Here is a 72,089-nt window from a genome sequence, read left to right on the forward strand (position 1 = left end):
TGTTGATCTAACAGATGGGAGCAGAAGAACGAACTCCTGTTTGCTGGAGAAGGTGGGGAGTTTGCAAGTGAGTCACATGGGCTTTCTGGAAGTGGAGAGAGAGAAAAATAAGCTCTCAGTCAGTGTGCGTGGGACACTGTACAGTGCAATCCAGGAAGATCTGATAAAAAGTTCCAAAGCAGTGGATGGCTGGAAGTGCTATCTGTCTGATGTTTCTCTTCAAATAAGAGGAACAGAAGGAGCTCTGACTTAACCTGAAAGAAAGAGGTTACCATCTGGAAAACCCTGATGGGGCAAGTTTCATCAGTGAGACCTTGAGGTGACTAATGGTGGTACCTCAGTTGTGAAAATCCTGGAACAACAAATCTCTCTCTGCAAACCCTACAAGAACCTTCCCGAGCGATAAACATTTCCCTTTCAAGCCTGATGAACTTTATACATGTTGAATTCTGCGCACAGTGTAAGAGTTGCATACATCCAGAGAACTTGGAAGAAGGAGAAGTGAGATTGAACTTTGAATCAAAGTACTTTTCTTGAATTTACACACATACTGTATAAATGTGCGCTTAGAATTAGAAGGGGGTTAATTTGTGTTAGTATAGAGTATAGTTTAGTATATGTATAGAGAGAAGTTAAAGTTTGATTCTATTTTCATGTTTTAAGTTGATTAAAAATAACTTGTTTTGAAAATCACTTGTCTTGGTGAATGTTTATTGCTGCTGGGATTTGGGGTCCTTTTGGCTCATAACAATATAAAGCCTGAGAATTCGCTATCATACAGTCTCTCAAGTTATTACACTAATTTGTAGCAGCCTTTGTGAAGTAAAGGACAGCATATACATCTAAATACAGCCCCACATGCTTCAACAGTTTTGATGAGCTTGTTGAAAAACTGAAATTTCAGGGAAAAGCGAGATTGACCATATAAATATTTTCATGGCCCATGATTTTTTCCAACAGTTGAGAATGAATAAGACGCATTGAGGATAAAGCTAAAAGGATCAGAAATTCCTCAGTAATATTTCTAGCATTTTCTCCATTTATTCCAATATCAAGCAGCTGTTTTTGTTTTTAACTTTATGACTTAAAGAAAACATTAAGTATTGTCTTATACTCAAAATATACTATGGCAAAATATTAACTTGTACAGAATTTGCAATAAGGTGTTGGCTAAGAAACAGCAATATTTCAAAAGATTTAGTCATCTTAGCTTGGCAGAAAAACCCTCAAAGTCTGACTGAAATATGGGAGGAAAATTGAAGTGTAGAAATGGCAACTGAACTGCAAAATAAATTGGATGACAAAAGTAATTGGTTTGTTGGAAGATAACCACTTCAATGTTAAGCTTTATTAGATACAGGAACTTCAGTCAATAAAATTCCCCACAATACATACCACAGCTGGGTTGAAACTTTTAAAAAAAACTAGATAATATCATAGTCAGTCTTGCATTGGTTGGAATGAGAAATTTGTGACATAAATATTTGGTTTGTTATGTTTCAAATGTTAAACATACATCTTAAAAAAGCTTATTTTAAATTTCCTAGCTAATTTAGCTTGTATTTCATCAACATGAACATTGTGTACCAATACAGATCTTCGTAGAAAGAATTGAATTTTGCTAACTAAGATGCAATCATTTCAGTGTAAATTGCTGGTAAAGTTGCATGCCTTAAATATACATCATTCAAATATTGAAAAAGTTATAAAATTGACATCCTTTTTATGCAAGATGATGTGAAACATATTTTGAGTGCATTCTTCAAGACTGAAAGTGCTCAAATTTCCAGTGAGCATTAAATATTTTGTTCTGACATGACCACAATACAAGTTGAGTTCATATTTTAGTAATGGTACCTCGATTTAACTGCAAATTGATTTATGCTACCTGAAAATCATTCTGGCAAGCCTATTCATTGGATATTCTGATTGTTTGGGAAACAGAGATTTAAGAGTGCAGATGAGCATCCAGTGCCATTTTATTGGTGCTTGATTTCACAAAAATTTCAGTATGCACTAAGTGATAAGTAATCCAGCCATTCAATGAATTGGATATCTTGAGTATTAATCACCATACAAAGTTGTGAGTACAAAATCAAAGGCCAAGTGCACATCTAGACCAATTACCTTTAGTGTCATTTTTCCATTTTCCCTGCACTGACTAAAAGTAAATATTCTACCATCATTGAATCAGTTAAAAATTAAAACCAATACCAATTTCTTAGTTGTTCATGACATTAGCCAATCACTTCAATAAAGCAATTTAACCAAAAACAGAAATTGAGTTTAACAAATTTTGCTTCAAAGATAAAATTTCACATGAAAAGGGAATTTTAAAAAATCCAGCAACATAAATCAGTTGCTCAGCATATTTATCTTTCATAGAGAATGAGCTGTTTCCACTTCAATTTGCAGTGGGAGCCAATCGACTTACAAAAGAAATGCAGTTGAGACACAGGTTTCGCAAAAATCCCGGGCAGGCAGGTTTCATGATTAAATGTTCCAACAGCATTCTCAATTCCGAAAATAGTGTTCTGTATACCAATCACAAGTAAGAATGTTAATAACATCTTGGAAGAGTTCCGTTTATTTTTAAATTTTATAATTAGCAACAAGAGATGGCAGCAAGAACTAGAAAAACATCAAATAACTTTTCTAATTTTAGTTAGTAGAATATTTCCAATTTAATGAAAATCACAAGGTTTTTTTTTTTGCATTTCATTCATAATTATTACTGTAATTCAGAGAAAATGAGCACAACTACAAGGCCCATATTTACTTCAGCCTTTTCTAAGGCATTTAAGGTGCTATCTCATGTCCAACCTTTGAGACAGTTTAACAGTGTAGAAATAGGTTCTTGGCTGAACTCATCCATACTAACCAAGTTGTACCCAAGCTAGGGCCATTTGCCTATGTTCGGCCAATATCCTTCTAAACATTTTCTATCCATGTACTGGTCCAAATGTTGTTTAAATGTTTGAATTATACTTACCTCTACTACTTCTGGTAGCTCATTCCATGTAACCACTACCCTTCATGAAAAAGATGCACCCTGGATCCTTTTTAAATTATTCCCCTCTCACCTTAATTAAATCTATGCCTTCTAGTTTTAGATTCAATTACTGTGGGAGGAAAAAAAATGCTGAATGCTTATCTGTGCCCCTCATGATTTTATAAACCTCAAAAAAGGTCACCCTCAGCCTCCCATGCTTCAAGAAGGAGCCCAAGAAGCTAAGGGTGGAAGCACTGTACCTGATATTTTAGTGAATTTGAGGATTTAGATCCAAAGAAAAAGACTCAATTATACATTTCTAATTCAGAATAACATGCAATTTGGAATTAAAGTTGTGAGTGATGACATTGCTGTGTCTTGTCCTCGGTTGTGAGGACTAAACAGCTTAGGTTGCACTGTCCAAGAATGCTGATATTTTAGAGATGGTGCACTCAACAACCAATGGTGTACTATTCCAAGCAGTGAATGATCAGGATGATGGATGACTAATCAAGCATAATACTATGTTCTGGACAAAACTGTTAACTTGTCAAGTATCGGAACTGCACTTGTCCAGGAGAAATAATTTAGCTCAAATTTACACAGCCACTTTCCTTTGTGCGGCGCCCGTAAGCCGCTAGAGCAATTTTTCTCCTGACTTTAGATTTATTAGTGGCCTTTGATGCCATATTGTTAGAATACAGCTATGATCTCAAGGGCTGCCATTTCTACCATCTTTAGAATTCAATTTTGTCCACACTTGGAAGGAGGCAATAATATTATCAGATGATTTAGGGCAGCACAGTTGGTGTAGCAGTTAGCGCAATGCCTTTACAGTGCCAGCAATCAGGCTGGAGTTCGAATCCTGTGCTGTAAGGAGTTTGTACATTCTCCCCATGACTGTGTGGATTTTTCCTGGGGGCTCCAGTTTCCTCCTACCACAAAACATATCGGGGGGGGGGGGGGTATAGGTTAATTGGGCTTTAATTGAGACTCGTGGGATGAAATGGCCTGTTATCGTACTGTATGTCGAAATTTTAAAAAGTCAAGCAAATTCAGCCAAGTTAAACTGAAAAATCAGTGAGCATGTTATTCTTAAATAAATGCTGCTTCTATAACATTACTAATGATACTTTTCATTCCTTTCCTAATGCTAGAGTTTTATGGAGTTTAAACTGACCAGGTTAGAATCATCAACAATAGGCCACCAGGGTAAATATCCCAGGGTAAATATCCCAGGGTAAATATCCCAGGGTAAATATCCCAGGGTAAATATCCCAGGGTAAATATCCCAGGGTAAATATCCCAGGGTAAATATCCCAGGGTAAATATCCCAGGGTAAATATCCCAGGGTAAATATCCCAGGGTAAATATCCCAGGGTAAATATCCCAGGGTAAATATCCCAGGGTAAATATCCCAGGGTAAATATCCCAGGGTAAATATCCCAGGGTAAATATCCCAGGGTAAATATCCCAGGGTAAATATCCCAGGGTAAATATCCCAGGGTAAATATCCCAGGGTAAATATCCCAGGGTAAATATCCCAGGGTAAATATCCCAGGGTAAATATCCCAGGGTAAATATCCCAGGGTAAATATCCCAGGGTAAATATCCCAGGGTAAATATCCCAGGGTAAATATCCCAGGGTAAATATCCCAGGGTAAATATCCCAGGGTAAATATCCCAGGGTAAATATCCCAGGGTAAATATCCCAGGGTAAATATCCCAGGGTAAATATCCCAGGGTAAATATCCCAGGGTAAATATCCCAGGGTAAATATCCGTGTTCAGTTTTTTTTGTAAATAAAGAATGTATTAATATCCTAGAATATTCACATGAATAATCTAAAGTTGAATTTTACTTTTGAAAATAAATAGCAATTATTAAAAACTCCTTGATTCTACATTTTCTTACAGGAATTATAAATTTGGACAACAAGGAACCAAATTCCTTGATTCAGGACACTGTAACGTGCGTCCAAAAAACCTCCTTCATATTTTCATGATCGCAACACTTTATAACTAAGTATCGGTACTGCTATCCTGTCTGAAACAGCACCGTTTACAGCTAAATGACCACAAATAACAATGGAATAACAACAAATTCTGTTTAGTGATATTGACTGAGCATAAATGCTCTTTTGAATTAAAAAAACAAATTAAGAATACAAATTAAGGAACATAATGCATTGATAATGGAGAAATTACCTTTTTTGAGAAATTTAATATTCTCAGTTAAAGGGCATCCTGGATAGATAGAAGGGAAGAGGATGGTAGTACCTAGAACATATTGCACAACTGACAAGAGGGGAGTCCCAGAGCAGTTATAAACTCAATTTAGTTGAAGTTGATAACAAGGGCACTGTTACTCAGATTTTTCTACAGACTCCAAACATTCCAAAGGGAGTAAATTTGCAGGGAAATTACAGGGAGGCACAAGAATACTAGAGTGGCAAATGAGTCTCTGATTGGGTTTGTTGTTTAGGAGTTGATGCCAAAGAGGCAACAACTGCTCCTTTATCTGGTGGCATGAGTCTTGTGGCACCAATACTTCTTTTCTGATGGCAGCAGCAAGAACAGACCTTGCCCTGGGAGGTGTTCATCCTGGATGATTGCTGATGCTCTCCATGTAGATTTTCTCAACGGTGGGAAGAGTTTTGCCAATGTTTTGGGCTGTGTCCATTACCTTTTGCAGGCTTTCTATTCAAAGGTATTGGTACCCCCATACCAGGCCATGATGCAGCCAGTCAGAAGACTTTTCCTCCTTCTGCCTAGTGATCTCTAGGTATAACTGAGATTGGAACAGTTTCTGTTTCAGGCACCTGGCACACAAGCAATATGTGATAAGTGCAACATGGACTGACCTAGTGCCAAATGAATGTAATTACAGCCTCAGTGCTTGGGATGTTAGCTTAAGAGAGGCATTGATATTGGTATTATAATGTCAAACCCACAGAAAACTTGGTGTTCTGTGCAGCTGTGCACTCCCCTCTACATCTGAAACTTCGACTATCTATATAAGACACTGCAAACATTTAAACATTATATTCTCCAAACTCACCAGAGGGATAACGAAGGTAAAGCAAACATAAGCGCACGTAGAAAATTATTAGCCTGACAAGAATTCAATTGAATGCACAGCTCCAAAGGGAAAGCAAATAAACAAGGACAGGTTGTAAGAATAGACTGACAAATAACAGACAATGGAACTATATATTTTTATGGACACATTAGTGAGTAGTTAAAAGGCTGGAACCAATTAGAGCATCTAAAAGAGATGATCTATGTATGAGCCAAAAGGTGCAAAATTTAAAAATATATTTTATCAGTCTTTGCCATGGAAAATGAAGTTGAGGCAGTGATAATAGAGATAAATGGAAATGCACGTAAACCAGAGGCAGAGGTTATGTTAAACTTCTACAAATCATAGAGCAAGCCAGAGCTATAGCATTAGGTCCAATTTTGGTCACTGCAGTCTGGGAAGGATGTAGTGATTAAAGAAACAAAGTAAAAAAAATAATTCCTACAATAGGTCCAGGAATGAGCAAAGGATGGACTGGAGAATCATTGGGTGATCTCCTTTGAGCACAGGAGGCCGAAAGGAGATTTGATGAGAGTTCAAATTCATGTCAAATTTACAGTGGTAAATAATTTCTCTTTAGCCAGAGTAGAAATTTGAAATGATTCAACATAACAGACGGTCAAAACTGCTGAATTATAGCAAAGGCAATAGTTCATATTGCCATGGTGAAAACTCATTTCTTGTTGTTTTGTGACAGAACAATTAATAGTTTGACATAAAAACAGTCAAATGGTTAAACTTTATTTTTTTTAGTGGAGTACTGGAGAATCATCACATCTAAAGATGATGTCTTCAGGGGTAAAGATCACCACAAGGAAAACAAATTCTTTCATCCACAAAATAAACTAAACAAAAATGGTCCTCTTCAAAGCAATAGATACCCAGAATAAAATTAACACCAGTTCTGAATAAACTATCCAACAAAACTCAGTTTGTCATTATCCTCAGTTATGGAACAGATGCAATATAAGGATTTTTATGTACGAGTCTTTGCCCTATAATTATACTCCTGACATTTTGCATTCGCATTTCTAAATAGAATTTGTAACATCATTCCTTTTAACTCTGGATACATGTCAAGTTTGATTAATTTTTTTAACCAATGCACTAACAACACTCTAAAAATACATACCGACAGTAGGGGTTTCTGTGAGAGGAGTATCGGAGCGCAAGAAATCTATAGTAAATGAAAGGCTGCAACAAACTTCCATGACCACTATGAAGGTGCAAAAATGCAAAATTAGTATGTTTATACATTAGTACTTGTTTATTCAAATTAGATTTTTAAAATTAAAAAAATTCTGCTATTTAACATGACAAGTCAGAAGTACCCAAATATCCCCATTAAGATTCATTACCTTAACAGCATGAAGACTGTGGCAGGCATCAGGAAAATTTCATTGCATGCAATAAACTTCAAAATATTCTGCTGATTGGATGAAATTTTATCCAAAATGGCCCTCAAAAAGGCTAAACTACCTGGACCCAGGATCTGAAAGGAACAGGAAGAGTTGTTAGTTGCTGTAGACCTCCCTTTAACCTTCTCCATATGCTTCTACACTCTGTCCTCTTCAAACCCAAAAAGTATTCTCTGCAATCCATCCCAGTGTAAAGGTACTTACAATTATCAGGTTGAATTGGGTTATATTTCACTGAGATTAAAATGACTTGCTTTTTTAAAAAAAAATTGCACTTCTTAACAGAATATTTCTTTTAAAGAAGTTCTAAGCCCTGGGAACCCAAATAGCAGCAAATCAATTCAAGCCTTTACCCGACAATGTGCTTTAGAAACCTGATAGTAATTATTTTACTGAGTTAATCAACTCTGATGTAGGGACTGAAAAATATGGTCCAATTTTCCAATGAATCCCTTCTCCTTAGGATATTTAGAAGAAAACACATAAAATAGGCCTCTTAAATATTCACTTAGGCCTCAGAAATGTTTACTATCCAGAAGTCTGCAACAATAGAACAACTGTCCAAAACGCACCAACAAACATGGATGAAAGTTTCAGTTGATTGATTGAGACAGGACAGATTTAGGTGCTGTAAAGGAGGTTAAATGGGCCATTTGGGTTAGGGTCAAGGAAACAAAATGCGTGAAGAAAAACCTAACTGCATCAAACACTATTTGTATGAATATTGTGGCTCAGCTTGGGATAATTTCCTGCAATGGGAAAGAAGGTCAAGGACACAATCTTGTAACAAGCTCCAAATCTGATCTGGTTCAGTAGCAGAAGAAATCTGAGAAAACCCAGCATACATGCGAGTCCTATTGTGGTTTTGAATTAAATCAAAAGGAAGTACTTCAATAAGAGGACAAGATATCCTTGGTTAATAACAGCCTTGAGAGGGGGAAAAAATTGCTCAGACTTGTATTTAGAAAATTTTAAAAACAGCAAATCTATGTTCAATATTCATATATCATCCCTGTTATTAGTACATCACCTGATCATAACCAACATAAGTTGCCATTTCTTTCCTTATTCAGCTGTAATCTCAATGAAAGAAATACAAAAACTCCAAAGACCACACTATCCTAATTCCAGTATAATTCTGGGTGTAATGAAAGAATTATGAAAATAAATGCATTAGATTTCTGCATTCATAGAATTAAATACATATTCAAGTTCCAAGTGCTGCAAATCTAAAGTCTACACTAAATATTTGCAAAGCATTCAAAAGTAGTTTAAGCCTCTTAATTTTTACTTTCTGTCCTCAACAGACTTTTTTTTGGAAAAAAGCACTCTGCCCATGGTTCTCAAGAACAGTTGCATGTTTATCTAGTATCCACTCTTGACACGAGAATCTAGAAGAGTTGGGAGACAAATTGTGCTCTCTACCATCTTAACACAAATTTTACAACTACCACAATCACACAATGAGGCAAATCAATATGCTGCAAGGAAATAGTTACTTTGACATTAACACATTTTTAAATGCATTTCCGAAATGCAAATCTCAGTGAATATCAACATTTTTTTTGCCCATCTCCATTTGCACTTGGACCCATCTTGTGAATTGATGGGTAATTCTGTGATTACTATTTTCAAAAGCTCAAAGTCAGCATTTGGTGTGAGGCCAGAGCCATGTATAGGCTAGAGTCAAAGGCATGTAAAATTTCTTTCCCAAATTCTATTACTGAATCTATTGTATATTTATGACAATAACCACTTCAATTTTCACCATCTTGTTTTATATATGTAAAAAAAGAGATTTTAAACTCTCAAAATGCAAAGATGGTATTAGGATGTATGATTTCTATTACAAATCCAATCATCTGAAATCTGGAAAATTTGTGCAGATATTAGTTGAAATCATTTAGGACAATAAAAATATCAAAACTTTTACCCAGTCTGTTCCTCCATCCAAAATGCTTGTAAAAGTCCCACTGAGTTATTTTTTTCCCCATACTTTGAGAATATTTAGTACCCGACTCCCAAGGGTGAACAGATAAAAATAATAATAATGCAGGAAAACTCCCAATGCAGAAGAACCAAAACAGAGCACCATGGTTGGTGCAATACTATTAACAGCACCAGTGACCAGAGTTCAAATCTGACACTGTCTGTAAGGAGTTTGAAAGTTCTTCTAGATCTGTCTGGATTTCCTCTGTGTGCTCCTGTTTCCACCCATATTCCAAAGGCATACAGGGTTAGTAGGTTAACTGGTCACATGGGTGTACTGGGCAGCACTGACAATGGGTAAAAGGAGCCTGTTACCATACTGCATATCTAATTTTTTTTTAATTACAAAAAGGGGAATTAAAAGGTACAAAAATAGAATAAAGAAATTAATACTTAAAGAGGAATGCACAAAGAGGGCATTCACATGGCTGGCTTGCATAACTATACTGAAGCAAAAATTAATGGGAATATGGAGGACTTGTAAAAGCATATAGAAGACAACCAAGGTCATTAGGAAGTAAAAGATGAACTTTAAAAGGAAGCTAGCAAGTAATATCAAAAAGGATACCAAAAGCTTTTTTTAAATGTTAAGAATTAAGAGACAAGAGTAGATACAAGATTAACAGAAAATGAAGCTGGAGAAATAATAATAGGAGACAAGGAAATGGCAGAGGAACAATGAGCATTTTACATCAGTCTTTGCTATGGAAGACCTTAGCAATATACCAGACTTCCAAGGGTGTCAAGGAAGAGAGGTAAGTGCAGTCATGATCACCAAAGAGATGCTTGGGAAGCTGAAAGGTCTAAGGGTAGAGAAGTCTCCTGGACAAGTTGGAATGCACCCTCGGGTTCTGAAAGAAGTTATAGAGATTGTGGAGCCACTAGTAATAATCTTTCAGGAATCACTGGATTTTGGCATGGTTCCAGGGGACTAGAAAATTGCAAGACACTCTGCTATTAAAAAAGGGAGGCAGCAGAAAGAAAATTATAAACATGTTAGCCTAACATCAGTGGTTGGGAAGCTGGCAGAGATGATTAAAAGATAGGCCGAAGTCAGCATGATTTCCTCAAAGAAAAATCTTGCCCGACAATCCTACTGCAATTTTTTGATGAAACCACAAGCAGTCGAGACAAAAGACATGCAGTGAATGTTGTATATTTGGGTTTTCAAAAGGCTTTTCACAAGGTGCTGCACCTAAGAGTGTTTCACAAAATGATAGCCCATTGAATTACAGGCAAGATACCTGCACTGGTAGCAAATTGGCTGATTGGCAGGAAACAGTGGGAATAAAGGGGTCCTAGTCTGGTTGGCTGCTGGTCATCAGTGATGTATCACAGGATTTGTTGTTGGAGCCACTTTTGTTTTTACATTGCGTGCTGATGATTTGGATTTTGGAATAAAAGGCTTTGTGGCCAATTTTGCAGATGATACAGAGATTAGTGGAGGGGCAGGTAATGAGGAGAAAACTGAGGTTACGTTGAGATTTAAACAGATTAATAGATTGGGGAAAGAAGAAATATGGTTATGTACTTTGGAATAAAAGGGCAGACTCTTTTGGAAGGGGAGAAAATTCAAAAGGTGCAAAGGGACTTGGGAATCCTCATGCAAAACACATTAAAGGTTAGCCTCCAGCTTGAGTCGAGAAATGTAAGGTTGACATTCTTATAAAGAGGAATAGGTTACGAGAGCAGGAATGGGACGTTGAGGCTTTATAAGGCACTGGTGAGGTCTCACGGAGTTAGTTTTTGGGGTCCTTATTTAGAGAAGGATGTATTGGAATTAGAAAGGGTTCAGAGAAGATTCACAAGAATGATTCCTGGAATGAAGGGATTAGCATTTGAGAAACAATTGCTTTTGGACTGTACTCCTTGGAGTTCAGAAGAATAGAGAGTCCTCAGAAGCAATTTGAACGTTGAAAGCCTTAGAGTAGATGCGGCAAATTGTTTCTCATGGTAGACGAGTCAAGGACAAGAGGGCACAACTTCAGGATTGAAGGGCGCCCATTTAAATATTGGGAGATGTGAGATAAAAAAAGCAAATTGGGTAAATATGGGGAATATAGAGATTACAAAAGGTGTAGTTTTAAGGCTTTTTAAGAAGATAAAGGTGGATAAGTCTCCGGGACCAGACGGGATCTTCCCCAGGACACTGAGAGAAGTGAAGGAGGAAATAGCAGAAGCTCTGGCGGTAATTTTCCAAATGTCATTAGATATGGGGATAGTGCCGGAGGATTGGTGCATTGCGCATGTGGTTCCATTATTTAAAAAGGGTTCAAGGAGGAAGCCTGGCAACTATCAGCCTGTAAGTTTGACGTCTGTGGTAGGTAAATTAATGGAGAAAATTCTTAGAGATAGTACTTATAAACATCTGGATAGACAGGGTCTGATCAGGTGCACTCAACATGGATTTGTGGGAGGAAGGTCATGTTTGACCAATCTGATTGAATTTTTTGAAGAGGTGACTAGGAATGTGGATGAGGGTAGCGCAGTGGATGTTGTCTATATGGACTTCAGTTAGGCCTTCGATAAGGTACCACATGGAAGGTTAGTTAGGAAGGTGCAGTCTTTAGGTATAAATTTTAAGATAGTCAAATGGATTGAACATTGGCTGAAAGGGAGAGGCCAGAGAGTGGTAGTGGATAATTGTCGGTCAGGTTGGAGGCCGGTGACCAGTGGTGTGCCTCAGGGATCTGTGTTGGGCCCATTGTTGTTCGTTATATACATTAATGATCTAGATGATGGGGTGGTGAATTGGATTAGTAAATATGCAGACGATACTAAGATAGGTGGAATAGTGGATAATGAAGAAGGTTTTCAAGGATTGCAGAGGGATTTGGGCTGCTTAGAAAAGTGGGCTGAAAAATGGCAGATGGAGTTTAATGCTGATAAGTGTGAGGTGCTTCATTTTGGTAAGAAGAATCAGAATAGGACATACGTGGTAAATGGGAGAGCATTGAGGAATACAGAAGAGCAGAAAGATTTAGGAGTGACGGTACATCATTCCCTGAAGGTAGAAACTCACGTGAATAGGGTGGTGAAGAAGGCTTTTAGTATACTGGCCTTTATCAATCATTGCATGGAATATAGGAGTTGGGAGGTGAAGTTGAGATTGTATAAGACGTTGGTGCGGCCTAATTTGGAGTTCTGTGTGCAGTTCTGGTCGCCTAATTATAGGAAGGATATAAACAGAGTGGAGAGAGTGCAGAGAAGGTTTACCAGAATGTTACCTGGGTTTAAGCATCTAGAGTATAGGGAGAGATTGGACAGATTAGGTCTTTATTCTTTGGAGTGTAGAAGGTTGAGAGGGGATTTGATAGAAGTATTTAAGATTATGAAAGGGATAGACAGAGTGGATGTGGATAGACTATTTCCGTTAAGAGGAGGAAAGATTAAAACAAGAGGACATGAGTTAAGAATGAAGGGGCAGAGGTTTAGAGGTAACATGAGGGGGAACTTCTTTACTCAGAGAGTGGTAGCCGTGTGGAATGATCTTCCGGGAGAAATAGTGGCGGCGGAGTCAATTGTATTATTTAAGAAAAGGTTGGACAGGTATATGGATGAGAAGAAGATGGAGGGTTATGGGCATTGTGCGGGGAGGTGGGACTAGAAAGGGGTGTTTGGTTCGGTGCGGACTAGAAGGGCCTAATGGCCTGTTTCCGTGCTGTAATTGTTATGTTATATGTTATGTTATGAATGCCTTTAGCCAGAGAGTGGTGAACCTTGAATTTGCTGCCATAGACAGCTGAGGAGGGCAGGTGGTTGGATGCATTTAAGGCAGAGATCGTTAGGTACAGTATGTGAATATTCAGGGTATTAAATCAAAGGTCATGGGGAGAAGGTAGGGGAATGGGAGAATGGATCAGCTCATAATGGAATGGCAGAGCAGACTCGACAAGATGAATGGCCTACATCTGCTCCTATAACTTATGGTCTGATGGTCTTAGAGCAAACAAGCTGCAAGAATTAGTTTTTTTTGATTACCAGAAATGAGAGAAAATCTCAAATCTGGTCATCTATGAGAAGCTGCTGATCATTGCATCAACGTACACCATGACAATTTGGAACTTCTTTTACAATAATGAGGGTTGGAGATCAACCCAGGTTTCAATTGGAACACAAATCTACATTTAATCATACGTACCAACTTGAACATGAAAACCATACAACACATAGAGCTAACTGAATCAATAGATCAAATTACAGCTGCGCAGTCCTGTCACATCTATCTTTTAATGGTGGTGTACAGTTAAACAACTGATGGGCAAAGACAGCTGAATTGAAGTGATAGTCCTTTATTAATAAAAACAGAATTAGGTTAAGTGTAACATAAAAGACCCTTGATAAAACCAAAATCAATACACATCATGAGGAAGAACAATAATGGATGGAATTGTAAGAGCCGCTCCTCCCCCACCCCCCCACGCCCGTCTGAAGAAGCTAGATCTAGGACAGCCTTGTAGGAGCTCCTGAAGGCAACTTCTTATTACATCAGAATTTAGGATCCTCACTGAAAATTGCACAAAATCCTTTCATACATCTTCAGAAAACTAATGTCCATGTCTGCATGCTACAATCATACACAATGTCATGCAAGGGTTGATAAATAGCAAGTAATATGCAAAAATCGCAAAACTGCGAGGTATAAATCACCTCAAAGAAAGTTTTGAATTGATATTTAATTCCATTACCAAATCCTCCATCAACATATTGATATAATCACTTTTGACCAGCAATTCAACTGGAAGAGCTATATATTAAAAAAATTGTCTGCAGTAAGTCATGTACTAAGTAGCAGTAAGCAAATCATCTTGTGGCACCCCAATTGTTCTACCTCCTGGAAGTCAGAGGTGTGATGAAATACTCACACTTACCTAGATGTGTACAGGTCCAGCAACAGAAAGCAAGGGTGCATGAGAACACCAGATGCTGTTCCCCTCAAAGATACACTGGCTTGGAAATACGCTGCAAAACTTAATCAACACTGGCTCAATCCTTGAACGTTTGACCCAATAACACAATTGGACTACCTTGATCAATGGGACAGCAGCAGTTCAAGGTGGGCAGCCATCATTTGCAAGAACATCAAGAGCATGTACTGATGGAAATTGCCCATTAGTCATGCATTTATCAAGTGTCCAAATGGAAGATTTTCTCTCTGCACCCACCCCCATCCAACTCCAAACCCAGAAATGGTATACATACAGCATTTATTAAGTACATAATAAGTTATTGACATCTCAACCACAGTATAGAAAATGACTCATGCAAACTCTGCGGTCAAATCTCATTCAAAGGGAAAAACATTCTAGTCGCTTATGGTTTTGAAAAATCTAGTTAGTCAAGTTAATTTGCATTCAAGTTTCAACATGTAGAAATCAAGGTTGGTTAAAAATGGCTACTTCCCAAATTTTAACTATTGCAATTAATGTTTCTCAAACTAAGAAATAGATGTCAAGTGGCATTAAGGCAATATAGTGCACTGTGATGCCACTTAATACAATATTTACATTTTTCCCAGATCTTCTGCCTTTTTACAAGTGGGGAGGTTTTAAGTATGAATTCACAAGACATTTATCAAATATTAGACACTGTACTAGATATATCAATCTCAAAAATTCTAACATTTATACATTATGATCCCCCTCCTCCCTCTCCCTCCCCTCTCCCTCCCCCTCCCCTCTCCCTCTCCCCTCCCCTCTCCCCTCTCCCTCCCCTCTCCCCTCTCCCCTCCCCTCTCCCCTCTCCCCTCCCTCTCCCCTCTCCCCTCGACCCTCTTCCCTCTCCCTCCCCTCTTCCCTCTCCCCTCCCCTCTTCCCTCTCCCCTCCCCTCTTCCCTCTCCCCTCCCTCTTCCCTCTCCCCTCCCCTCTTCCTCTCCCCTCCCTCTTCCCTCTCCCCTCCCCTCTTCCTCTCCCCTCCCCTCTTCCCTCTCCCCTCCCCTCTTCCCTCTCCCCTCCCCTCTTCCCTCTCCCCTCCCCTCTTCCTCTCCCTCCCTCTTCCTCTCCCCTCTTCCCTCTTCCCTCTCCCCTCCCCTCTTCCCTCTCCCCTCCCCTCTTCCCTCTCCCCTCCCCTCTTCCCTCTCCCCTCCCTCTTCCCTCTCCCCTCCCCTCTTCCCTCTCCCCTCCCCTCTTCCCTCTCCTCTCCCCTCCCCTCTCCCCTCTCCCCTCCCTCTCCCCTCCCCTCTTCCTCTCCCTCCCCTCTTCCCTCTCCCCTCCCCTCTTCCTCTCCCCTCCCCTCTTCCCTCTCCCCTCCCCTCTTCCCTCTCCCCTCCCTCTTCCCTCTCCCCTCCCCTCTTCCCTCTCCCCTCCCCTCTTCCCTCTCCCCTCCCCTCTTCCCTCTCCCCTCCCTCTTCCCTCTCCCCTCCCCTCTTCCCTCTCCCCTCCCCTCTTCCCTCTCCCCTCCCCTCTTCCCTCTCCCTCCCCTCTTCCCTCTCCCCTCCCCTCTTCCCTCTCCCCTCCCCTCTTCCCTCTCCCTCTCCCTCTTCCCTCTCCCCTCCCTCTTCCCTCTCCCCTCCCTCTTCCCTCTCCCCTCCCCTCTTCCCTCTCCCCTCCCCTCTTCCCTCTCCCCTCCCCTCTCCCCTCTCCCTCCCTCTCCTCCCCTCTCCCTCCCTCTTCCCTCTCCCCTCCCCTCTTCCCTCTCCCCTCCCTCTTCCCTCTCCCCTCCCCTCTTCCCTCTCCCCTCCCCTCTTCCTCTCCCCTCCCCTCTTCCCTCTCCCCTCCCCTCTTCCTCTCCCCTCTCCCTCTTCCCTCCTCCCTCTTCCTCCCTCTCCTCTCCCCTCTCCCCTCCCCTCTCCCTCCTCCCCTCCCCTCTCCCCTCTCCCCTCCCCTCTCCCCTCTTCCCCTCCCCTCTTCCCTCTCCCTCCCCTCTTCCCTCTCCCCTCCCCTCTTCCCTCTCCCCTCTTCCCTCTTCCCTCTCCCCTCTTCCCTCTCCCTCCCCTCTTCCCTCCCTCCCCTCTTCCCTCTCCCCTCCCCTCTTCCCTCTCCCCTCCCCTCTTCCCTCTCCCCTCCCCTCTTCCCTCTCCCCTCCCTCTTCCCTCTCCCCTCCCTCTTCCTCTCCCTCCCTCTTCCCTCTCCCTCCCCTCTTCCCCTCTCCCCTCCCCTCTTCCCTCTCCCCTCCCCTCTTCCTCTCCCCTCCCCTCTTCCCTCTCCCCTCCCCTCTTCCCTCTCCCCTCCCCTCTTCCCTCTCCCCTCCCCTCTTCCCTCTCCCTCCCCTCTTCCCTCTCCCCTCCCCTCTTCCCTCTCCCTCCCCTCTCTCCCTCTCCCCTCCCCTCTTCCCTCTCCCCTCCCTCTTCCCTCTCCCTCCCTCTTCCCTCTCCCCTCCCTCTCCCCTCCCTCTCCCCTCCCTCTTCCCTCTCCCCTCCCTCTCCCCTCCCTCTCCCCTCTCCCCTCCCCTCTCCCCTCCCCTCTCCCTCCCCTCTCCCTCCCTCCCTCTCCCCTCCCTCTCTCCTCTCCCCTCTCTCTCCCTCTCCCCTCTCTCTCCCTCTCCCCTCTCTCTCCCTCTCCCCTCTCTCTCCCTCTCCCCTCTCTCTCCCTCTCCCCTCTCTCTCCCTCTCCCCTCTCTCTCCCTCTCCCCTCTCTCTCCCTCTCCCCTCTCTCTCCCTCTCCCCTCTCTCTCCCTCTCCCCTCTCTCTCCCTCTCCCTCTCTCTCCTCTCCCCTCTCTCTCCCTCTCCCCTCTCTCTCCCTCTCCCCTCTCTCTCCCTCTCCCCTCTCTCTCCCTCTCCCCTCTCTCTCCCTCTCCCCTCTCTCTCCCTCTCCCCTCTCTCTCCCTCTCCCCTCTCTCTCCCTCTCCCCTCTCTCTCCCTCTCCCCTCTCTCTCCCTCTCCCCCTCTCTCTCCCTCTCCCCTCTCTCTCCCTCTCCCTCTCTCTCCCTCTCCCCTCTCTCTCCCTCTCCCCTCTCTCTCCCTCTCCCCTCTCTCTCCCTCTCCCCTCTCTCTCCCTCTCCCCTCTCTCTCCCTCTCCCCTCTCTCTCCCTCTCCCCTCTCTCTCCCTCTCCCCTCTCTCTCCCTCTCCCCTCTCTCTCCCTCTCCCCTCTCTCTCCCTCTCCCCTCTCTCTCCTCTCCCTCTCTCTCCCTCTCCCCTCTCTCTCCCTCTCCCCTCTCTCTCCCTCTCCCCTCTCTCTCCTCTCCCTCTCTCTCCCTCTCCCCTCTCTCTCCCTCTCCCCTCTCTCTCCCTCTCCCCTCTCTCTCCCTCTCCCCTCTCTCTCCCTCTCCCCTCTCTCTCCCTCTCCCCTCTCTCTCCCTCTCCCCTCTCTCTCCCTCTCCCTCTCTCTCCCTCTCCCCTCTCTCTCCCTCTCCCCTCTCTCTCCCTCTCCCCTCTCTCTCCCTCTCCCCTCTCTCTCCCTCTCCCCTCTCTCCTCTCCCTCTCTCTCCTCTCCCTCTCTCTCCCTCTCCCCTCTCTCTCCCTCTCCCCTCTCTCTCCCTCTCCCCTCTCTCTCCCTCTCCCCTCTCTCTCCCTCTCCCCTCTCTCTCCCTCCCTCTCTTCTCTCTCTCTCCCTCCCTCTCTTTCTCTCTCTCTCCCTCCCTCTCTTTCTCTCTCTCTCCCTCCCTCTCTTTCTCTCTCTCTCCCTCCCTCTCTTTCTCTCTCTCTCCCTCCCTCTCTTTCTCTCTCTCTCCCTCCCTCTCTTTCTCTCTCTCTCCCTCCCTCTCTTCTCTCTCTCTCCCTCCCTCTCTTTCTCTCTCTCTCCCTCCCTCTCTTCTCTCTCTCTCCTCTCCCCATTCTTCTTACTTGGTACTTGGTTCTCTGACATCATCTGGGCAAGAGCGAGGACCTCGGGCTCCCGGGCAGGTGTGGGGACAGTGGTGGGGAGGTGTCAGGGATCAGTGATGGCGGCAGGTGTGGGGAGGTGACAGGGATCAGAAATGGTCAATACAAGTATTCTGCTGATGCTACTGGGCTGCTTAATGCCATTATTCAGTTATCTGAAAAATCCAGTTAACTGAAAAACATCCTGTCCCAAGCTTTCTGGATAACCGAAAGCATACTGTATTACTTCGAACCTGAAACCCAAGTCTTCTTAAGATCCTCCAACATTCTCTCCAAAGAAAACATGCCCAACCTCTTCAGTCCCACCACACGATTGAAATGCTCCATCCATGGGAAAGCCCTGGTAAACCTTGACTGAACATCCTTTAGTGCAATCACATTCTTTCTATAATTTCGGGAGAACGGCAAACAATACTCCAAATGTGGCCTAAATATTTTATATAATAGCATCATAACCTCCTTAGTCTTGCATTCTTTGCCCTGGCTAATCAAGGCAAATGTCTAATATGGAGTGAAAAAGGTGAAACAAAGATGCCACCTTTGAAATAATTTCTCCACCTGTGCTGTAGATTTCAGGGATCCTTGGACATGTACGCCAAGGTGCACTGTTTCCAACATTTCCTAAGATACAACCATTTTTTAAAAATCTTAGCCTTATTGTATACCCTGCTCTTGTCACTCTTCAAAATGGATCACCTCACACTTCTCAGGATTAAATTTATCTCTTATTTTGCTGCCCATTTTTACCAACTTTCCAATTTTACTCGTCACTCAGGATCTCACTATACAAGGTTCAACTCTGCCTCTCCAAGACTAATCCAGTCCATTTTGTTTTAAAATATTTTGATCAAGTTTAACATATAAGCTTACCTAGAGTTTTAGAAAAGAAAGCACATAGCAAATCATTTGTATACAGGTAATCACACAAAAAGAAAAAAAGATAAAACTAAGTTGGCAATTCCTTAAAAAAAGAGAAAATAATTTGATTTGATCTGTAAAACGCGTTTACAGAGTTAAGCCAAATAGAAAAGTGAAAAAAGGGGAAAAAACTAGAAACTACATGCAATCTATCCCCTCCCTCTAATCAAATAAATAAAAATGTAAATGTGGATCAAATAGTGATCCCCAGACATCGGAGTACACGATAATTCTTAATTCTTCCACTTATAATAAAATTCTAAGAATAGGGCCACAAAACTTTATAAACTGAAAATTTCTATCTTTATTATATCTAATTTTCTCCAAACTTAAATAGGACATTACATCATATAACCACTGTGTAAGTAGAGGACGAATCATCCTTCTATTTCAGTAAGATTGTTCGTTTGACTATCAACGTTGTAAAAAGCAAAAACCTTTTCCTGAAATGCAAACATAGGTTTATCTGGGTCACGAGAAAAACCAAACAGAGCAATTAATGGACAAGGTGTAGCGGGCCAAGCGACTGCACGAGTAAATGGGCCGAATCACCACAACACGCAGCCAGCCCAAGATGGCATAGGCTCTCCTTCACTGCTAAGGAGCCTGTGCCTAGTGTCACGTGTGGGCTAAGAGGCCCTCCATTTCTGTGTAGCAGCCTGTCAGCCGGAGAGAGGCTCCGATGTGACAATGTCACTTCTGGAAGCCGGCGAGTACATCACCGGAAGTGGACAGGCCAGCTCGGAGACATGGCAAATTCAAACCAATAAAGTCATTCTTTGGTTCACCCTCACACAGAGTGAAGCCTCTACTTGGAGGCGCTGCAGCAGCAATGACCCCAACGGTTCTAGTGTTTTGGAACCAACATCGATCACACAAGAATGCAGCAACCAGCTGAATCCACAGTCTCAGCGCCTGCAACCAACGCAGTGGGCATACATCCCCCACCGTTCTGGACAAGTCAGCTCAGGACTGGCTACAGCTGGCTGAGTCACAGTTCCACATCAGGGAAATTCGGGAACACCAAGTTCTGGCACATTGTCAGTGCCCTGGACACCGTCACAGCTGCCAAAGTAAGCTCCTTCATAGAAAATCCACCAATGGAGCGCAAGTACGAACAGTTCCAACATTTCCTCCTCAACACCCTAGAACTCAGCTGGCACAAGTGCACCATCAGAATCCACAACATGCAGGGCCAGGACGACAGAAACCCCTATGAGCTAACACATGAGATGGTGCCCCTGGCCGACGGGAACACAGACTGTTCCTGTTCGAGGCCCTATTCCTCTCTAAACTACAAGTACATGCATCCTCGGCAGTTTAAGACATGGATTTCAGTGCCCCTCACCTCAGCCAAGGAGGCAGACAGGCTGTTCCACATGTCACAGCAGAGCTCCCTCCACATGCAACCAGTCTACACAATTTGCACCATCACCCCGTCCAGACCACCAGCGGTAGATGCAGCACAGCAGCAATATGAAAGACGCGTGGAGAACAAAGAGTACTGTTTCTAACACCGCCGATGGGGCAGGAACACACAGCAGTGCACCCCCTCGTGCTCATACCCCACCACCAAAACCCACACAGCAATGGAAAGTGGGCAGACTGACCACCAACAATGGCCTTGGTGGTTGGCACAAAGGCCTTTCTACTTCAGAGACCAGAGGACCAAGAGGGACTTCCTCGTTGACACAGGCACAGAGATTAGCCTCATCCCACCCACATACTTTGAGGCAAGACAACACAAAAGGCTTTCCCCTGCAAGCAGCCAACGAGTCCTTCATTCCCAACCACGGGACCCATCTGGTCACCATACACGTTGCAGATGCTGTTTTCCAGTGGGAGTGCACCATGGCGGCCATGTGACATGCATTACTCGGAGCAGATTTCCTCCAGGCTTACGAACTGCTGGTAGACATGACAAGATGCTGGTTGTAAGTGCCACAGCGTTCCAGTCTTTTCCCCCTCACCCTACAGGGGCGCTCTTTCCAACCACTGGGAATCCACGCCCTGGACCAAGATGAGTATGCCTCCCTACTGGCCAAATACCAGGCTTTATTGGGATCAAACTTCCATGACTCCATCCCGCCACATGGCATGGAGCACTACATAGAGACCACTGGCGCCCTGGTGCATGCACGAACCCAGCAGCTCCTGTCAGAGAAAATCCAACAAGCCAAGGCCAAATTCGCCGCTGTGGAGGAGTTGGGGATTGTCCGCCATTCCAACAGCCCGTGGTCCACATGGTACAGAAGAGTTCTGGTGGTTGACGTCAGTGTGGCGACTATAGACATGTAAACGAGGTGATGGTCCTGGACAGGTTCTCCAACCCACACGTCCAGAATTTCGCCACGAGGCTACAGGGTATTCTCCAAGGTGGACCTCATAAGGAGGTACCACCAAATCCTGGCAGACCCCAGTGATGTCCAGAGTCGGCCATCATCACACCCTTCAGCCTCTTCGAATTCCTAAAAATGTCTTTCGTACTCAAAAACACAGCCCAGACATTTCAGCAGTGAATGCACGTGGTTGGCAAGGACCTCAACTTCATCTTCGTTTATCCAAACGACATCCACATCACCAACCCCGACATCATCACCCAAAGGGCATACCTCACCCGCCTGTTCAACAGACTGCTCAGTTCGGGCTCACAGTGAACCTGGCCAAGTGGCAGTTCGGCCTGCAAACAATAGACTTCTTGGGGCATCGTATCACCCCAGAGGGCACCACACCACTATCTGATGTTGGAGGCTATCCAGAACATCCCCAAGTCAAGCATGACCAAAGGACTACAGGAGTTCCTGGGAATGGTCAACTTCTACCATCACTTCCTCCCGGGAGCTGCCACCCACATGTAGCCCCTGTTCAGCCTCATCAAGATGAGGTGACAAGATGCTGCATTGGATGCCAGAGGCTTTCCATGCCACCAAGTCAGCATTGACGAAGGCCACGGTACTGTCACACCCAGATCCCACCTCCTCCCGGCCCTCACAACAGACGCTTCAGACAGAGCGGTGGGCACAGTGCTAGAGCAATGGGTCGATGAGCACTGGCGACCCCTCACCTTCTTCAGTAAGCACCTCCAAACACCAGAGCTCAAGTACAGGAAGTTCGATCGTGAACTGCTGGCCTTGTACCTGACGATACGGCACTTTCGCTACATGCTAGAGGGGAGTGATCCACCATACAACAGCCTACCAACCCCAAGCAAACGGACTGGTCGAACGGTTCCACCACCACCTGAAGGTCGCGTTGAAAGCCCGATGAGCTCCCGTAGGTACCGCTAAGGATCCACAAGGCAACGAAGGAAGACCTGCAAGCATCATTTGCAGAGATGGTGCACGGTGCACCGCTCTCCATCCCAAGAGACCTACATTATAACTCTTCGCCCTTCCCCCCGAGTCCACAGACCAGCTCGTTAGACATCCTGCACAAAGCGGACAGACAACTCTCCAACACCCACCCCCCCCTCATCAAGACACAGCTCGCCACCCAGCCACGTTCCAGTGGATCTGCAGTCTACCCACTGTTTTCGTACGCAGAGGACAGCAAGGGACTCCTCTACAGGAATCTGTCCTGTTGCCCGCCATTGTCCAATGTGAATGCCCCTTCAAGGTACTGCGGAGAGACGGCTGGGCATTCACATTGGACAATGGTGGCTGACAGGACAGATTCAGTCATGCACCTGGAATCCGACCTGCCGGCCCCGGGTCAAACACAGAGGTAGAACGCCCAAAGAACAAGTCAGACCACTCAGATCAGCAGCAATTCTGGGGTGGGGGGTAATGGTGTAGTGGGCTGAGTAAATGGGTCAAATTGCTGCAACATGCAGTCAGTCCCTTTCACTGCCGAGGAGCCCATGCCCAGCGCCAGGTGCAGGCTAAGGAGCCCTCCACTTCCACGTAGCAGCCCGCAGGCCAGAGAGTGATACCGTCCAAAAGCCGGTGAGAATGTCACCAAAAGTGGGTGAGCCAGCGCAGAGATGCGGCGAATTCAAACCAATGGTCATTTTTTGGTTCATCCTCATGCAGTGTGGACATCTCTTTACTCAGTAGCACTGCCAGAGCAGCTGCTACAAACGTTCCAAATTAATCTTAAGAATAATTGATAAAGTTTGGAAAATGTCTTTCCAGAATTTCTTTAAATTTGGGCACTCCCAAAACATATGGATCAGAGAAGCTTCAAAAATTTTACATTTTTCACATGGAAAGAAGAAAGAAAGAAAGAAAAAGAAAGAAGATCAATATCTGCTAAAAAAAACATGTTAAGTTTGGACATACAAATTTGGTGTACCTCCTTAAGGTGTAATAAGCAATGCATTGCACAAAATGAGGGATCATTAATCAAGATGAAAGTAGAGTACCAATTTTTATCTGAAAATGTTATTTTCAAATCTCATTCCCCATCACTCTTGATCCCAGCCATGGAGAGTGATTTTAAATCCAATAAATTATTATAAATACATGATATCAAAATCAAGTCCTTCAGAATTGTCCAATTTATTACCACTAACGTTAGACTCACCAGGCTGCTATTATCTGGTTCATCTCTTTTAAATAAATACACTTCATTTACTGTCCCACACTCATCTGGAACACCTTCTGTGGTCAGAGAAGATTTGAAAATTTCTCCTCCTTTGCCAACCATAGACACCTGGGCAGGCCCACATTCAAGTCCTCTAAGCCACTTAATACCTCATTTTCAAAGTTATTTTGTTCTAGAATTCTTTCTTTCCCTTCTGAATTCTTCAACCAATTGTCCTCCTAGTGAATGAAGTGAGAAATATTTAATGAGTACCTTAATATATCCTCCAACTCCACACGCAGATTACCACTTTAGTTCTGAATGGGTTCTGGGCTCTACTCTTTCCCCAATTACCCTCATTATAACCTGTTAAAAAAGTGTTTTGGGATTTTCTTTAATCTTATCCAACAATTGCTCCTTGTGGTTTTATTACTTTTTTTAAAAAAAAATACTGCTCCAACCCCACCAGACACACATTCTAAATACATTTGGGTCTCTTCTAAATTCAACTCTCTAAAACTGCAATAAGCTCTTTTTTACTTTATTCAACCCTCATATCCATGGTTTATTTGGATTTGACCTTACCTTTGGCTGTTACAAGAAATATATTGGTTTTGATCTCTCAAGCTTATTTTTGAATGACTTCCACTGCCTCACGTGGATTTACTCAATGAAGGCTACTCTTCACCAACTTCTGTCTTGTATGGAGATGAGCCTTCCAATAATGTAGGATCTTAATATTTGATCTATGCATGTTCTTCTACAATAACAAAACTTATTATGGTCATCTCCAAAATACTCTTATTGACACTTTCTCCACCAGCATGGCTACATTCTCATGGATTAGTTCCAGCACTGTTCTTTTTCTAGTAGAATTATCCATATAGTGGCTCAAAACACTCAGACATAATTTAAAAATCCTCTCAGCCTTTCACACTAAAGCAATTTAAGTTATGAAGAAAGTTGAAGTCCTCTATTATCTAATTATTTTTACTCTGATGTTCTGAAGCTAATGGCACATACAAGCAAAGTGATCAGTCCCTTTTCCATAGAATTAATAGAAAAGCTTCATTTGGGCAGCCAAAAGTATTGTGTAAAGTATGAAACCATTTAATAGCACATATAGCATGAACTAATCTTATAACACCAAAACAAAATAAAATCAATTAATTTGATACATCACAATCCAAGAAACTGCAGAAATGTGTAGTTCCAAAAGTAAATTTGGACATTTGTGGGAGAGTATGTGGTGAGTAACTTTTTTCTTGCAAGCTTTGATCACGCAAGGCAATGATAACAAAGACGTGTCTTTAGCTGCCACATTCTAAAAATTATCAACACAAGTTTCAGCCAGATTTGAGACTGGTGGCATGGGTAATACCCCAATCATCTTTCGCTCTCGTTCTGGAAAAAGGAAAATAGAAGACTAAACAGTTTATAACATTTGTAATGTATAAAGCAAATTACTGTAAATTTCACATTAATAAAACATTTATACATACTATTCATCACAAAATAAGGATCCATTAAAAAAAAACAGCAAGACTTACATCACATATTTTCTTCGTATATGCTGTAGCATGTAATAGAGAAAATAGAAAAACTGGAAAAATACTCACTGAAGCAGAAGGTTAAGGAAGAAAATAATTCACTATAGTCAGAAAACTAAAGTAAAATTTATATTAATGGATCTATAAATTTAAAATTAATAACACTAATGATAATTGTGTACTCAAATTTTACAGCAAAAATAATGCATTGTTCAAGTTCAAGCTTATCCTCCAATTGTATAAGTGCAAATGGATGAAATAAGCATTCTTTGGTCCCTGGAATAAAGAGGCACACACCTACAGTATATAGACATAGCACATATATTTTCAAGTGATTTATATGCATCACCTACGGCTCCTAGAACGCTTCCACCAGCGTTGTCTCCACTCCATCCTCAACATTCATTGGAGCGCTTTCATCCCTAACATCGAAGTACTCGAGATGGCAGAGGTCGACAGCATCGAGTCCACGCTGCTGAAGATCCAGCTGCGCTGGGTGGGTCACATCTCCAGAATGGAGGACCATCGCCTTCCCAAGATTGTGTTATATGGCGAGCTCTCCACTGGCCACCGTGTCAGAGGTACACCAAAGAAGAGGTACAAGGACTGCCTAAAGAAATCTCTTGGTGCCTGCCACATTGACCACCGCCAGTGGGCTGATATCGCCTCAAACCGTGCATCTTGGCGCCTCACAGTTTGGCGGGCAGCAACCTCCTTTGAAGAAGACCACAGAGCCCACCTCACTGACAAAAGGCAAAGGAGGAAAAACCCAACACCCAACCCCAACCAACCAATTTTCCCCTGCAACCGTGTCTGCCTGTCCCGCATCGGACTTGTCAGCCACAAACGAGCCTGCAGCTGACATGGACATTTACCCCCTCCTTAAATCTTCGTCCGCGAAGCCAAGCCAAAGAAGATATGCAGTACACATCTTAAAAATAAAAAATATTCTTAAATAGTAGAATCTTCGATGGTTTGCATGAGCAGTTCATCAGTCTTATTGCCCATGGGAAAAAGCTGTATCTCAGTCTGGTGGCACTGGTTCAGATACTTCTTTCCTAGCAGTAGCTGGAAGATGTGTGTATGGTAGTAGGGCTTATTGCCCATGGGAAAAAGCTGTATCTCAGTCTGGTGGCACTGGTTCAGATACTTCTTTCCTAGCAGTAGCTGGAAGATGTGTGTATGGTAGTAGGGGTTTAACAATTTTGGAGGCCCTCTTCAGGCAACAATCCCTGTAGATTACATCGATTTTGGGGCAGTGGTGGGGGGGGGGGAGAAAAGAACCTAGTGGTCTTCTCTGCCATTGTTATGATCCTGTGGATTGACCTCCGATCTAATATTCTACTGCAATCGTCCCACACTGCGATACAGCCAGCCAGGATGCTATCGATAAAGCTCCTGCAGAAAGTTGACAGAATGGTGGCCGGTAGCCTTTCCCACTTCAGTTTTCTCATGAAGTGCAGTTGCTATTGCCCTTTTCTGACCAGTGAGATGTTGCAAGTCCAGGATAGGTCACTACTTATTTAAACTCCAAGAAACTTGGTTCAGTCTACTCTCTCCATCACTGAGCTATTAATGAGTTATTAAACTCCAAGAAACTTGGTTCAGTCTACTCTCTCTCCACGACTGAGCTATTAATGAGTTATTGATGTGCAGTGGAGGGTGTTTGACCCTGGTCCTCCTGAATTCCACAATCATCTCCTTTGTCTTGTCCTCGATGATAATCAGGTTGTTATTCTCACATTCCATGAGATTTTCCAACTCTTCTCCATAGAATGATGAGGCCAACTACTGTCCAGACAACTGCAAACTTGTTAACTCTGTTGGAGCTGGATCTGGCAGGGCAGTCATGGGTCAGTAGCGTGAACAGTAGCAGCTGAGCACACAGCCCTGAGGTACGTCAGTGCTCAGCGTGATGGTGCTCAACATTCTGCTACCAACCTGGACAGACTGTGGTCTGTTTGGAAGTTCAGAATCTAATTACAGAGAATGGTATTGAATCCCAGTGAGGACATATTCTCCACTAGCTTCTGAGAAATGTTCTATTAAATGCCAAGCTGAAGTTGATGAATTGCAGCTTGGCATAAGAGACATTGTTCTCCAAGTGGATCTGCATGGAGTGGAGGAATAAGGCTATAGCATCATGAGGTTCTGTCTGTAGGCAAATTGAAATGGGTCCAGTGTCTTTGGGAGTAGTGCTTTGATGCATTTCATCAGCAGATGCTTGAAGCATTACATAATAGTGGAAGACTGTCACGGGGCGGTAGTCGTACCTGTTACTGTCACCCTTTTCGATAATAGGATGATGATAGCTGTCTTGAAACCCATGGAGACAATGGACTGTTGCAGTGAGTGTTGAAGATGTCTGTAAAGACCTGTGCCAGTTGGTCTGCGCAGTCCTTCAGAACCCAACCAGGTATGATGTGTGGTCCTGCTGCCTTGTGTGCGTTCACCTTGGATAGGGTGCTCCTCACTTTGGTTGCCGTTGTGCAGGGGACCCATTCACCAAGGGGATACAGCGCTTTCTTCGACATCAGCCTATTCTTTATTTTAAACTGTGCGGAGAAGATATTCAGTCTGTCCGTAAGGGAGGTGTTATTGTCTTTGACTCACAAGGTTGTCTTGTGGTCTGTAATAGTTTTGATCCCTTGCCATATGTTCCTCTTATCACTAGTGTCATACAGCTGTCTATGGATCTTCTGTGAGAACCAACACTTCGCCTTTTGCATTGTCACTTTAAATCCTCTTTCATCTCTTTAGAGAATCACAAAGCAGTATAGAACCAAAGATTACTCTGAAGCCAAATTTGTTGTTATAGAAAAAACATGCATTACCCTGTGCAAGGCAAATTAGATAAAGAAATGCTTGTCTAATCTACCCCACAAAGATTGCAGAGAAACTGAAGGGCATCTTTTTCCACACAGAACACAGCAGGTATGTGAAATGAGCTGCAGGTGTAATTGCAATGTTTAAAAGACATTTAGGAATGGTTTTGAGAGATCTGCACCAAATACAGAAAAATTGGACTGGCTTAGGTTGACAAACATGTTTGACTGAAGGGCCCGTTTCCCGGCTGTAAAACTCCATGCATCAACAGAAGCTGACAAAGGTACAAATAATTTCCAATATCATTACAATTTGTCTTTTTTTGCCCCACACACTTAACTCGAAACATCAAGTTATGGCATCAAGTTCCAAAAATTTCCAAAGAAACTGGAAATTTCCAAAGCTTTTATTTCAAAGCTTTGTTTATATTTATATAATTAATGGATGACTTGTGCACAGAAATACCCAAAGCTGGTGTTGGAAATGTAATATTTCTTAGAAAATGGAGTGCTTTTAATTAAATTTTCAATTGCAATAAAACATACCTAACTGAACCAAAAACTTTGTTGGCCTATGTTCTCTGCTTTAATTTAAAGCAGAAAACAAACTATTCAAATTAAATGAATTGTAATTTACAGGAATATTGCTCTAGAGACTGGAATCTGGGAGGAGGAACACAAGATATTGGCATTAACAAAAGAAGTTTTAGAATGGTGTTTTGGGAAAGATTAAAAAAAGGCAAACAAGTAATTAGAAGTTTAAAAACAAAAGGGCTGATGAGTGAGAACTTGGTTAGAGTTTGGAATGTAATAGTTCAAACAGAAAAGCAAAACAAGGTTGGATTTAATTCTACTGAAACACCAATCAAAAGCACAACTTACAATATTGTCAAGTTATGGTCCCCTAAATGGCTCCTTCTCAGGTCTTTTGTACTCTCCTCCCCAGAATATCACACTCAATGCCCTTTCAATGCACACAAACTCCAACATAGCTCCACAGCCTCATGTCTTCCTTCCTTCACATCAAGATTCCAATTTCCTACTCCTAGATTCAAGTCTCCAAACCAACACTTCTAGAAACTCCTTCTTAGTTCTGGACCTTCCAACTTCCAAAAATGCTACACATTCTTAAACTGATGCAAAACTGCATACGAGAGATGCCAGCAGGCCTTCAGTTTCCAGGATTATATCTGGTGCAAATATTGTTGTTGTGGAAAAAAATACTTCTAAAGAGCAACTCCTTATTATAATCAACTTAAAGTGAGCAGTACCTCATTTGCGCGCACACACAGTACAAATAAACTTCCTGGGGATCAACTTTTAAATGTGAAAGTACAACCAATTGAAACTTAAATTTCATTGACGAGCGTACAGACAGAAAGATCATTTCAACATATTTACAAATGTTGTATTTTATGACAGTATCTTAACTACTGTAATGTAGCTGATATTTAAAAGGATACTAGTAACTGGATGGGAGTTGACAAAGATTAATGAGAAAAGGAGATAGTGGCAGCTGTCCTCGAGAAGGGCCTGACTCAGAAGTGCACGACTCAGTTGGAAGTGAGGTAAACGTTGATGTAGTCGAAGTGCACTGGTAAGGGCATTTGCCAGCAATGCACGTTGGTAAAAATTGGCAGCTTCATATAATCTGTAAAACAAGGATCGGATGTTAGTAAATATGTCACCCATTTCAACAATTTAACCAGGCCTACAATTTATACACCACTTTGAAAAAAACCTTAGGATAGTTTTGGTTGTATATTCATGAAGATAATGATTTGCTTCAGGCAGCCATCAATTCTGCAGATCATCTAAAGAAAATGTTCCATTATTGCCACATAATACTGCATTTAGAATGTAACATACATGAAATTCTTTAACTTTTGTCTCCCGTAAAGCAGTGTTGCCACTTTTTGATACTAATATATTTTTGGGGAAAAATTAGAAATCAAATGATTTGCAGTTCAAAACAAACATCAAAAACAATGACACATTGTGGTCAACATGGATTTTTTTTTTTTTTACACCTGTATTGGAAATATATCAAAACCCCATGAATATCTGCAGCTTTCTACCTATCCATATTTCTTCAATTCGAGGATCCAACTTATCAAAAAGTATTTGGTGTGGGCAACAAATGGCAGTCTTGTAATAAAAACTTGGCAAACTGCTGAAAAGACATGAAGGAGCAAAGTCATGAAAAGATTTATATAGGAGAATCTTAAAATTGAGTCTGCCAGACTGAAAGTCGTTAGATGAAATCACCAAAGAAAAGATGGGTGCATTGGACTTGATGAGTTAAGATATTGACAGAAGAATTTTAGATTAACTCATTACTAGGGAGTGGAAAAGAAGTGAGGCTAGGAGAATGCTAAAATAACCACATAAAAAGCACCAAAGCCACAGATAAGGATATCAGCAGACAAGCTCAACCCAGGATACGATGCTGTGTGTTAGCATTCCTTGTTTTGATATAGCAATTCAGAAGGTCACAATATTATAATTAATGAAAAACATTAAATAACAAAGTGGAAAGGAACAAGGGTTAACATTTCAGGGTTGATGGCCCTAATGATTGGCAGGAACAGAAGAATGACTGGTCTTCCTGAATTATCCTCCATAAAATCTCAGGATTACTGCCTGTGCCACATGCTGAAGGCAAAAATAACGAGGTCAGGCAGATAAATGCTTGGGTGAGAAACTGGTGCAGGGGTCAGGTCTTCAGGATAACAGGCAGCAAGGATGACGAGCAGCAGACGAGACAAAATAATAGGATGTTAGAGACACATTACAGTACAACTCCGATTATCCAAAATCAGGTTCTCCAAAATCTTCATTTATCCAATTGTGGAATGCTTATGGGAAGGCTTTTTGGAGCAGCTTGATGAGCCCACCAGGGGTTTTACGATAATTATGGGGGACTTTAACATAAAAGTAGATTGGAAAAGTAGAGCCATTTTGAATGCTGTTCTGGATTGGGTGCTGTGTAATGAACCAGAGGTGATTAGAGAGCTTAAGGTAAAGGAACCATAGGAGGGAGTGATCACAATATGATTTAAGTTCACTTTGAAATTTGAAAAAAAGGATAAAGTCTAATGTCAATATTTCAGTGGAGTAAAGGAAATTGCAGTCGCATGAAAGAGGAACTGCCCAAAGACTATTGGAAAAGCACTGATGGAGAACACAACAAATCAACAATGGCTGGAATTTATGTGCAAAATGAGGAAAGTGCAGGACAGGAACAAACCAAAAATAAAGAAAATTGTGAATGGAAAAATGAGAAAATTGTGGCTAACGAGGAGAGTTAAAGTTAAAGTAAAAGCAAAAACAAAAGCAAAATATGGGGCAGACAAGGAAGCAAAAATGAGAGGAAATATAGAGGACTGGGAAACTTTTAAAAACTTGGAAGAAAACTAAGGTGATTAGAAAGGAAAAGAATTATGAAAGGATATTAGCAAGTAATATCAAAAAGGATACCAAAAGCTTTTTTTTTTTAAATATATAAAGAGTAATAGAGTGACCAAAGTAGACATAGGACCAATAGAAAATGACAATGGAGAAATTGTAATGGGAGAGAAAAGATATTAGAGGAATTGAATGAATATTTTGGATCAGTCTGCACTGTGGAAGACATTACACGTACACAATCCTTTATCCGGACATCTAAAATCTGGAAAGCTCCAAAATGCGGCAAGTGGGGACTGGCAGTTGGGGGAGGCGGCCGAGGAACCAGCGGCCAGGAGACTGGAAGTGGGGGGGGGGGGGGGGTGGGGGTGGATATGGCAGCACAATTCGGGTGTGCTTTCCGAAATCTGGAAAAATCTGAAATTCGGAACACACTGTCCCCCAAGCGTTCCGGATAAAACATCATGGACCTGTAGTAGCATACTGGACTCTCATGGCTCTCTCAGAAGATAAGTGAGTGTGGTCAAGATCACGAGAGAGAAGCTAAGTATAAATAAGTCTCCTAGACCAGATGAAGTGTACCCTTAGGTTCTGAAGTAAGTAGCTGTAGAAATTGTAGAGGGATTGCTAATAATATTCGAGAAATAAACAGTCTTGCATGATTCCGGTGAACTGGAGGATTGCGAATGTCACTCTACTGTTTAAGAAGAGAGCGAGGCAGTAGAAATTAGTGACCTATTAGCTTGATGTCGGGGGTTAGGCAGCACTGGAGTCTACTGTCAACCATGAGGTTATGGAATACCTGGAGGTACACTAAAAGGTAGGCCCAAGTCAGTAGAGTTTCCTTAAAGGAAAATCATGCCTGACAAAGCACAGGTAGGATAGACAGAGAAGATACAGTGGATGTTTTGTATTTGGACTTTCAAAAGGTCTTTGACAAGGTTCCACACACAAGGCTGCTAAACAACATGAGAGACTTTGGAATTACAGGAAGGATACTAGCATGAGTAGAGCATTGATTGATTGGCAGGAAATAGAGAGATGGAATAAAGGGATCCTATTCTGGTTGGATACCAGTTATCATTGGTGTTCTGCAGGGCTTGGTGTTGGGCTGGTTTTTTTTTTACATTATATATATAAATGATTTGAATTAGGGAATAGATGACTCGGTATCTAAATTTGCAGATGATGCCAAAATAGGTGGTTGGGGAAGTGGTGCTGAGGATACTGAAACACTGCAGAGACTTGGATAGATTAGGAGATTGTATTTCATCTGGCATCTCCGCCCAATGTTGGAAAGTGTACAGTCATGTTGACCTCCAGGTTGGGTTGGTGGTGAAGCTAGCGAATGCAATGTTGGCATTCATATCTACAGGCTTATTAGAAGGATATGAGGAATGAAAGGGTTAGTACATGAGAAACGATTGTGTCAGCTCTTGAACTGTACTCATTTGAGTACAGAAGGATGTTGGGGGGGGGGGGGAAGACGCAGAACCCGTAGAGGCATTTTGAATGCTGAAAGGGCTTGACAGAGTAAATGTGACAATGATGTTTCCCCACTGTAGAGGGTTCTAGGACATAATTTCAGTATAAAACGGTGTTAATTTGAAACAGATGTGGAAAAATTTCTTTAGTTAGAAGGTCATGAGATTGTGGAACTTGTTGACACAGGCAGCTGAAGAAGCAAGGTCGCTGGGTGTACTTAAGGCAAAGATTGACAGGTTTTTGATTAGTCAAGGCATCAAAGGTACCAGGGAGCAAGCCAGGGAGTGGAGCTGAGTGGGTGGATGGATCAGCTCATGATTACAATGGCAGAGGAGACTTCATGGGCCAATGGGCCTATTATGGGCCTGTATCTTGTGAAAACCCAGATGCAGTTCATGTGTATCCTGTGAAAGCATTTCAGGCAAATTTTCAAAAATAGTTGACTATCAGATGTTAGGAAAAGTAACCAAAAGATTGAAAAAGTTTGAAGAGTGGGAACCCATAAAGCTCTAAATAGGAACTATTTATTAACTTCTGGAGTCTTGAATTAACTTCATGGTTAATACCATGCTGTTAGCCATCTCCATTGACAATTAATGTCCTTTAAATCACCAAACATATTATTCCACACTTTTCTGTTCGCTTTTGAATAAATTACCATTTGGTTTACCACACCAAATGCTTCCATAAAATATTGACCAAACGTTCTTAACCTCTAGAGCACACATGTCAAATTCTGGCCTGCGGGCCAAATTTGGCCCGCGATATAATTATATTTGGCCCGCAAGATCATATTAAATATATATTAGAGTTGGCCCACTGGCCGCCACGCAAGTATAGCACATGCACAGCAGCAAGCACTACCATAGTTGTTTTTAGCACTTCCACAGCAGGCACAGCAGTACACCGATATAGTTAACGGGAAAGTTAATTAGATATTCACAGCGGCGCCGATACAATGGACCCGCCGCCTAGCTACAACGGACCCGCCACCTAGCTCCATGTGGCTGGACGTGGTGGGTCACCTCCGCGTCTCCTTGAGCTTCATCTGTGGGCGGGTGCTGCTGGGCATCGGACTTTCCGCTGGGGTGGAGGTCGCGGACGAGTTCTACCGCTCTCACGGTATTCCCAGTGAGATGGCGAGACCAGCGGGGACTCCTTGGGTTGTTGGCGGCAGTTGCGGCAGGTGGAGGCGGGGGCGGCAGAGGGAGAGGGGGCGGGTGGGGGGATGCCGCTCGGGTTTGCTGGCTGGGCTGGGGAGGGCTCCCTGCAGACCTCCGCTCCCTGGCATGCTTCTTGGCAACGTGCGATCCTTGGCTTAAAGGCTAGAGAGAAATATTATTTATTGAATATTTTATTTCTTATTTGTTAATGCTTCTTATGGAAAGAGTTTAACCAAAACTATTATTAAACATTTATTTTAATATGAAAAAGTTTAACATTACATATGTTGAGAGAAAACATGCGACTTAGTCCAAGTTTTTAATTTTGGCCCTCGGTGAATTTGAGTTTGACACCCCTGCTCTAGAGCAATGTACGGTTCAATTTATCAAAATGCATTAATATAAATGCATTTTATTAATGGTACATTTTAAATTATTTCAATATCAATAAAATGCTCCTCTTCAATGATGATGCTAATTCAATAAATTTAACAAATGATACTTACCCCATAAAAGGAAATATAAACAAGATGGAACAGTATACTGTGAAAAGTCGAGAAAGCCACATGGCAGCCTCCAGTTTGTTCGCCATCATGTATTGCTGAAAATGGGTGGAGAGATTTGTTAATGAATTCTGAATTGCTATTAACAAACACAAATACTAAAAATCCAGACAAATGTACTTTTGTTTAATCATCAAGACTTAGCCAGCAAAAGTTCTTGCATGAAATTCGTGACCAAAATAATTAATATTCAATCTTCAATATTTGGAAAACAATGCTCAAAAATATTAGTTTCACTATTTTTCTTTCAACAATTACAGAGCCAAATGACTAAATTAGTACAAGGAGATTGAGCACAAAACTTAAAAGCCAGGCATTTGAGAAAGTCAACAAATAGCAACCACTTCTAAATATAATTTTTCCAATAGACAGAAAAATCACAACAGAAGCATTACCAAACAGAAAACCAATTTGTAATAATACTCATGTAAGAGTAATAATTTTAATTGTCATAAATAAAACTGATCTTCCTAAATAAAGCCATTAATCGAGTAGCCCTTTTGCACTCAAAGCATTTTTGATAACCCAAATATGAACAAGACAGTTTGTGCAGCAGCTAGCACAACACCATTACAGCGCCAGTCACCTGGGTTTGAATCTGCTGCTGTGTATGAGGAGTTAATACATTCTCCAGGAGTCCACATGGGATTCCTCCGGGTGCTTTGGTTTCCTTTCATTTCCAAAGATGTACAACATTAGTAGGTTAATTGATCACATAATGTTTGGGACAAAGACACTTTTTTCCTTTATTTGTCCCTATGATCCATAGTTTCAAATTTGTTATCAAACAATTCACATGTAATTAAAGTACACAATCCAGACTTTATTCAAGGTTATTCGTATACATCTTGATTTGAACATTTAGAAATTATAGGACTTTTAATACATAGTCTCATTTCAGGGCACCAAAATGTTTGGGACACTTGGCTTCACAGGTATTTGTGAATACTTCAATTGCTTCATTGGTGCTGATACAAGAGAGTCAGACTTGTTTCTAAGTTTTCGATCACCTCTGGAGTATGTAGTTGCCATTTTCAACACGAGAACCAGAGTTGTGCTAATTAAAGTCAAAGAAGTCATTATGAGGCTGAAAAACAATAAGAATGAGACATCTCCAAATCCTTGGATTACCAAAATCAACAGTTTGGAACATCATTATGAAAAACCGTGCTGGTGAGCTCAGTAATTGCAAAGGGACTGGTATTCCAAGGAAGACCTCCACTGCTGACGTCAGAAGAATTCTTATAATGAAGAAAAATCCCCAAACACATGTCCAACAGATCAGAAACACTCTTCAGGAGACATTTGTGGCTATGTCAATGACCACTGTCCACAGAAGACTTCATGAAAAGAAATACAGAGGCTACACTGCAAGATGCAAATGAGCAGCCACAGAATGGATGGCCATATTTGTTTTCCAAGAAGTATTTAAAACAGCCTGAAGAATTCTGAATAAAGGAATGGTGGACAGATGATACCAAGATAACCTGTATCAGAATGATGTCAAAAGCAAACTGTGGAGGCATAAAGGAACTGCCCAGGATCCAAAGCATACCACCTTTGGCTTGATTTGCATTATGTTTAGGGATTTTTCTTCATTATGATGAGAGTTCTTCTGCCATCAGCAATGGTGGTCTTCTTGAAATACTAGTCCTTTGCAATGACTGATCTTACCACTACACTCTTCTTAATGATGTTCCAAATAGTTGATTTTGGTAATCCTAAGGTTTGGGCAATGTCTCTTACTGTGTTATTCTTGTTTTTCAGCCTCATAATGGCTTCTTTGCCTTTCACATTGGCAAAACTCAGGTCCTCAAGTTGAAAAATGGCAACTACAGACTCCAAAAGTGATCAAAAGCTTAGAGGCGTCTAACTTTCTCATTCCCATACCAATGAAGCAATTAAACCAGTGGTTATCAAACTTTCTTTCCACTCACATACCACTTTAAGTAATCGTTATTTCATAGGAGGAATTATTTAAGGTGGTATTTGAGTGGGGAAGGTTGAGAATCACTGCTCTAGACCTAATTGTTACTGAAATATTTTGCTTGAGAAAAATTGTCATTGGCCCATTTCCTTTGGAGTTATGAAACCGTGCACATAACGAGCCAATGAGGTACAATTAAAACAGTGTTTTTCAAACTTTTTATTTCCATTCACATACTACCTTCAGTAATCCCTTACTTATAACAGAGCCACTATAATAGTAATAGGGATTACTGAAGGTGGTATGTGAGCAAAAAGAAAAAGTTTGAAAATCATTGAACTAAACATACCCGAGTACTCAAACACCTGTAAAGCCAAATGTCCCAAATGAGGGGACTATGCACAAAAAGTGCTCTAATTTCTACGTGGTCAAACCAAACTATATACAATTAACCTTGAAGTCAGGAATTTGCACTTTAATTACATGTGAATTAAAACTTTAAAACTGCCAATCACAGGGTTAAGGAAAAAAGTGTCTGTTCCAAACATTATGAAGGGCACTATAGGTGTATTTGGCCTGTTACCATGCAGCATCCCCAAGCTAAATTAAAAACTGATTTGTGAACTTGCATGATTATTTGAATGTGCAAGCATGGGCATCAATAGCAGATGCTCATCGTTAACAGAGGATTATCCAATAATTATCCATTTTGAATAATAGTTCCATCATTAACCACTTTTTAGAGTAAATGCACTTGTATTGACAGTATTCATTATCAAGCTATAAACTTTAGAATCAGAAACGCATTGACATGCCAGACAGATGAGGGATCATGTCTGGCATTCCAATGGGTTTCTAATTCTAAAGTACAAATTTAATCTCATGATTTAGGAGTGTAAAATGGAGATGAATGGATTTCTCTTGTCCATCAGTTTAGAAGAAGGAACCATTTAGGGTAATTTAGCAGGAACATTATGCAATAATTACTAGTTTTTGTTTGTTTATTTTTTTACCCGAAGAACTCATTTTTATCTGTTATGTAAAAAAAAATGTTTTTTTTTCCTAATTTAGAATGTACATTGGTTTATGCACTGTCTATAATTATCCTAAATCTAAACAAATTCTAATCTTTACAAGATTATTCATCCATGGAAACACGGAACACAACAGCACACAAAACACACTATTCGGCCCATCTAGTCTGTGCCTAAACATTATTCCACTAGTTCCAATGACCTGTACCCATTCCATAACCCTCCAGCCCTCTTCCATCCATGAATCTATCCAATTTATTCTTAAAACTTAAAGAGTGAGTCTGCATTTATATCAGATGGGAGCTCATTCCACACTTCCACTACTCTCTGAGTGAAGAAGTTCCCCCTAATGTTCCTCCAAAACCTTTCCCCTTTCACCCTAAAGCCAAGTCCTCTCGTATATATCTCTCCTAATCTAAGTGGAAAGAGACTACTTGCGTCTACTCTGTCTATAACCCTCAATTTTGTAAACCTCTATCAAATCTCCCCTCATTTTTCTACGCTCCAAGGAATAAAGTTGTAACCTATTTAATCTTTCCCTGTAACTCAATTCCTGAAAGCCTGGCAACATCGTAGTAAATCTTCTCTGCACTCTTTCAATCTGATCGATATCCTTCCTGTAGTTAGGCAACCAGAACTGCACACAATACCCCATAATTAGCCTCACCAATGTCTTATATAACCTCACTATAACATGCCAACTCTCATACTCAATACTTCAATTTATGAAGGCCAAGATGCCAAAAGCTTACTTTACAACCCTCTCTACCTGTGATTCCACTTTCAGGGAATTATGTATCTGAATTCCCAGATCCCTTTGTTTCTCTGCACTCCTCAGTGCCCTACAATTAACTATGTATGTTCTACCTTGGTTTGTCCTTCCAAAATACAGCACCTCACATTTGACTGCATTAAATACCATCTGCCATTTTTTTCAGCCTATTTTTCCAGCTGGTCCAGATCCCTCTACAAGCTTTGAAAACCTTCTTTGCTCTCCACAACACCTCCAATCTTATTGCCATCCAGTTCATCACATTATCATCCAGATCATTGATATAGATGACAAACAGCAATGGTCCCAGCACCAATCCCTGAGGCACTCCATTAATCACAGGCCTCCAGTCTGAGAAGCAATCTTCCCCTACCACTCGGTCTTCTCCCATTCATGCCAATTTTGAAACCAGTTTGCAATCTATCCATGGATATCTAGTGCCTAAACCTTCTGAACTAACCTACCATGTGGGATCTTGTCAAAAGCCTTAAAGTCCATGCAGCCAACATCCACAGCCTTTCCTTCATCTACTTTCATGGCATCCTCAAAAAAACTTGATTTGTTAAACACGAACTACCATACATAAAGCCATGCTGACGATTCTTAATCAGCCCTTGGCTGTCTAAATACTAATAAATCTGATCTTTCAAGACACCCGCCAATAATTTACCTACTACTGATGTCAGGCTCACTGGCCTATAATTTCCTGGTTTACTTTAGGAGTCCTTTTTAAACAATGGAACAACATGAGCTACCCTCCAATCTTCCGGCACCTCACCTGTGACTCAAGGACATTTTAAATATTGCTGCCAATATTTGCACTAGCCTCCCTCAAAGTCCGAGGGAACATCATGTCAGGCCTGGGGGATTTATCTACACTTATTTGCTGTAAGGCAGCAAGCACTTACTCCTCTTTACTCTCTATATGCTCCTTGACAGTGATACATTGATACTTACTTCAGTAAATTATTTCCAGTTGATTAACAGGTTACATGTATCACTTAATATTATGCCTGAAATATTTCAGAACTACAAACTAAAAAAATATAAAAATCACCTAACTCAATAATGCAAACACCTTACATAACAATGTTTCAGTTGAACCAACAGATTTATGTTCCCTGTATCAAAGTTCTGAAACTTAATTTCTCAAACTTCCATAAAATTTGTATCTGCTCCTCCAAGTTAGGGTAGGCCTCTATTAATAATGACAAAGATAAATAGTTTTTGTTATACACATTGTGCAACATACATATGCACCTGCTGCAGCCGGACAGGTAATTGTAAACATAAAACTATAACACTAAGCAAAATTGAATTAAGAGAGACAATGCACAAGATGGATAATCAGTAATCTTAGTGCCAAAAAATGACTTGCAATACTACAGCCAGTCCTTTTGGGCTGCCGGAAAAGTCTGTAATTAGTTTACTAAGGGGATGTTTAGAAGTTTCCCTTTCACACTTGCAAGTTATCCCAGGAATTAACCATCAATTGGCCTTTAAAGTGCCAAGTGTGAAGGCAAAATCAGATCAATGCCGGCATCTCACGCCAGGGATGGATTGCCTCGACCCCTAGTACAATCCTTGGCATCTGCAGACGCTGGCATTGCAATCAGGCAAGTGCGAAACAGGTAATTGTATTGTGGGATTGAAATGACCAAGTTTTTGCACGAGAAGTAAAAGATTAAAATGAAGGTATAAACTTTGCTGTGAGAAAGTCACAGCAGGGTGGGGGAGGGGGGAGCGAGAGAGAGTTACGAAATAAATAGCAATAGTGGACAATTTTTAAACAGCATGGGAAAGTTGGTAGCACTATAGCGCACAATTTATAAAGACTGTGGGGAAAAAAGCAATGGCAGATGTCACGTCCCAGAATGCCATGCAGCAGAGAAACCCCTCCATAAATGCTCTGATGCTGCAGCCGGTCATGCAGCCCTTTCTCTGGTGCATGGCATTCTGGGAGGGAAGATCCACCATTGCTCCCCCCCCCCACAGTATTCATAAATTGTACGCTAGAGCATTAAACTTTCCCACACTAGATAAATTGAGCTATAGCGCTACAAATTTTCCCACACTATACAAATTGAGCACTAAAGTACAACCATCTTTCCCAGTTAAAAATTGTCCGCTATTGCAATTTATCACTAGCACTTTCCCACGGTCCCTTATAAAGGTGTATATAGGTCGGCACAATAACAACAGGAGCTGAAGAGCTCATACTGCACTTTTCATTATGTTATAATTAGGCATGATTAATTTTGTTCAAATACAAGATCATAATAAATTGGTCAGGATTTAGGGCAAGCCCACCTTTGCTCGATGCGTCACGACATCAACAGTAGAAGGTCAAACAGTCCTAACCCCAGGGATGGCTCATTGCAAGTGTGAAAGCATTTAGTGTCCCAGTTAGGAGTGATCAACTGTGAAAAGCCAAACCCCCATTCTTATCCCGGGACACTGAACGGCCAATTTCATGGCTTGCAAGTGTGAAAGGGGCTTCTGATAGATACTGGGAATAACTAGTGATGCAACTACCATTATCATTTCCTGCAACCAAAATAAAGAAATGGCACTAAAATATGGAAATTCTTGTCCACTAAGCTCAGGCGATCATGGATAAGAATGTACTTTGCATACTTCAAGAGTACAGGAGGCAAAAATGTTTACAGAATGTACAATGATAAATTCCATATAACCACTTACATAAATAAATCCCCACCCTCCTAGTCCCACTGACCAGCACCTGGTCCATACCCCTCCAGTCCTCTCCTATCCATGTAACTATCTAGTCTTTCCTTAAATGTAACCAATGATCCCGCCTCGATCACGTCTGTCAGAAGCTCATTCCACATCCCCACCACCCTTTGCGTAAAGAAATTGCCCCTCATGTTCCCCTTATACTTTTCCCCCTTCAATCTTAAACCATGCCCTCTAGTTTGAATCTCCCCCACTCTTAACTGAAAAAGCCTATCCACGTTTACTCTGTCTGTCCCTTTTAAAATCTTAAACACCTCTATCAAGTCCCCTCTCAATCTTCTACGCTCCAGAGAAAAAAGCCCCAGTCTGCACAACTTTTCCCTGTAATTCAAATGGAAAATTCAGCTGTATCAGAAACTGTCATTAACAAAAAGTATTTGTTGTACTCACCAAGATACCACCCTGAGGGCCATTTCTAGTAGAGTCTGCCATATCAGAATGCTGGAAGGGAAATAATCTTAGTTAATCAAATACCTTCTAAAAATGAACACAGTAATCTGACCATCCAATTCTTTGCTATCTGTGGAATATTGTCAATTCTGAATTGCTACCACATTTCTCTACCTAAAACCCCATAGCATGCATTTCAACAAAAGGAACACATAAATGAGTGCATTGAACATCATAACATGTATATTTTATATCTGATTGCTTGTACTTTATTATTTTGAATGAAATATACATAAACTGATAGTTTCAATTAACTAATGTTGAATTTACTGTTCATTGCACTATTATAAAACCATAAGCCTCAACAGCCACTCAGTGGTAAAATCTTTGCTACTGATTCACATTGCATTAGGTTAAAGAGAATCATCTACTGTTGAACATACCTTGGTTAAAATACAAGACATGATTGATTATCTAGACAACTGAAATGCCAATGTTTACAATTCAAGAATGAAAGCTAATCTATTTAAGGCTATTACCTAAATTATAATTTAATGGAACAAAATAGATTTTATTACTTGAGTGGGGTGAAGAAACATTAAAGCAGGAAAGTCCATCAAGTCTTGATAGTTTTTGAAAAATTCTTAGGTCAACAATAATGAAGTCCAAAATTTTGTGAAACAAATTAGCTCACAACAACCGAGAACAATTATGTGGTCATTTCATTATGTGATTTATAGGCAGACCCGAGTTAGACCATTCTTCCCCCGAAAAAGTACGTGGAACCTGTTGTGAAATTCTGACAGTTCTGCACCAAATTGCTGGCATCTTTCGACAGATGCCACCAAATTTGAGATATCTATACGAGAGAAAATCTTGAACCTAAACACAATTCCCTTAAAAAACTCAGCAGATCAAGCAGCATCAATGGGAGAAAAAGAATGGTTGATGATTTGAGCTAAAACTCATATCAAGATTGAGGAAATGTAGTACAGAAACCAGAGTAAGGAGGAAAAGGTAGGACAAGGGCTCCTTGTGAGATTGGTGAAGAGATTAAATGTGATAGATAAAGGTAGAGGATTGGCAGATGCCAGACAAAGGGAAAGAGAATAAAAAAAAATAAACAGCTAATGTGGAGAAAGACAGGGCATACATGGTGGAGTCATGGCTGTCAGTGATGGAATCAGAGAAGTACAGAAGGTAGAAATGGTAACATAAATCATTTATAACTCTACTCTGGCTTCTGTATCTCATTTCCTCAGACATGATCAAGAGTTTTGTCTTGAAACATTGACCATTATTTCTCTTCCACTGATGCTGCTTGACCTGCTGAATTCCTTCAACAGATTGTGTTGAGCTTCATTTTCCAGCATCTGAAGTTCTCCTGTCCTTTTCCAAAATCCCAAACCTGTAGCTGCTCTTCATTATGCTTTTGTTGACCGTGCTCCAACATTTGTATTCCTTGCGGAGTTTAGCTGCAATCAAAAGCTTGCTACAATTTCCAGACAATTACATTGTAGGATCCGTCAGCTGAACTTGTGCCAGGTTAGAGAAAGAAAACTCATTCATCTCAATGAAAGGACAAGCTGAGAGGCAAGGGTAACACAGTTTAGTTAAATATTATTTTGTTAATCATTTATACAATTATTCCTATAATAACATTATGATTTTTTTTGTTAATGTCTAACTTGAGGTATGGCAGTCAAAGCAAAAAAAAACATGACTTGTCAAGTAATTTTTTTTTTTTAAAAATCAATTTCAGGGGTACCATTTATTCTCTGTCAACTATCCCAAAAGCAAAAGAGTGCTACACAATGCCACACAGTCTTGTCATTTACAAATGGGAACACACAAGTGAACATTAATGGGTGGATCCATTAAAAAAAAATGTTTGAAGCTTACCAGTGGCAGCCAGTTCTAGCTTATAAAAATTATAATTCTTTGTGGAAGCTGCTGTACAATGATTACAAGAAAATACTCCTCTTCATGCACAACATTCAATTCACTACCATTTAAAATTGCAGTTTGTTCCTGTTCCAATTATATGAAACAACTCTGTAAAGTAGAAATAAATTGAAAAAAAATGTTGGAAAAACTCAGCAAGTCAAATAGCAACTTTTCAGCCCAAATGTCTTTTAAAAAGTACTGTAAAAACTTAGAAATAAAATCTTTTTTTATATATAAGGGGAGAGATAGAGAGAACAATGGGAATAGTGTTAATAAGATGGGTGGCACAGCTGGTGGAGCTGCTACCTCCCAAATCCAGTTACCTGGTCTCAATCTCCAGTGTTGTGTGTGGAGTTTGGATGTTATCCATGTGACCGCTGATTTTCAGTAGGTGCTGGAGTTTCCTTTCACATCCCAAAGAAAGTGTGCATTGATGGGTTAATTTCCCATTGTAAACTGATTGCCCTTGGGCACAGAAAAGTAGTAGAACCTGAGAGGAGTTAATACTAATACTGAAAGAGAGGTTACAATAGTGTAAAAATGGTCACAGGGGACATGGTAAGCCAAAGGGTATGCTTCTGTACTGCAGCTCTCCAAGATTGTATATGTTTGGAAATGCAAATGGAAGTGAATGAAAACAACAGAAAAAAATCTATTAACTGAGAGATAGAGACAAGAGATGAAAACATTCTTGAAGCTGGAAAACAGAAATTAAATAATAAGTACTCGGAAGGTCAGGCAATAATTGGAAATAAAAACAAGAAATAGATTGCAATGAACATTTCAAAATGCCTCGGCGACCAAACAATTAGCCATTTTTATTTACAGCACTAAAATTTTAATAACTTGAGTGTTGCTGGGGAGGAGATCAAATTTTAAGGGATGCAATATTTAATCTAGTTTGGTCAAATAATTGTACTATTCATAATCTCAGTTTTTGGAATTTTTTAATGTAATATATTTCTTGACACTTTTCAGCTGGTCTATCAAATCCATTTTCTATAATATCTATAGATCAGATCAGAAATGAGCATAATATTCTCAAATGTATTATCACACTTGATCAGCAACTTTTCCAGCTCTTTCTATGGATATTTGAAGCAGCAGCCATTTTTCCTGTGTCCTCCACTAATTAACAAGACCACAGTCAAGTCTTTAAATCAGTGCAACTTTCCTACACAAGAATCAGTCATACAATGTAGAACCGGCCCTTTGGCCCAACTAGTTCATGCTGACCAATTGAACATGCTGGGCTAATCCCACTTTCCTGCATGTTTTCTATATCCTTATACATAAATCTGTCCAAATGTCTTTTGAGTGTTGTTATTCTGCTCACTTGCAATTTCATTTGGCAGCTCATTCCAGATACACAACAGCCCTCAGGTTTAAAAAGAATTGCCTCACAGGTCCATTCTGTATCATTCCCTTCTCACCTTCAACCTATGCCTTCCCGTTCTAGAATTATCTACCCTGTGGAAATACTTTACCCATGCCCCTCATGATTTTGTAAACCTCTACGAGATTTCTCATCCTTCCCTGCTCAAGGAAATAAAAACCCAGCCTATCCAATCTCTTTCCTACAACTCAATTCTTCCAGTCCAATAACATCTTCAATAGAATCTCCTCTGTGCCCCTTCCAATTTAAAAATCGATATCCATTCTATAAACCAGAATTACACAAATAACAGTAAGTAAGGTCTCACCAATGCCTTACACAGCTGAACTTTTCTACTCTATGCCCTGGCCCAATGAATATGCCAAAGACCTTCTTCACCACCTTATCCACCCAATATGTTGCAGCTGTACCCCTAGATCTCTCTGTACCACAACAGTCCCCAGGGCCTAATATTTTTTGTGCGAGTCCTGTTGTTTGGACTTATAATACAACATACCACACTTATCAGAGTTATATTTCATGTGTCACTCCTTAATCCAACATACCAACTTATTTAGAAATCCCTTGTAAACTTGAGATATCCTTCCTCATTGTCTATTTCACCACCAATGTTGGTGTTATCCACAAATTTACTAGTCAAGTTAAATACATTGTCATCGATGTTAACAATTTAAATTGAAAACAGCAGTTGGCCTTAAACCAAACCCTGCAGCACATCACTGGAATAAAACATCCTTCCACTACTCCCTACTGCCTCCTTTCACCAAGCCAGTTTTGAATCTAAGAGGCCAACTCACCTTGGATCCCTTGAGATTTAACCTTCCAGACTAACATGCCATGCAGGATCTTGTCAAACATCCATTGTCCTGTCTTAAGAGATGTTGCATGATCTACTGAGCTGCTCTAGTATTTTTGTGTATTCTACAACCTTTAACTTCTACTGAAAGAACAGGGAGCTACATTTCTTGGTTTTTTTTGGTTTAAAGAGAAATCTTATATAACCATTGAAATATAAAAAATAGGCATTACATTAAAGCTCAACCCAGTAGACAAGCAGGTCCTCAACCTGCACAATGTCAGAGGAAGCTCCTCTTCATCTCACTGAATTTGGAATGTACCCCATAGTTCTTGGAAATACACCTTTGTTTCAGCAGAAAAATTAGTTACTGTACAGCTGTTCCCTTCAAGTTGCCCAAAGGTCACCCTGATATAATAAAATCACGAACACAGATCATCAGTTTTCCCCCAAATGCAAATGGAAAATTTGTTCCCTCTATATTGTTTACATTTGTTATCTGTTTACAGTTCTTTTATAGGTTTACATGTTCACACTGTGTAGTTTATTTTTTGCACTACCAATTAGTGGTAATTCTGCCATATTCACATTATGGAGAATAAAGATAGAAGCAAATATGACAGCAACATTTCTGTATTTTTAGGCACATGAACAGGCAGAAAATGGTGGAAAATTGATTAATTTCCATGGCTGCATTGGTCACTGCAGACAGTGGGCTGAAGGTCCTGTTCCTATGTTACACTGTTCTATTTTCAAATAGTTGAGACCACAGCATCAATTACTTATAGATAAATGTAGCATTTCACATTTTCCCTTTCAATACATTATTCAAATGACATGGACTCTTGTGATGTAATCTTTAATGTGGCATCTTACTCAAATCTGTAATTTTTTTTAAAAAATGAACTTGCTTGTACATTCTCAAATAACTTTAGCAAAACTGGCACAATTTTCCTTCATAGAAGCCAAATGAATCTGTTTGAATGTCTTACAATTTTCAGTGTCCTGCAATTCACCCTCCAATAGTGGCTTCCATCTAAAACCAAACATTAAATGCGTCCAGCTGGCTTCCTGCTTTATCTCCCAGCTTTCTTGAAAGGCGTGGTAGCTTTCAAAACCTCTGGGACACTTTCTAAACCCAGGGAATTTTGTAAATAACAACCACCAGGTCAGAACAGATCTCCGCGCTGCCACTTTGAAGACGCAGCGATACACCGTCCTGCATTTACCAACAATGAGCTTGGGCCCAAGCCTCCCTCCACTCCATTATCTTGTCCCCTACCCCATCCCACTAAGAGACAGTGGGACCCGCCCTGTGCCTTTCCCAACGTGAAGGCACGTGTCTACAATACTGTTACATCATATGTAACCGACGTTTCGGTCAGGCCCGAAACGTCGCTTCTACCTTGACCTCGGATGGGCGCTGCGACCTCCTCCACCGTTTCTAATTCCAGTAACAGTGTCTGCAGACACTCCCCCGCCCCGTGACTTCTCCAGTGGGGCCTACCACTTTCACCGCGAGACACCGGGTGAGCGGCTTCTGGCCTGCCAGGAGCCCCTCTGGAAGGTTCCATCCCTTGAAACGGTGTTCACTCGCCATCATACCTGCAACTCGCGCAGCGGCACTGACTGTCTGAAGGGAGGGGGTAGGAGGAAAGAACCTGACCCTCACGGAGCTGCTCTCCCACGTTCTTCCTTCACCTCACTCCGCGACAGGCCAAGCTCGTGTCCGAACGCCGTTTCTACTGCGCAGGCGCGTGATCATACGCCCCCTGCCTGTGCCGGCCTGATATGCGCCCCTTTGGTGCGATCATTTCCCCAGTCGCTGGGTGCAATGCGAGCGAGGGCTGCCTGGTCTTGCGGAACGCTGGGCCGGGCTTTGCTGTGGAGACACGGGTCGAGGAGTTAGTTTGGAACTATGATGTTGAAGGACAAATGTGGAGGTCCTTGTTAACTAGACTGACTGCAAGGCCAAGGAGACATCATCAGCTGTGTTATTCAGGACTGACTCAAATGTTCAGAATACCTCCAGTCCAAGGCAGAAAATTTTAGAAACCGTCATATTTATAATGCTTAATACTGATATCTAACAGTTTTCTAATTGTCCCTCACAGAAATCTTTATAGAATGATTCAGCAGAGAAGGCCCAAGGTGCAAATAGCATAAGGACAAGTTGCAACAGCAATTGAAGTTCAGTGACTGCATTTATTGCAATGTTCAGCCATGCCTTCTTTTCTTTGGCTTGGCTTCGCGGACAAAGATTTATGGAGGGGTAAATGTCCACGTCAGCTGCAGGCTCGTTTGTGGCTGACAAGTCCGATGCAGGACAGGCAGACACGGTTGCAGGGGAAAATTTGTTGTTTTGATAGAAGTTTATTTGTCATAAAATATCATACAGTGAGAAGAGTTCTTCTGCAGACCGACGAGGTTATCTTTCATACAGCTGAATGTAATGATAGCGTGCGAGTGATCCTCCTGACCACGAAAGGGAGCCGGAGACCAGCCAGTTGCAGTTTCTGTTGGATTCAAGATGGCTGACTCCACATAGTCGTGTGTGTACTTCAGCTAATAAAGTATAATTGTTTTAAAGAACCCAAGTTTCATTATTACAAGAAAAGAAACATCACATGGCATCAGGATTAGAAGAAATATGAAGTGTGTGTATCGGTCGTTATCAGCAGAGATTTGGAGAGTGTAAAGGTTGCTGATGCTGCAAATTGGATTGGAGTGTTGACCACAAGGGGAGGCTGTTCAAACAAAGATTCATACAAGCCATTGAACTCAATAGTAAATCTGATGCAATAGAAGATTGCACTGCTACTTACCATGGCAGGACCTCAAGCACTAGAGTTAAATCGAGATGTTTTATGAATACTGTTCACAAAAGAAAAATGAAGCATTCGAGAGGTACCTGTTTAGCTCAAGCACATAGCTGCAGGGAGAGAGCTTTGATACTTTTTTAACGGACTTGAAATTAAAATCAAGAACATGCAATTTTGGAACACAGCAAGATTCAATAATCCGTGATCAAATTGTGATTGGAATTATTGATAAGAAAGTGAAAGAGAGGTTGCTGGGAGAGAGTGAGTTTACCTTAGCTGGAGCTGTGAAGATATGCTACACCAATGAATTAACTCTGCAGCACATGAAAAAGTTTGGTGAGAGTGCAAAAGCCAGTGAAAATGAAAGCATAGCCCTAGCTACAGTGGACATCCACACAAATAAAAAATGAGATATAGGAAACAATGAAAAGATGGAGAGACATTCAATTGCAAATGATGTGGCACTCAAACTGCACCAAAACAATGCCCAGCCTATGGAAAAGTCTGTAATAAGTGCAAAGGGCAGAATCATTACACAAAGCAATGATTTTCCAAAGGGAAACAAAACAGAAGTGAAAGCATGCACACTGTACACACTATAGAAGGAACTGCCCTCAGTGATACACTTTTCGTGGGCATGGTAGTGCAGAAAGACTATAAACCAACAAACACTGAACAGCCAAGAGTTGAGCAGGATAAGTGGACCATGTCATTGCATATAAATGGACCAAATATTATTTTCAATCTGGACACGGGGCATAGGCCAATTTGATCTGTGAGCACATTGACAATGAAGATTCCATACAAATCCTGTACAGTTCAAAGCCTACAATGGACAGAGCATTGACACAAAAGGTACATGTAAACTCAAGGTGAAAGTTAAAGATAAAGAACACCACCTCAGGTTCGCAGTAGTACCAGATGGACATGAATCATTGCTTGGTGACAAAACATGTGAAAACTTAAGCCTAGTCAAGAGGATGTACCACATTAACAGTGCCACTGCATGGAACAGCGTAGAGGAAATACTGGATCAATTTCCAGACAACTTCAAGGGGTTTGGAGTTCTACCATTCACCTATAAATTACTGTTAAAGGAGGATGCCCAGCCAGTAGTGCATGCCCCAAGATGGGTTCCAGCACCACTAAGATAAAATCTCAAGCAGGAACTCAACCAACTGATGTCACTAGGGGTCATAAAGAAAGTGGAGGAGCCCACAGAATGGGTGAATTCAATGGCATGTGTCAAAAAGAAGAAAATTGACCTATGCATGTGCATGGACCCAAAAGACTTGAATGCCAAAATAAAGAGAGAACATTATCAAATTTCAACCAGGGATGGAATTACAAGTGAGATGGCTGGTGCAAAGTTTTTCACTAGATTGGATGCATCCCAGGCCTTCTGTCAAATAAAACTGCATGAAGATAGCACAAAGTACTTCGCATTTAATACACTGCTTGGCTGATATTCCTGTCTGAGTATGTCTTTTGGAATTTCCTCAGCTCCTGAAGTGTTCCACAGGACAAAGAAGTATATCATAGAAGGCATAAATGGGGTATGTGTGTACATGGATAACATGATCCTCAGGGTATCCACACAAGAATAACACAACGAGAGGCTGATCAAAGTGCTACAAAGCATCCAGAAGTATGGATTGTAGTTAAACAGAGAAAAATGTCAGTTTGATGTGAAAAAAATCACCTTTCTGAGAGATAAACTGTCAGAGGTAGGTGTAGAGCCAGACAAGATCAAGGTGAAAGCAATTTTAGATCCATTGACTAAAAAGGGATATTAAGAGTGCTGGGAATGATCAATTTCAGTGGTAAGTTCATACCAAACCTATCTTCCAAAACAATATATCTAAGGAAGTTGTTACAGGATAAATTCTAATTACAGAGCCAGTACTTCTAAGTATAGAATCAGTACTTCTAACATTCTTTGATGCATCCAGAAGGATGAAAATATCTATGGACGCTTCAAAAGATGGAATAAGTGCTATGCTGCTTCAGGCTGTGGGAGAAGATTGGAGGCCAGTTGCATTCGCATCAAGTATGATGACAACATCTGAATGTCGATATGTACAGTTTGAGAAAGAGTGTTTAGGTCTGGTCTATGGACTCAAGAAATTCCACAGTTAAGTGTATGGTCTACCAACATTCATGGCAGAGACAGGCCACAAGTTATTAATTGTGATAATCAAGTAAAGTCTCAGTGAAATGTCACAAAGAATCCAAAGACTGATGATGAAGCTGCGTTATGACTTTGAATTGGTGTACACACCAGGAAAACTTGTGTTAGTTGATACAGTATCCATGGCAATGTTGCAGAATGAACCACACAATGAGAGATCCACAGAGACAGATGTGAATCTCCATGTGAATCTGATCACTGAACCTCTTCCCATACCTGACATGAAATCCAAGCAGATCACAGCTAAAACAGAAAAGGACACAGTTCTACAGAAGGTCATCAAGAGTCTGAATGAAGGATGGCCTAGAAGTGAATGTCAGCCATACTACTACATCAGAGTTGAGCTGAGTGTTGTCAATGGGCTTCTGTTCAGACAGAGCAGAATTATCAGTCCTCTGTCACTGTGACAAGAGATGCTCAAAAGGATACCTTGAAATGGAAAAATGCAAGAGGAGGGCCAGAACTGCTGTTTATTGACCAGGGATAAATGCTGAAATTGAAAGAATTATTTCAAGCTGAGAAACTTGTTTGAAACTTCACACAAAACAGGCAAAGGAACCTATGATCATAACTGACTTACCAGCAGAACCATGGCAGTGTGGCGGTCCGCAATTGCAGAGATCGGGCCGGCACATCGCGCGGCAGCAGACACAGACAGAGATCGCTAAAGTGACTTCCAGAACAACAAACCGGCGGGGATAGAAGCTGGGACAGCATCAGACCAACAGCCCTAAAATGGCATTGGTCAAGCTGCCCAGCTAACTCAGCAGAAACAGGCCAGGGAAGAAGGGAATTCATATGCATGGATGTTCCCGCCAGCTATAGTTATTCATATGGCTGACTCAATCAGCAAAAACGGCGGGAACTTGAACAGTATAAAAGCAGCTTTTCCAGCCCTAATAAACGGGTGAGCTTAACCTGCCACACTGTGTGTGTGTGTGTGTGTGTGTGTGTGTGTGTGTGTGTGTGTGTGTGTGTGTGTGTGTGTGTGTGTGTGTGTGTGTGTGTGTGTGTGTGTTTCTTTGTAGCGGTTGACTACAGCAGAAAGTTGGGACTGATCTGTTCCACATGGATGGAAAGAATTACTTGCTGGTTATTGACTGTCTATTGAATTATCTGGAGATTGTGCTGCTTCCTAATATATCCGCTGAATTCCTCAAATTGTCTACAGTGACAATGGACTATGCTGCAGTTGTAGAGCATTTCAGAACTTTGCAGAAGAATATGATTTTCGACATGTGACTGTAAGTCCTCTGCATCCAGAGTCAAATGGTAAAGCAGAGAAAGGAGTCCACATAAACAGTTGCTCAAGAAAGCACTAGACAGTGGCTCAGATCCATATCTAACTATAATGAGTTACAGAGCTTCACCACTTAAACATAGCATATCACTTGCTGAGCTTCTGATAGGACGTAGACTATGTACCACATTTTCCTACTCTGCACACCCAAACAAGAACAGAGATGTCAATGGAATCTGCAATGGAGACAAAAAAGCAAACTATGACAAGTCAGCAAGAAGCTTAGGGCCACTGGTACAACATGACACAGTGAGACTCAGAGATTCCCATACTTGGGACAAAAAGGCTACTGTTCTGGAGAAATTAAATCAAGATCCTACACTTTCAGAACAGAGGATGGTCAAATACTGAGGAGGAATTGAAAGATTCTGCTGAAACTACAAGAGACACTGCAGGAACAGACAAATGCTGAAAATCAGTCTGCACAGCAAGAGAGGAAACACCACCAGTCTTGGACCAGCAGAGCCGACACAAGTACCTGCGTTATCAAGGCACCTGAGTGTCTGAATGTCTAAAAACAACTGCACACTTAAAAGGTTCGTGCTGCTGATGTTGTGCTTTCTTTTGTGCTGAATTTTAAATTGAAATGAATACCATGTTAGTGTGTCATGTTGTTAGATTAAACATCTCAAGGAAAGGGGATGCAATGATAGAATGCTAGTGATAATCTTGACAACTAGAGGAAGCCAGAGACTAGCTGGTTGCAGCTTCAGTTGGATTCAAGATGGATGCCTCTACACGGTCGTGTGTGTACTTTAGCTAATAAAGTATAGTTGTTTTAAAATAACCCAAATTTCTTTATTACAATGAAAGAAGCATCATAGTGTAATGAGCACAATTTACAAAGAAAAGGATCAGAATGAAAGGAAGATAAATTAGCACCAAGTAATGGCAGCCTGATTACACTGTTCTGGGAATCATTCAGGAGACTGAAGACTTCAGGGAAGAAACTGTCTTTAAGCATGTTGGTATGTGCTTTCACACTCTATCTTTCTCTCAGGTGGGAGGAGGGTGAAGAGACTATGTTTGGGGTGTAGTGGGTCTTTCAATATTTGTGTTTATGAGTTGAAGTCTGTTCAACTTGAATTTCATTAGGTTTTTATTCAAAAAATTTTTGAGCTCAGCCCAGATTGAATGAACAACTTTTTAATTTAGTTAAGTATTGCCATAGATTTAAATGCAATCTTTATCAGCTGATTTCCTGTAGAATTACACATGATGAATTGATTGCTGGATCAGAAAAGGAAGACTGTTGGCAAGGACTGGTTAGGCCAAATTACTAATTTCCATCTTCTATCTTCTGTGAATTTCCCTGCAAATTATATTTCTAATCTCCTATCAATGAAATAGAAACACAAGGATTCACTATTTGTAGTCAACAGCAAATCAACAGGATTTCCTGCTGACCTTGAAGAACGTTAAGTAAAAAGATTTAGCGATCTTAGTGGCAATACAATTTCCTTTCACCAATGCCAACTGAAATAATTTTGAATGGAATCGTTTATCATTATCAAGATACAGTGAATAGTTTTGTTTTGTGTGCAAACCAGGCAAGTCAACCAACACTGCAACAGAAGAGTAAGAATATAAACAGGTGCAGGGACTAGTGATACAATTTAAAAAAGCAGATTGTCACATTAGACAAAATTGCAAGGTATTATGTTAAAGAGAAAAGTAGAGTGAAAGAGTGCAAGGCATCATCTTTCATTAATGAGAGGGCCATCCGAGAGTCAGATAACACTAGGAAAGCCACTTTTATTTAGAGGTCCATCTTTTCAAACTCATTATTTTTTGGCTGATCATGTTGGGAAGAAGAGAGAATGACTGGGATGGGATATGTCCTTTAATATGTTGGCTGCTTTCCTGATTAGTAGAGGGTGAAGATAGAGTGGGGGGTGGGGGGGTGGGGGGTGATGGGCGGGAGAGGAGAGCATCTTCAAAAGATTAAGGCAGAAGTTGACATGACAACATTTTAAAATAATTTAAATCTAGTTAGAAATCAATTTTTTTGAAATATCCATTCTGAGGCTATCTGTTCTGAGGATAGTTTTGTTGACTTTAAACATTGAAAGGTTTCTCTTTCCACAAATGCTGATTGACTGGCTGAGTTCTTCCAAAATTTCTTCCAGCATGTTTGTTCAGATTCTAATTTCTGTAGCTTTATGTATTTTCCATGAGAGGGAATTACCCAGCATATACATCAAAGGTGCTGTGCTGAATGAAAAGGGCAACTTTGTGAACTCCATGTTAAGTATTCTTGGAAACCTGGAATTTGTACATCAAATTCATTTCATTTCATTATCTTTCCTCCGTGACTCCCTCATCCACTCATCCCTTGGCACCTTTCCCTGCGGCTGCAGTAAGTGCCACACTTCCCCCCTGCACTGCCTCCTTCACCAGCATTTGGGACCCTAAACAGTCCTTCCAAGTGAGGGCATACTTCACTTATGTATATGTATATGTTATCGACTACAGCCGGTGCTCCTATTGAGTCCTGTCTACATCGAAGAGTCTGGATGCAGGCTGGGAGATCACTTTACTGAGCACCTTTGCTCTGTCCACATCTGTGGCAGGGATCTCCCAGTGACCAACCATTTAAATCTGCACCCCACTCCCATGCTGACACGTGTACCCATTGTACTATCAAACCAAGACCACCCATAAATTGGAGGACCAACATCTAATTTTCCATCTGGGCACTCTCCAAACAGATGGCATTAACATTGACCTCCGGTTTCTGCTAACCTACCCCCCATTCTCCCCCATCTCTCCATGAAGAGCTCTGCACCCCCTTCCCTCTTCAGTCACAGAGCCATCCCCCTCCACTTGCTTGCTGGTGTGCCCTCTCTCCCTTATCCACCCTCTGCCTGTAAGACTGTGCTCTTCCCCTGCCCCTCCCTTCTCACCATTTTGTTCAGGTGACTGCCTACATTTTGCTCATACCTTGATGAAAGGCTTAGACCTGAAATATTGGTTATATATCTTTATCTTTGCTATATAAAGTACATAGTTTGACCAGCTGAGTTTCTCCAGCTTTGTGTTTATTATCATAACCTTAAGCTCAGTTGGCATCCACCTGGTGGTCAGAACATGCAACCACAATTGGATACATGCCATTATAGTTTTAACATCTTAAATTAATGAACTTAGGCTAAGGATAATGTAAATTTGCAATTAGAAATGTAACTGCATTACAGATCATTCAGATGCCTTGCCATTCAGTGTGGATGATATTGTCTCTCCGTCCTTCACGATGTCTGACCCTCCGAATTGTAGCTGTTGCCTCCCCTGTTCTCTTTTGGTGAAGACTCATCTTTGAGCTGAGCCCATAGTCGACATTGATTTCATGATCATACAAGGGAAAAACATACTGATATGGTTTCCCATTGCCTTCTTCGTTGCAGTGTCATACTGGATGGGTAACCCTGGTCATTGATCCGCAGATTCATCTGCCCAGCATTTTTAGTTTTACAACCATAAATTCCAATTTGTAGTATCTGGTTGTAAAAACCATCCACCATCTGCAATCTATGGCTTCACATGACTCCAAATGGGAGGCTAAACAGGTACTACACCTTGGCCAAGGGTGACCTGTAGGGTATCGGATGAAAGGAGTGCCTTACATCTCCTTTTGCTGAGCAATTGTAACAGCACCAACACTAGATCAATGGTACAGCCCTCTGAACAGCATTCAAATATTGTTTTTAAAAATGGATTTTGCTGCACGCATAATCTGACATGTTTTTTTTCTTGTTTTGAGATGAGACATTATGATTTGGTCATATCTTTTAAGTATTTTTATCAGTTTCCTGAAAAAAAGAGAAATTCAATTCAATAGACATTAAAAATTGAAAGTAGCTGAGGAAAAAAGCCTTCGTCAGTCATGGTTGGCAGCACGGTTGGTGTAGCAGTTAGTGCAATGCCTTTACAGCTCCAGTGATTGGGACCAGACCAGGGTTCAAAATCCATGCTCTCTGTAAGGAATGTGTCATTCTCCCTGTGTCTGCATAGGTTTTCTCTGGGACTCTGGTTTCTTCGGGGTGTAAATTAATGGGGTGTAAATTGGGTATCATGGACTCAAAGGGCCAAAATGGCCTGCAACCATGCTATATGTCTAAATTTAAAATTGTGAATTAAGGACATTCATCTTATTGATTATATGGCACAAGTAAATGCATTGTTAAGCAACAACCTATCCATCGATTTACCATGAACATTGTCAAAGGAAATGCTAGAGAAGGGGTGCTGTGGTGTGCTGTTAGTCAGAATCAGACACACACAAGGTAAAGAGTGTACAACAGGCTTTAATCCACAAAGACTTCAACAGACCCAGGCTGGCTGTAGCTGCAGTAACTCTGAATAAGACTTCGGAAGGCCGGCGCAGGCTTATATCTCGGAGGATGATTGACACCCGACTGGGTGGGGCTTAATCCATTCAGGCTGACTGATTGACAGCCGGCCAGGTGTTGACCTGTATCGTTTCACTCCTGCAGGTACAGAGGTTGCCCCCTGCAGTAGGCCGGTGGTGTATCACCACATTCACCCCCTTTAAAATTGTCCCAGGGGCAGTAACAAGGAATCGTACCCACTATGCAAATTACAATATTTACAGATTGAGATGATCCGGCGGCCACCGGGATCTCTGTGACTGTCGTAGGACTGGCTTCTGATCATTGGTCAGAGGGAAAGCGGGGGGGGGGCTGGTGCAGGTGGCCGCGTGGGGGGGTGGCCGAGGGGGCCAGGCTCGACGTTTGAGAGTCATATTGGATGGGTGGGGGGGCTGGATCGTTCCCCCAGGGCTGAAGCGGGCCGCTGGTGGCCAAGGTGGTCCTGCGCACCCCATAGCTGCCTGGGGACAGGGATGTATGCCCAGTCGGCGTCGTCCTGGGCTGAAGGATGCCGTGGAGTGGTGGGTGCTCCTGCTGGTGCCAGGTGACGGTGTCCTCCCTTCCACTGCTGAACGTAATGTAGGCATAGTTGTGGTTCACGTGTAGGAGGAAGACCTGCTCGACCAGTGGTTCGGTTTTGTGTGTCTGTACGTGCTCACACAGGAGCACCGGTCCCGGGAACGTGAGCCATATTGGGAGGGACATTCCAGTTGTCGACTTCCTGGGGAATGAGAACAAACGTTCATGAGGGGTCTCGTTGATAGCCGTACATAGCAGCGACCGAATGGCATGGAGCACCTCGGGAAGGGCATCCTGCCAGTACTCAAAGGCCCACCCTTTCAACTTGAGAACCAGGAGGACTGCCTTCCAGACCACCCCATTTCTGCGTTCCATTTGCCCATTGCCTCTCGGGTTATAACTCGTTGTGCGGCTAGTCGCGATTCCCCTCGCCGTCAGGTACTGGTACAGCTCGTCACTCATGAAACTAGACCCCCGGTCGCTGTGGATGAAAGCAGGGTAGCCAAACATTGTGAAGATCTGCTCCAGGGCCCTGATGACGGTGGCCGTGGAGGTGTCCAGGCAAGGGATAGTGAAAAGGAAGTGTGAGTACTCGTCCACTACCGTGAGTAAGTAGACATTTTGGTTCATGGAAGGCAGGGGCCCTTTAAAATCCATGGCACGATGCTCGAAGGGCCAAGTGGCATTTATGACATGGGCCTGGGGCGGGCGGAAGAAACGGGGTTTACGCTCCGCGCAGACCCGGCAGGCCGCGGTCATGTCCCGCACGTCCCTGATGGTATACGGCAGGTTCTGGGACTTAATGAAGTGGTACAACCTGGTGACACCCGGATGGCAGAGGGACTCATGCAATGGCTGCAGCCTGTCGTTGTGCATAGACACGCAGGTCCAAAAAAGGGCATCAGGGGAGTCATTACACTTCCCGGAGCGGTACTGGATGTTGTAGCTGTAGGTTGTCAGCTCAACTCTCCAGCTCAGGATCTTGTCATTCTTGATCTTCCTCTTGTGGGTAGTGTTAAACATGAACGTCACGGATCACTGGTCCGTGAGGAGGGTGAATCTCCTGCCGGCCAGGTAGTGGTACCAGTGGTGGACCGCTTCCACAATCTCCTGAGCCTCCTTTTCAATAGCGAAATGCCCTAGCTCGGAGCTGTGGAGGGTCCTAGAGAAGAAAGCAACAGGGCGCGCCCCCTTGGTTGAAGGTAGCAGTGAGGGCTACCTCAGAGGCATCGCCCTCCACCTGGAAGGGGGAGACCTCCTTCTCGGCCTGCATCGTGGTGTCCACAATGTCCTGCCTAAGGGGGATGAAGGCTGCCTGCGCCTCAGGTGGGAGGGGAAAAGTTGTGGCTTGGGCCAGTGGATGGACCTTGTCCAAGAAACGAGGGACCCACTGTGAGTAATAGGAGAATAGGCCCAGGCACCTGCAGAGGGCCTTTAGCGTGGGGGGAAGAAGTAGCTCCATTAATGGGCGCATCCTTTCTGAATCTGGGCTGATGACCCCATGGGCCACGATGTACCCCAGGATGGCGAGGCGGGTGATGCTAAATACGCACTTCTCCTTGTTGTAAGTGAGATTCAGCTCCCCGGCCTTCTGGAGGAATTTTTCCAGGTTAGCATCGTGGTCCTACTAGTCACGGTCACAGATAGTGACGTTATCCAGATTCGGGAACATCGCCTTTAGCTTGTGCCAGTCTATCATGCAATCCATCTCCTGCTGGAAGACGGAGACCCCGTGACCCCAAAGGGAACATGTTGGAAATGGTACAGGCTCCCATCCACCTCGAAGGTGGTATAGGGCTTGTTCTTCGGGTGGATGGGAATTTGGTGATACGCCGACTTCAGGTCAATCGTGGAAAAAACCCGGTAGTGGGCTATCTCATTGACCATGTCAGATATCCTCCGCAGGGGGTAGACATCCAGTTGGATATACCGTTTAATGATCTGGCTGTAATCCACCACCATTCTTGGCTTATTTCCCCCCTTTGACCACTAGGACTTAGGCTCTCCAAGGACTGTTACTGGGCTCTATGACACCTTCCACCAGGAGTCGCCACACCTCCGCCTTGATGAAGTCGCTGTCTGCGGCGCAATAGTGCCTACTTCTGGCGGCAATTAACTTGCAGCCTAGCGCAAGATGTGGGAAGCGTGCCGGTGGGGTGATGCATAGTTTGGAGAGGCCGCAAGTTGGCCGGGCCTGGTAGGTTGGCATGCTGTGTAACGTAAGTGGAGGTTGGGGCCTCCCAAAGGCAAGGGTGACACTCTGCAGGTGGAACTGGAAATCCAGGCACAGGAGGATTGGGGTGCAGAGTTTGGGCATGGCCAGGAGACAGAACCCCGTGTATGTCTCCCCTCCCACAGTTATATCAGCTGAGCAGCGCCCGAGTGTACCAACAGTCTTATCTTTCGTGGCGAGGGCGATCGAGGAGGTGGTGGGGTGGACTTTTAATCTCAGGGAGTGGGCCACGCTTGGGTGAATGAAGCTCTTGGTACTGCCACTGTCGAACAGGCACTTTGTTACCTGCCCGTTGACTTGCACGTCCATCATAGAGCGCCCGAGGTCGTGAGTTGGCAGCCAGGACCATCTCGGGGTCGAAGTTGTTGCTCTCCAGTTGTGTGCAGCAATTTATGGCAACCAGATGTGTGGAGAGCATCGGTAGGGCGGCCTGGTGATTGCCTGTGTTGATCACATCGACATCGGTCATGGGGTGCGGCGTACGGCAACCGAAGACGTCCGGAGGCATGGGGTGCATCAGTGGGGCAGCCTGGTCATCGCCCATGTTGACCAAGTTGTCCCCGTCATTGTCAGGGGCCCTCCGTGTCAACTGCTGCCTGGCCCAAGATGGCGGCGGCACGTGGGGGCCCGCTGCGTGGCTGGCTTCCTTCCCAGCCATGTTCATTGCACGGGGGAAGTGACGTCATTACATCATCTGGAAATGGCGTCACACCGTCAGTCAGAAGTAACGTCACTATAGTTCTCGGTGAGCGGCACTTGCGAGGGTGGAGGCTGGTCCAGGTGATCAGGGCACATGCTGCGATCATCACTGGTGGGACCGGATGCTGCTTTATCGGGGTCGGGGAAGACGGAAGTCGTAGCGGGGACAATGGCGCCGCCCGGCACACGCACATGGAGGGCTCTGCGGGGAGGTCATAGAGGGCCGCTGAGCTGATGGCTGGTTTTGAGAGGTACACTTTAGTAAAGTGGCCTTTCTTAGCGCATCGGGAACAGTACTGGTTCCTAGTCGGGCAGTTTTGGCACGATCGTCGATCTGACCCACACCAGGACCCATAGTACTTACAGGGGCGCTGGGCGCCTGCTGCAGTGATGTTCTCCACCCCAGCTCAGTCTGGGGCTACAGCTGCAGTGTGAGAGGGCCATGAGGGAGCCTGGAATCGAAGGCTTCGATGTGCAGGGCTGCAGCTTCCAGGGTTCAGACCACTTCCACTGTTTTGGTCAGGGTGTAGATACTATCTTCCAGCAGCTTCCGCTGGATGGCCCTCGAGCATAGCCCTCGGACAAAGGCATTCCGGATCACCCTCCGACCTCCTCTGCGCCTAACCCAAGTTCAGCCAGACGCAGTCGGGCCAAATCTCACAGGTGTCCCAGGTAAGTCTCAGCCATCTCCCTGTGTTGCTGGGCTCGGGTATTGAGGAGGTACCTTGCACAGACCACATTCATGGGGGGGGCTTGTACGTTCTCAAGGTTGTCCATTGTGCTCTTGTATATGGAGCAGCCTTTGGTTGCCTGGAAGGTGTGGGGACCCAGCTTTGACTGGAGTAGGACCAGCCTCTCCTGATCTGAGTCCAGGATGCCGCCTGCGTGCGCCTTGATGATTGCCTTGTCTGCGTGCTGCCAGATCTTGAAGCATGTCTGGGTTTCCGGGTGGCAAGGGTCAACTTCGAGGCTTCCTGTATTCAGGAGTTTTTCCATGGCAGCTGTGGGAAAAATTTGTGGATTAAATTGTGGTGCGCTGTTAGTCAGAATCAGACACACAACAAGGTAAAGACTGTACAACAGGCTTTAATCCACAAAGGCTTCCACAGAGCCAGGCTAGCTGTAGCTGCAATAACTCTGAGTGAGACTTCAGGAGGCCGGTGCAGGTTTATATCCCGAGGGTGATTGACACCTGACTGGGTGGGGCTTGATCCATTCAGGCCGACTGATTGACAGCCGGACAGGTGTTGACCTGTATCCTTTCTCTCCTGCAGGTACAGAGGTTGCCCCCTGCAGTAGGCTGGAGGTGTACCACCACAGGTGGGCAACCTTTTTTTAAACTCACATTCCATCTTATGTATTCCCTATGCCATAAGTGCTCTGTGGTTAGTAATGGATTGCTTATGGTTGTATGTGAATGGAAAGAAAAAGATTTGAAAACTACTGTTTTACTCATATCAAATTGACTCGTTATATGCATGGTTTCATAACTCCAAAGGAAATGGGCCAATGACAATTTTTCTCAAGCAAAATATTTCAGAAACAATTGGGTCTAGAGCAGTGGTTCTCAACCTTCCCTTCCCACCCACATACCACCTTAAGCAATCCCTTACCAATTACAGAGCACTTATAGCATAGGGCTCCTAGAACGCTTACACCAGCATTGTCTCCGCTCCATCCTCAACATTCATTGGAGCGACTTCATCCCTAACATCGAAGTACTCGAGATGGCAGAGGCCGACAGCATCGAATCCACGCTGCTGAAGATCCAACTGCGCTGGGTAGGTCACGTCTCCAGAATGGAGGACCATCGCCTTCCCAAGATCGTGTTATATGGCGAGCTCTCCACTGGCCACCGTGACAGAGGTGCACCAAAGAAGAGGTACAAGAACTGCCTAAAGAAATCTCTTGGTGCCTGCCACATTGACCACCGTCAGTGGGCTGATATCGCCTCAAACCGTGCATCTTGGCGCCTCACAGTTCGGCGGGCAGCAACCTCCTTTGAAGAAGACCGCAGAGCCCACCTCACTGACAAAAGACAAAGGAGGAAAAACCCAACATCCAACCCCAACCAACCAATTTTCCCCTGCAACCCCTGCAACTGTGTCTGCCTGTCCCGCATCGGACCTGTCAGCCACAAACGAGCCTGCAGCTGACTTGGACATTTACCCCTCTATAAATCTTCGTCCGCGAAGCCAAGCCAAAGAAAAGATAGCATAGGGAATACTTAAGATGGAATGTGAGTTTAAAAAAAGGTTGCCCACCCTTGTGTAAGAGTGTTATTAAAATATTCATTATGTTGCCTAGGGACTTTATCTCATATTTCAGATTTATTGCCAGAGTACATACAACCCTGAAATTCCTTTTTTTTTGCAGACATGGGAGAATTACTACTAATTGGTAGTGCAAAAAATAAACTGTACACAGAGTAAATATGTAAACAAATAAAAGAAATGTAAACAGATAATGAAGGTAAACAAACTGTGCAATACAGAGAGAGCAAAGAAACTTAATAAAGTGCACAAGTAAGAGTCCTTAAATGAGTCTCTGATTGACTTTGTCATTGAGGATTCTGATGGTAGAAGGGTAGTAGCTGTTCCTGAACCTGATGATGTGAGTCATATGTTCCTGTACCTCTGCTGAAGGCAGATGCGAGAATAGAGCTTCTGCTGGGTGGTATGAGTCTTTGATGATTGCTGCTCCCCTCCGATGGCAGTGTTCCCTGTAGATGTACTCAATAGTGCAGAGGGTTTTGCCTGTAAAGGGTGTGTCCACTTCCTTTTGGAGGGCTTTACATTTAGGGGATTGGTGTCCCCATACCAGACCGTGATGCGGCCAGTCAGGACACTTTCCACCACATCTCTGTAGAAATTTGCTAATGTTGCTGGTGTCATACCAAACCACCTCAAACTCCTGATGAAGTAGAGGCGCTGACGTGCTTTCTTCATGATAACGTTGGTGTTTTGGGTCCAGGAAAGATCCTCCGAGATAGTGACTCCTAAGAACTTAAATTTGCTCACCCTCTCAACCTCTGATCCCCCAATGATCACTGGATTGTATACCTCTGGCTTTCCTTTCCTGAAGTCAACAAATAGCTCCTTTGTTTTGGTTTCATTGATTAAAGGTTGTAATTGGTGCACCATTCAGCCAAGTTTTCAATCTCCATCCTATATGTTGACTCATCCCCTTCCTTTATACAACCCACTAACATGGTATCATTGGTAAATTTGTAGATGGTGTTATTGTTATACCAAGCTACACAGTCGTAGATGTAAAGTGAGTAGAAGAAGAGGCTAAGAACGCAGCCCTGTGGTGCTCCGCTACTGATAGAGATTGTGGAGGAGAAGATCTTACCAATCACCAGCAGGTGTTTTAGACATCATAGAAATTCATAATTTTTCATTCACTGGAATATTGAATCACTTAAATGTAAAAATTCCACAACCCACCTTTAGATTGAAATAAATTTAAGTTCTGGAATTGAAGAGCTTGTTGGGAGACAACTACCTGTTCATACTTTACTTTTCTACTGGCTGTAAAAATTACTTGATAATTTTTGGGAGAAATCATCTGCATCCAGTGTAGAGTAGTAATGACAGTGGAGAAATGCACTATAGAAACTGAACTATGCCTGTTAGACTGTTTACTAGATCTGTGGGTACAATCACTATGTTTCTTTTTTAATGCTTTCACAGTGTATACACTTACTATGTAGAAATATCAAAAGAGATAGCCCCAAAAGAAATTACACATCTATTATCACAGGCTTGTTTGCTATCATCCCTGGTTTCTCCGAAACAATGAAACAATTCTGATCACAATTTCCTTCATTTGAAGATATTTTACTTATAACATTCCTTCTTCTGGTGCTACAGACTAGGGTTATTAGCAGATTTTATGGAATCCTAATATCAATTGAAGCATTCTGTTTATGCTCTGTATGATATCACAAAAGGAACAAAATCACAATGTTCAATAGACAATTTTTATGGAAAAATACATGTTATACCATTTCACCCTTCAACCTGAACCATGGCATAACTCCACGATCACACTATTGCATGGAAATAGCTGCTGATACGTATTCTAATAATCATCTATGATCATCAAGATTAACGTGATATTAGAATGAATGATGGGACAATCCATCAGTAGGTACACACATTTAATACTTTGACTACACTTCTCATATGTGCACCTGGAACTGGGAAGAGCTCAGGCAATTTGACACAAGCATGAAATCTTTTATATTGCTACTCAATAAGGTAAGTAACAAAGATAGGGTGGCTAACCAAACATTTTGTATGGATGACAAATAATACTCAACTTATAACAGTGGCTGATACAACAATAAATCTTATACATATAACTGATGCTGCATTTTTGAAGCAACAAACTCATGACAATAATAACTATATACCTCAAATTATTAATTTTTAAATTTAGACATACAGCACAGTTACAGGCCCTTTAGGCTCATGAGCCCAAGCAGCCCCACAACCCCCGCCCCCCCGCAAACCTGATACGTTTTTTGAAGGGTGGGAGAAAATTGGAGCCCCCAGAGAAAACCCATGGCAACACAGGGAGAACATACAAACTTCTTATAGACACCGTGGGATTCAAACCCCGGTTCTGATCATTGACACTATAAAGGCGTTGCACTAACCGCTACACTAACCATGCTGCCATTATTACCTATCTCAATTAACTGCTGTTAACATAGATCATAAAATTACTCAACTAATTAATAACAAATACAAAGTAAACTATCAAAATTTAGGTAAATATAAATTATTTTCTGATTAAAATTCTGTAAATGATTTGCCCCTGATATGATAAATACAATAAATGGTTTGCATATAACATAACTCACAGCCAGTATTTAAATGTTACTTTAACCATACAAAACCAAGGATATCAAATACATTTCTAAATACAAATTATAAGACCCAAACCTAATATTAAGTACTAAAGTGCTTACAACAAAGCATTATTTTCAAAATATTCTGAAGGTTCACAATTCCATTAGAAAGTCTCTTAACTGAGATAATTTTTTTAACTTTTCCCATTTTCATGCATGTTGCATTTAAGAGGCCATATTCTTAAACTGCTGCATCTCTTCTGGTGAAGGTATTTTCAAAGGGTTGTTGCAAAAAGAGTTCTATGATTTAAAATCAATGATGATGAAGGTCCAGCAATGTATTTCAAAGTCAGTATTTTGTGCAATTTAGAGAGGAACATACAGGTTGCGATCTTCCTGGGTGATAGAAATCACAAATCTGTAGTGGTCTGGTTGAGTATATTAAACATATAAGAGTATGGGAAGAAGCCCTCTTTCTCCCCATGACTGCACTGAAATAATCCCATCTGCTTGTACATGGTCCATATCCTCTCCCTGTTCATGTGTCCAACCTGATACCTCTTAAGCATTGCTATTATATCTGCTTCCATTGCCTTCCCTGGCAGTGCATTTCAGGCACCTACCACTCTCTTGTGTTTAAAAAAAAGCTTGCCTTACAAATTTCCTTTAAATTTCCCCCCCCCTCACCTTAAATCTCTCATTATCTACCTGACCCATGCTGCTTTTATTGGGTACTTCTATTGGGTTTACACCTAACCTCCAATGTTTCAGAGAACTCTTTTCAGTATTAATACATTCCAATCCAAGCAACATCCTGGTGAACATAAGAATTAGGAGCTGGAGTAGGCCATCTGGTCATTTCAGCCTGCTCCATCATTCAATAAGATTGTGACTGATCTAGCCATGGACTCAGACTCCATCTACCTGCTTTTTCCCCATAACTCTTAATACTCTTGCTATGCAAAATTCAATCCAAATGTGTCTTAAATATATTTAATGAGGCAGTTTGTTCTGCTTCCTTGAGCAAAGAACTCTACAGATCACTGCTCTCTGGGAAGAGCACTTCTTCCTCAACTCTGTCCTAAATATACTCATGTGAATCTTGAGGCTATGTCCTCTAGTTCTCGACTCAAGATCAAGACTCTCTTATTGTCATGTAATAAAACAAAAAATGTAACATTGAACAAAATTTCCTTTAATCTCTTGTATTAGTATTAGTCACCATTAGTATTGTCTGGCACCCCCTACAATAGAAGAAAGAGAAGTAAAGGAATGTCCCGTCAGAGTCACTAAGTGTCTGTGGATTAGCCTAGAACACTCTCGCAGCCTCTGCAACTGCACAGACCCCTGTTCTCTCCATTGGCAACTGGAATTCCAGATCCAAACCTCAAATACCAATTTGCAGGTGGTCTCAGTCTGGAAGTGCATGAGATCATGGACATGCATGTCAGCAAGGGAATGGGGCAGAGAATTGAAATGGGTGGCTGCTAGGAGATCTAAGCTATTGGTATGGGGGCAAGTGGAGCATCTCCTGTGGTCACAGGGGTAGGTGCCAAAGGAGCAATTGGTGTTTGGTGAGGGGAGGAGGGTGGTGAGCAGTTCCTGCGGAAGGTGGAGAGGGGAATATGTGTCTGGTGGTGGGATCCTGTGGTAGGTGGCAGAAATGACAGAGGAGGATATGTTGGTTGCAGAGGCTGGTTGAGGGATAGGTGAGGATGGGGGAATTCTGTCCTTGTTGTGTGTGGGGGTGGACGTGTCCAGGCAAATGAGCGAGTAATAGAGGAAATGCATGGTGGTAGAGGGAAGGCCACATTTTTTGACGAAATACATCTCTAATCATCGCATGGATGGCTGCTTTCTGGGAGCAGATGCAATGGAGGAGTAATTGAGAGAAAGAAGTGGAATCCTTACAGGGGACAGGGAGTGAAAAACTGTAGTTGAGATAGCTATGGGAGCTGGTGGGTTTGTATAAGATGTCTGTCAGGAGTTTGTCTCCTGAGATGGAGACAGAGAAATAGAGGAAAGGGAGAATGTTGCTAGAGATGGATCAAGTGAATTTGAGGTCTGGGTGAAATTGGTAGCAAAGTGGATAAATTCAATGAGCTCATCATGGGTGCATGAGGCAGGCAGCATGAAGAAGTCTTCAATGCAGTGGTGGCCTTGCCTGTGTAGACTTGTAGCATGGATTGCTCTACATAGTCGCCAAAAAGGCAGGCAGAGCTGGGGTCCATCCAAGTACTCATGGCTACCCCTTTGACTTAGATAAAGTGGGATGAGTCAAAGAAGTAATTGAAAGTGATGAAAAGTTCTGCCAACCGGAGGATGGTGGTGGGGTGGGGGGCTGGTTGGTCTATTGTCAAGAAAGAAACAAAGAACTTTGACGCCTTCGGTATGGGGGATGGAAATCGTTAGTGATTGGATGTCCATGGTAAAAATGAGGCAGTCAAATTCAACTTGTTAAAGTTTTGGAGGGGATGTTAAGTCTCCTGGATGTAGGTGGGGAGGGACTGGACTAGGGGGACAAAACAGGGTCGAGGTAAGCAGATACCAGTTCAGCGGGACAGGAACACACAGAAATGATTGGTTTAGCGGGACAGTTGGGTTTGTGGATCTTGGATAGGAGTTAGAAACAGACAATGCGGGTTTGGGAAATAATGAGGTTGGAGATCATGCCAGGGAGGTGACTGGAAATGATGAGTACAGAGATGGTGCATGATACAGTGGTTTGATGAGTTTTGGTGGGGTCCTGTTGCAGGGTAAGAGAAGGCATCCGAGAGTTGTCGTTTGGCTTCGGCCAGATAGAGGTCAGTGCGCCAGACCACAACAGTGCCACCCTTATCTGCAGGTTTGATAGTTAAGTTGGGATTAGTGCGGAAGGAGTGGAGTGCCAGGTGTTCCGGGGAGTGAGAGTGGAATGAGTGAGGGAGTTGTGAATTCGATATGGTTAATGTCTTGGCATCAGGTGGAAATATAAAGGTCCAGAGTAGGTGGAAGACAGGAATAAGGTGTACAGGAGAAGGAAGAAGGTTTAAAGTGGGAGAAGGGGTCTGTAGTAGAGGGCTGAGAATTGTAATTGTCGAAATAGGCATGGAAATGGAGCAACTGGAAGAAGAATTCAGCATCATGAGGTGTGGGAAAGGAGGATGAAGGTGAGGCCTCTACTGAGGGGAAGATCAGAGGTATAGTGAAGACCAGGCAGGTCTTATGTATGGGGAGGATTAATGGGGTGACTGGTGTCTTGGTGGGGAGGAGGATGGGGTGGATCAGGTTGAAGGTAGGAAGGATCCAAAGGAGGGAGGAGAGGGTTGGGGAAGTCAGAGTGGAAGGTGTCAGTGAAAGGGGCCAGAGAGTATGTGACAGAGGCTTGGTTATATAGGCTGCCAGGGCTAGGGTGAGAGTTTGTATTGGAGGATCAGTCCAGTAAGTCACTGGAGCCAAGGTTGGAACTGTGCCATGGAGGTTTGGTTCTGATAATCCAACATCCACTGGTTTCCTTCTATCCATTGTATTTGCATATCAAAGAAGTCCAATAATCTTCTCTTCCTGAATCCATGCACTGTCTCACTGAAGGAACAAGTTCTAACCAGGTTTCTCACTATTTCTTCTCCAATAATTGTTTAAAGCACCTTCCTGACTACAGACATTAACTGGTCAACAGATACCTGCCTGCTGCCTACATTCTTTTTTCAACAATGGCATGACATTTTTGTCTTCAAATTCACTGGGACCTTGGTAAATATCAGAAATGCTTCTACTATAACATTTGTGATTTCTTTCAGTACCCTGGGAAACATTCCATCAGGAACAGGGTACTTATCTATCTTCAGACCCACTAGTTTACTCGGCACAACCTCTTTAATGATAATATCAAGGTCCTCATTTTCCATTGCACCCATAACACCTCTCTTTGGCATTAGGTATGTCCTCCACCATGAAGATAAACACAAGACAACTTTTCACAACATTGTCCATTTTTTGCATTACCCAATATTACATTGCCCTTCACATCTTCTAAGGGCCTATGTTCAATTAAGTGGCCCTTTATATAATTATAAAACTTTTACTGTCTGATTTTATACTTTGTGCGAGTATACTTTCATAATCTATCTTCCCCTTCTTTAATGCTTGCTCACTGGAATTTTGTAGCTTTTTAAATTGATCTCACTCTTCCAGTTTCCCTTTATTCTAGACAACCTTGCATGAATGAGCTTCTAGTTTGAAGTCTTCCTTTCTTTCCTTAGTTCTCTAAGGCTGGCTTTCCTCACCCTTCTTACTTTTAACTGGAATATACTTCTATTGAGCACTGTGAAACAACTCTGAAAGTCTTCCACTGTATCTCCACCACTCTTGCCATTTCCTCCCTCATCCCATTGTAATCTCACTTGTTTAGGTAATAATGCACTGGCTTTAAGTCAAACAATTCCACCCTCCATTTATATGAGAAATTAAGTATTACAATGAGCATTCTTTCCAAGAGGATCTTTAACAATAAGATTAATAATTTTGCCTGTCTCATCTCACAGGACCAGAACTAAGCTGGTATGTTCGCATATAGGTCAAATAATATGCTGTTCATGAAAGCAATCACCGATGCAATCTTTGAAAATCAAGCACTTAGGTAATTGTCAAATATGAAGAATCACAAAAGATGGATATTGAATTAACTGAGAACCACAATCCAAGTATCAGAGCAGAAGATAATATTTTAAACAAATTGGCAAGACCAAGCAAAAGGAAAAATAATTATAGTGTTACAAAAACATTTTATACTTCATATTACTTCATATTTTGTATGAGTTATTCTACCAAATATTAGCTAATTTAATTAAAAGGTAAAATATATTCCTATCATAATTTGTTTCAATTGCATGTGTGTGATGTTTTATCCTGGATAAGGACATGCTGTTTCCTGGTAAACGAAATATCAGACACAATTTCTTCCAAAAGGCCAAAGAAGCAGTAAGAAAGGTAATTTTTCTCTTTAGTTATTGTTGATTTGGTCTTGATTGCTCAGGGCAGAAGGAATGGCAGTGGAATGCGCCTCCTGTAGGATGTGGGAACTCATGAAATCTGATGGTATCTCTGATGACTATACCTGCAGGGTGCAGCCAACTCCAGCTTCTGAAAGACTGTATCAAGGAACTGGAACTGGATTTGGATGAACTAAAAGTAAATCAGCATGCAGAGCAAGTCATGAATTACAATTTTGAGCAGGTGTTACCACCAGAGTGCAGGATTCAACTAGTAGATGGGTGAACATCGACAGGGGTAAGGGGAGAAAGAAATTAGAGCAGAGTCACGCTGTGGCCATTTCCCTCAACAACACGTGTACCCACTTTGGATATTGCTGAGGGGTATGATTAATTTGAGCAAGGCAGCAGCCAGACCAATAGCTCTGTGGTCAGCTCTGAGCCTTAGAAGGGAACGATAAGTCAAGCAATGCGATAATCATAAGGGACTCGATAGGCAAAAGATAGAATATTCTGTGGCCACAAAAGAGACTCCAGGATAGTGTGTTGCCTCCTGGGTGCTCGGGCCCAGGATCTCTCTAAGTGATAACAGAATATTCTTTCATTGAATATTTTATTTATAATTTTGCAGAATATTCTTGAAGGGGAGGGTGAACAGCCAGAGGTTGTAGTACATATTTGTACCAGACACATAGGCAGGACTCAGTCCAGGTCCTGGGAAGTAAGTTTAGGGAATGAGGAAAGAGGTTGCCGAGCAGAGCCTCCAAGGTGATAATCTCTGGATTACTCAAAGTGCCGTGAGCTAGGGCAGGCCAGAATAGAAAGGTAGTGCATAAAAATGTGTGGCTGAGGAAGTGAGGCAGGATTTCAAGTTCTTGGATCAGTGGAACCTTTTCAGGGGAAGGAGCAATCTGTACAAGTGGGTCGGGTTGTACCAACTGGAGAGGAGCCAATATCCTGGCAGGGAGATTTGCTAATTGTTTTTGAAGGGAGAGTGGTTTTAAACTAGATTGTGGGGGGGGGGGGGGGGGTGGTGGGGGGGGTGTAGTGGGAAGGAAAATGAAGAGGCAGAGGAAGGGGTGGTTGGTGCACAGGTGGAGAAAGATGGCATTTTATGTTGAAAGACAGGCAAACAGAACAAATTTCCAGCTAGTGGGATGAGTTGCAATGCAACACATATACAAAATTAAAAAAATGTAACAAATGCAGGCCTAAAGGTTTCGTATTTAAATGCACGCAGCATAAGAAATAAAGTGGATGGCCTTGCAATACAGCTGCAGATTGGCATGTATGATGTTGTGCCATCATGGAGCTCTGAGTAAAGAATGAATGTCATTGGGAGCTGAATATCCAAAAATATACAGTGTATCGAACGGATAGGCAGGTAAGCAGAGAGGGTGGTGTGGGCCTATTGTTAAGGAATAACATTAAATCATTGGAGATTAAATATGATCAGAAAATGTAGAATCATTTTAGGTTAAATTAAGAAATAGCAAGGGTAAGAGGACAGAGTTGGCAGTTATATACTGTGACGGATTATGTAATATTTTATATTGTATATAAAATTTTGAAAGGAGATCAATTATGGTAAGTTTTTTAGTGTAGGTCGCATACAAACACTTCAAAACAGATCTCATTTAAAATGCCAGAGCTCTGCTCAAGCCAGACAGTCCAGGCTCCAAGTGCCTTTGCAAAAGCTTTGAATAATGCCTATAAGGGCTTCACAAGTAGGTATTAATTGGACATGCTGTGGAGTAATGGATTATTGTTTTGGAAAGAAACAGATGAACGAATTCAGAAGATTGGGTCCAGTGCCGCAGTCTGAGTGCAGTTTGCTGTTCTAAGAGGATCATGTGGTTTTCTCTGAGAGAGAGAGTGAGAGAGAATTCAGTTCTACAGTTCAGCAGCAGCATCTGGGACTGGAACATGACAAGCTGACAAGCTTGTGGAAAAATCCATTTTGAAGATGGACAGGTTGTGAGTGCTTAGTTCGCCCTGGTCAAAGCCCTTGTGGTACATACAAGAGGAGAGGACTGGCTGCATTATGCTTCATTTGAAATAAGTGAAACAAAAAGGAACTGTGTGGTGACCTGACAGATAGAGGTTATCATCTGGAAAACCCTGATGGGGGAAGTTTCTTCAGCAAGATAATGAAGTAGCAAATCAGAAGGAATCAGTTGTGGATGTCCAACAAGCAACAAGTCTCTCTCTGAAAACCGACAAAAACCTTCCTGAGCAGTAACCAATTACTTTTCAAGCATCAAAGTCTGGTGAACTTCATAAATATTGAATTCTGTGCACAGTTTAAGAATTGCCTGCAACCAGTGAACTTGGAGGAGTGAGAAGTGAGATTGGACTGTGAATCAAAGAACTTTTCTCAACTTATACACACATTACATGCACATGTGCT

General features: G+C 42.3%; 1 protein-coding gene across 10 annotated transcripts; it reads right to left on the reverse strand.

The window, feature by feature from the left end:
• Positions 1-1,310: 1,310 nt before the first annotated feature.
• On the reverse strand, positions 1,311-47,457 carry tmem33 (transmembrane protein 33). Of its 10 annotated transcripts, XM_069924796.1 has the most exons (11): positions 47,302-47,454; positions 43,828-43,969; positions 43,460-43,612; positions 41,558-41,608; positions 34,621-34,715; positions 29,522-29,709; positions 25,234-25,301; positions 23,854-23,922; positions 7,432-7,565; positions 7,206-7,289; positions 1,311-2,534 (listed from the first exon to the last, which is right to left on the reverse strand). In XM_069924796.1, the coding sequence occupies exons 4-11, from the start codon at positions 41,597-41,599 to the stop codon at positions 2,405-2,407; spliced, it is 810 nt and encodes a 269-aa protein (XP_069780897.1). In that variant the 5' UTR covers positions 41,600-41,608; positions 43,460-43,612; positions 43,828-43,969; positions 47,302-47,454; the 3' UTR covers positions 1,311-2,404. The 10 variants fall into 10 exon arrangements, with proteins under 10 accessions (XP_069780897.1, XP_069780896.1, XP_069780903.1 ...); XM_069924795.1 differs by lacking the exon at positions 43,828-43,969; XM_069924802.1 differs by lacking the exon at positions 43,460-43,612.
• Positions 47,458-72,089: the final 24,632 nt, after the last annotated feature.

This window comes from Narcine bancroftii, chromosome 3 (genome assembly GCF_036971445.1).
Source record: "Narcine bancroftii isolate sNarBan1 chromosome 3, sNarBan1.hap1, whole genome shotgun sequence".
Lineage (NCBI taxonomy): Eukaryota > Metazoa > Chordata > Chondrichthyes > Torpediniformes > Narcinidae > Narcine > Narcine bancroftii.

What these genes read in the sequence shown, in the direction of transcription:
- tmem33 (XM_069924794.1), bottom strand. Translation starts at nt 43,010, where the DNA reads ATGTTGGAGCACGGTCAACAAAAGCATAATGAAGAGCAGCTACAG. An exon ending in TTTATATTTCCTTTTATGGG is followed by an intron (nt 29,710 to 34,620) that starts GTAAGTATCATT and finishes CTTGTTTTACAG; the next exon opens with ATTATATGAAGCTGCCAATT. An exon ending in CACAGAAACCCCTACTGTCG is followed by an intron (nt 2,535 to 7,205) that starts GTATGTATTTTT and finishes ATTGGTATACAG; the next exon opens with AACACTATTTTCGGAATTGA.